The sequence below is a fragment of the Quercus robur genome, chromosome 5 (assembly GCF_932294415.1).
Source record: "Quercus robur chromosome 5, dhQueRobu3.1, whole genome shotgun sequence".
Taxonomy (NCBI): domain Eukaryota; kingdom Viridiplantae; phylum Streptophyta; class Magnoliopsida; order Fagales; family Fagaceae; genus Quercus; species Quercus robur.
Window position 1 is genome coordinate 69158300 of NC_065538.1, and position 72089 is coordinate 69230388.

At 34.3% G+C, this 72089-nt stretch overlaps 4 protein-coding genes across 10 annotated transcripts in view; 1 reads left to right on the forward strand and 3 right to left on the reverse strand.

Moving 5' to 3' along the window:
* Positions 1-669, reverse strand: part of LOC126726840 (glucan endo-1,3-beta-glucosidase 6) — a 3356-nt gene extending 2687 nt beyond the window's left edge. Inside the window, exons 1-2 of one of the 2 annotated variants that reach the window (XM_050432232.1) lie at positions 470-668; positions 46-319 (exon numbers count right to left, since the gene is read on the reverse strand). In XM_050432232.1, the coding sequence (XP_050288189.1) occupies positions 46-182 (137 nt within the window). In that variant the 5' untranslated portion in view covers positions 183-319; positions 470-668. Of the gene's footprint in view, positions 1-45 lie in introns of both variants that reach the window. The other variant, XM_050432231.1, reaches the window with a different exon arrangement.
* A 4322-nt stretch (positions 670-4991) lies between these two features.
* LOC126726842 (ATP-dependent 6-phosphofructokinase 2) lies at positions 4992-9748 on the reverse strand. The gene is made up of 2 exons (XM_050432233.1): positions 8977-9748; positions 4992-6272 (listed from the first exon to the last, which is right to left on the reverse strand). The coding sequence occupies exons 1-2, from the start codon at positions 9607-9609 to the stop codon at positions 5451-5453; spliced, it is 1455 nt and encodes a 484-aa protein (XP_050288190.1). The 5' UTR covers positions 9610-9748; the 3' UTR covers positions 4992-5450.
* A 9026-nt stretch (positions 9749-18774) lies between these two features.
* Positions 18775-36328, reverse strand: LOC126726843 (heavy metal-associated isoprenylated plant protein 47). 6 transcript variants are annotated; one of them, XM_050432234.1, is made up of 4 exons: positions 36092-36256; positions 35900-35978; positions 35547-35647; positions 25980-26224 (listed from the first exon to the last, which is right to left on the reverse strand). In XM_050432234.1, exons 1-4 carry the CDS (start codon positions 36095-36097, stop codon positions 26174-26176), a joined length of 237 nt encoding a protein of 78 aa, XP_050288191.1. In that variant the 5' UTR covers positions 36098-36256; the 3' UTR covers positions 25980-26173. The 6 variants fall into 6 exon arrangements, with proteins under 6 accessions (XP_050288195.1, XP_050288197.1, XP_050288193.1 ...); XM_050432238.1 differs by lacking the exons at positions 25980-26224; positions 35547-35647; positions 35900-35978 and adding exons at positions 18775-19108; positions 26630-26708 and having other exon boundaries at positions 36092-36244; XM_050432240.1 differs by lacking the exons at positions 25980-26224; positions 35547-35647; positions 35900-35978; positions 36092-36256 and adding exons at positions 18775-19108; positions 26630-26708; positions 26807-26888.
* Positions 36329-52991: 16663 nt separating this feature from the next.
* Positions 52992-54538, forward strand: LOC126726844 (uncharacterized). The gene has a single exon (XM_050432241.1). It carries the CDS (start codon positions 53317-53319, stop codon positions 54502-54504), a length of 1188 nt encoding a protein of 395 aa, XP_050288198.1. The 5' UTR covers positions 52992-53316; the 3' UTR covers positions 54505-54538.
* The last annotated feature ends 17551 nt before the right edge of the window (positions 54539-72089 follow it).

A 72089-nucleotide genomic window follows, 5' to 3' on the forward strand; every position in this document is an offset into this window, starting at 1 on the left:
AAAAAAAATGAAGAAGAAGAAGAAGCACTGGAAGGATATACAAACCTGATATCAACGCCACCTTTAACCATATATGTGGACACATTCTGGCGAACCCACAAATCTGAGGCCATAGTGGATGAGCTCAAAGTGGCCAGCATATCATTTGAGATTCCAACCATGACTTGAATCCCAGACCCCATGAGAGCCTTAAGGGCACCTGGGTCTGCATCAAAAAGCTTAACTTTTTGTACCTTGTTCTCTTTTAGGAGATCCACCACTGTGGTAGGTTTCAGCCTGTGGAATGACAAGGTCCCCCAGTTCACTCCTATGGCTGATTCTGCTTTCAGAGATGAGTTTATAAGTATGAGAGAAATTAAAGCAGCAACTCTGAATCTAGGCAATGACAACATCTTTGTCTGGAAAAGGAGTTTCCTGCTGGGTTCCAGAAAACAAAAAATAAAAACCATTCAGTCATTCATACACATACATTGGAGTTTTTGTCTGAAAGTGAGCTATTTCCGTTGCCCACAAACAAAGAAAAAAAAAAAACACCCTTTTGTTTGTGTTTGTGTTTGTGTTTGTTGTTAGTTGGTGAAATGAGAATGAGTTTATGAGAGGAAATGGGCGGAATTGCTTTTGAAAGAAACAGTGTTGAGTGTCTAACCGCTTATGGAAGAGTAAAGTTTAAGCTCTCTTAAGAGATCTTTATTATCATTACGAGGTTTACTTCAATTTGATAATGATGTTCAAGCCAATAGTAAGGAAATGACCAGAATAACCTTTTCTCCAGTGATAAGGGAGTTGCCACTGCCACTTGCTGCAATCACAGCATGCTAGCTTATTCTTTGGGGAAGGGACCCTTTTTAAAGATCTTTTTGGAAAATGCAATGCATGCACACCTAAAGAAGAAGAATGTGTTAAATGTATAAATGATGTGACATGGTAATTGCCACCTAGTGAAAAAATTGGTAAACTGATAATAACAGACATTAATCAAGTGATATAAATAATTGTTTATTCTTCAAATTTTACACGTGGTCGGTAGTTAAAATTTTTAGGTGCTATCCTATGAGAAATGGTGCATTTTTCACTTACATTCTTAATGAATTTAATAAATAAATTCAACCATAAATATGAGGTAAAAAAATATTATTTATTCGTACCATGTGAGTATTTAAGAATTATTCACTAGTTAGAGCACTAATATTGAATATAATAAATGCTAAATTTTAACATTTTAATTTATTAAATACTAAAAAAATATATTTCATTCAACTTGTTAAACTTTAAAAAAATTATTATATATGGAGCTACAGTACTTCTAGTAGAATCAAAGTAGCTCATGCTAATTTTTTTTTTTTCTATAAATAATTTCTCTTCCTTTTGCACTGTAGCTCAATGGGTCTTTCTTTTTTTAATTTCTTCTTTATTTTTAATTGAATTATGTGTTAATATAATATTATTTTAATGTATTGTATACTTGTATGTATTATTTTAGTATTTTGTACGAAAGAACAAAGATATTGTTATAATGTGTTATAAAGACTTTTTTTTTTTTTTTTTTTTTTTTTGAGAAACATGTTATAAAGACTTAAAATGGCATTTTCATTTTTGGTAACATCCGAAACTCATGTAATAAAATTATGAACCAAAGAAAGATCGTTCCCCCACAGTAATAATATAATAATTTATTAGGGGCTTTAATAATTTTGAAAAGAAACAATGGAAGCGGTATCAGCATCATGCCTTTGTCTTTAGTGAGGAATAATCTTATCTGGTAGTGACCGACATCCCAAGTGGAATTTGGAGATAGATAGACGCACAGCATTACATCAACGACGTGAGGGGCTTTGAAGTCCAAAACTCCGTCGCAGTGCCAATGGCGGTTTGATATTGTTTTTTTATTTTGTTGTTTTTATTTTATTTTATGTTTTTTTTGCTAAATGAAAAAAAAAAAGAGGGGTTCATCGACCTCAAGCCACGTAACGATAATGAGTAATACCATGTGTATCACACGGGTTTTATTGAGGCTATCACTCGAACCGCTCTTTTCTAAATTCTGGGACAAGAATTCCTACCATTAAGCCATATCTCATGTATTTTTTTTTTTTTTTTGGCCATGTCGGCTGTACAAAACAGGGCACTCTATCATTATCTAGAAAATGGTAGAAAGTTTGGTGTTTTTCAACATTGATTGTGCCATCTTACAGATAAGTATTTATGACTACGTTGTTATGGTAGGTCATGAATGTCACCTCTATTGAAATGGAAAGGTTACCTGACAGTTTAGGCTTATGATCACACAATTTTTCACTTTTATCTCTCCAAAAAAAAAAGAATGACACCCTTTGTTGTGATTAGTTTATAAATAAATAAAAATGACACCCTTTGTTGTGATTAGTTTATAGGTCCGGTTAGTGTACCAGTTTAGTAAAGTTTTATTACCATTTTTATTAAAAATATACAAAAAAAATGTCAAAAAAATCAGTATTTTTTTTCTTCATTAAAAGTTTTAAAAAATATTTCCTAAATTAATGCCCATAGGACATTCATCAAATTTTTCCTAGTTTATATTAAAGTGTTATTAATGGCAAGTGCATGTTTTAATGATATTATTTCAATCCTTATTTCTTATTCGATAATTACAACATTGAAAATGAAGATTTGAACCATAATTCTTCTAATAAAGAAACCATTCTTCTACTATCACAGCTTTTGCCCCATATTTTTTGTCCACAACTCTAATGTAATCAAATGTAAATGATAAATAATCACTTTGACATGGATGCACCATTTACAATTGACTACATCAAAGTTGTGGCAAGAATCATGACTCAAAAATTGTGTCTACAAACTTTCTCATAAAAAAGACCAAACTATATTATTAAGCTACAAGCCTCTTGAATTTATCACAATAATAAATTGTGAAAATAGAAGAAAAAAGTGTACATTAAACATATATTCAAATACATTAAAAAAAAAAAAAGTGCCATTAATTTTATTCATGAACGATTAGGTGTTTGAAGTTTGAACCAAAATATTTTGAAAATTTAAAACATAGAAAGACATATTAGCTAGTAGTTAAATTCTTCAATTAAATTCAAACTCATAGTTGCATTAATCAACATTCAATCAAGTATTATCTTTTTTAATAACAATTGAATTTAATTAGAGAACATTAATATATTGCACGTAGGTAATTATACCTTCATTCTCAAAAAAAAAAAAAAAAAAAAAAAAAAGGTAATTATACCTACGTTTTACCCAAAGAAAATAACCAAGTAATTAAAGCATTCCTTTCATGGTAAGCTTGGAACTAAACCTATAAACCTCGTACTACTCATCTCCTTTCTTTTTTTTCATTGCCAAAAAAAAAAAAAAAAAATGTAATTGATGACTTGCGTTGTTTGTACAACTCTTACAGGCCTTGCGTGCACAAAGTTCTTTTTTTTTTTTTTAATTAATTTTTTGCTGTATTTAATCTTTATTCTTCTTTATAAATAAAATAAAATAAAATAAAAATCATAGAAATGAGTTTTGTTCATGAGTTATGAGCACAAATCTTATGTGATAGTATTAAACTCAAATCGATGTCTTAACAGCACTTTTGGAGTAATATTTGTATGGTCTATCATTTATACATACACATGTATCAGTTGTAAAGAAGCATGAAAACAAGTTGAAAAGAAATATGCCTTAATCCAGCCATATTGCAAAACCACCTGAATTTACAGTCTTAAAATTGATTTTACCAGTAGCCGAATTCCGAAAATCCCCAAAGGAGATCACTCATAAACAATCTTTTGACAACGGTCGACTTTGGAACATGAATGCTAGCTATACCATCATGTCGAAACACATCTTTTGATGCCTCTCAGACCTACAATTTTACTGCCACTCTTATCAAACATAGTTGGGGCCAAGCCTGTCCTTGTTCCATCGTCCCCATATTCAAATACCATAGGTTGAAAGTTTTTGTTCCTATGTTTTCGTATGAATTTTTTGGGTAAAGCTAATTGTCCTTTATCATTATCATTGTCCATGCTTGTTGCCTATTTTTTTCTTGTTTAGCTCCTAAATAATTCTCATAAACAGGCAAAGGTAGTGATATGATAGCCACTTGTCTAAGGCTCAAATTCTAAGGCAAGCTCTTAAGAGCAAGATGTTACATCTTATTTGAACTGGAATGCACTAGATGCTACGTAAAAGGTGTGTGGTTTCTGTTTGGAGGTTCATAACTGCATTTGTAATTTATTCATACTTGCTTTTTGAACTTTTGAAGATTTGTAAAAGTTGAAGCATCATTTTTTGAGGCCATATAGCTAGTAAAGAAAATGTAATATTCCCTAGCATTCACAAAGCCACAAAGCATTTGGTTATCTTTTTTCTTCTTCATGAAAGTGAGTGACACAGTGGGAGATTATCGTCAATATGGGAGAGGAAAAGGAAGAAGAAGATAGAAAGAAACATTATTAACAATTTCTCAAATAGCAAAGACAATATGTGATTCCTCAATGAAAGAGACCTTGTCTTTTTCAACTTTATCTTACATGGAAAGGAAGACAATTGGACTATTCAAATGGAATTGGATACTAGTATTTGCATAATTAGATTTAATATTAGTGATTAAGATTAAAGTTTTTGCACAACTTTTGCGTATGACAAGTGCCAATACAAAGTATCATATCGAATTATGAAGCCTGAATAACCAATTAATGCGCAATTGCAAACGTTCATCACTACCGTTGCTCCTTTTGCACATTATTTGCGCCTTAGCCTACGACTATGTGGTTTCACAAAGTTTCGTAAAGTAAAGCTAAGTATGGCCCCAGAATCCAACCGTAAATGCCACCATTAAAAGAATAATATTCTCAGTTGTCTTTCTAAAAGAGAAACATATATAGCTGACCTTGCTTTAATGGTAATTGTTCAAGCGTTGTGCGGTAGAACAATGTTCATGTCCTTGATATCTTTTACTACGTGCACACTAAAGGAAAAAGAATATAACGAAGAAAGAAGACATCAACTGTGACAGCTTGACCAACACAGCTGTTTATATGATATGACAGTTCCAAACATTCACAAGTGATCCAACCATAATGTACGCTAGATGAGCATCATTAAATTAAAAAAAAAAAAAAAAAAAAGAGGAAGAAGGAATCCAACATTGAATTATCTCAATAAACAACAAGGTTTTGGGGACAACATTATTTGAAAAAGCGGACCAAATATAATCAGTCCAACCCTTAAAGTTTCTTCATCCCATGCAACACATTCCAACACTGCCACTTTTAATCTTACCCTTGAATCAACCCTTTGAAGCTACCAAGTAAATCTGTTACCTGGAATGATCTGCAAGTTGAATCCTGGTAAGGTTCAAAAAGCCAAGAAAGCCTCAATGTGAATCAGCTTAAGAGACCACAAAGATGAAACTTGTTGTCTATAAACTGTTGATTGGTCTTTTATGTTTAGACCTTCATAAAATCGGGTTGATTGGTAACAGATCTCACCCATGCCCATTTATGATCCTTTGTGTCAACTTCATTCTTAGATTGTGCCACCTCTTCCAATGGAATATATGCATAGATGCCATTAATAGGACCAGGGACAAATCCAGTGTACCCTGCCATAACCCCATGAATTGCAGAGTGTGCTAAAAGTGTACAATACAATCTATCTGTAGCATTTGCAGGAACGGCACGTATCATGTATGTTGGATCTATGTACTTCACTGTAAGCAACTCATTTTGGTGATTTCTTGCCCACCATTTCGTTAGCTCTGACTTCAACCACCTGCCAACATCTAAGAACACTGGGTTGCCAGATTCATCCCTCTCTTCTTTCTGTGCATCAGTCCTTGTTATCATATCCTGTCCTGCCCCCTCAGCAACTACTAGTACTGCATGACTATTCTCCTTCAGTCGCTGCTCAAGAAATTCAAATAGCCCTCCTTTTCCTTCCAAGTAAAATTCCATTTCAGGAATCAAGCAGCAGTCCACATCACGACTGCTCAATGTTGCATAAAGGGCAATGTGCCCTGTGCTTCGACCCATTAGCTTCACCAAGCCAATTCCATTAACTGCACTCTCAGCCTCCACATAAGCTGCACTAATTGCTTGCTGTGCCATTTCTACTGCTGTCTGGAAACCAAATGATCTGTCAATGATTCCCACATCATTGTCAACGGTTTTAGGGATGCAAGTAATTGAAACATTCAGTTTCCTGCGGCGAATTTCATCAAATATGTTCACAGCCCCACGCATTGTGCCATCTCCACCTATGATGTACACCTGTTTACATGTTGGGGGATGAGCAAATAAAGAAACCCAATAAGAACAAGTATACACTTAGAAATATAAATTTTACGCTGATTGCTAGTTAAGAATCTACCTCAATTACAAGAAGTTTTTTGGAAACATATAAATCAAGAAATTGAATTTCAATTATTTGTGGAAACATAGCAATTGGTAGAACCGGTGATAAAAGAAAGAGATACTGTATATGAATCGCTCACATATTCTTCTGAATTATATGTATCCATGGGATTAATTTGGAAAAACAGTAGAGGCATGCAAGTACAAACAATTTTTATTGGAAACATTCCTCTAATGAATTCCTTGGGAACTTCCATGGTAAATGGAATATACAGAATTGTGATCAATCAAACATTGCAAAGCCCCAGTATCTATTATCGGTTAGAATTGGACAATACCGTAATTTCGGTTTATACAGGCACCATAATATCAGATTGGGAGGGGGGGGGGGGGGGGGGATTAGAATTAGAGATTGATTGTAAGGCAAGGATATGGGCTTGTGTGAGTAGGAAATCTGTAAAAATTTGTTAAAGCTAATATGCTAATGTGTTGACTATACTATTTAACAAAGAAGATACGAAACAAGATGTACTTGAATGGCTGATATGATTTGTGTAGCAAGCCCCCGTACAACTTGTGTAGCATTCTGTTTGTAACCATTAACATCTAGAAAATGTCAGCATTTATTGATTTTGTGGGCTAGCAGTCATTTTTTAGTATCAAATAAAACTTAAATTAGTTGGAGTATATTTTATTCAACATTGGTTAAACATACCCAATAATATATAGCGATCACCACATGTTAATGTTCGGCACTTTTGGTGTACCGTATAATCAATAGTATGGATTTTATTAATGTGTATTTTTATTGGAAATAAGCAGGCCTCAATGGGACAGGCTTTTGTTTTGAGTTCTCACACAATGTAAAGGTCATGCCCACTATATAGCAGAATATTGGTTTGGCAATTAAAAACCAATACATTTTGACACTCAAATGTATAATATATTAAGTGTAGTGTGCAGACTAACCGAAGGTGAGAGGGCAACGGAAAAAGGTGTAACACACACACTCTCTCTCAAGTGTAATATATAAAAGTGATAACTGAATGTGAGAATGCAATAGTAAAAAGGTTTAACACACACACACTCCATTCTAAAAAACAAGCAACTTTCTTTTTTTCATGGAGGGCTCATCATCATTATCATGGGAGTCACATGTATGGAATCATTTGCCGGCTGTTCTTTCAATATATGTAGCGATTCTAGAGAGTGGTATTAATTCATTTTCTGGTTTTACATCAATAAGTAGGGAAACTTTAAAAACATGAATTAGTAAACATCAAAGGCAAGGGTGGCACCAAAATTTAAGTCAATTTAACAAAAAAAAAGGACAAGGAAGAACTTAAAATGAAGAGCTTATTATAATTGCAGAAACAGAGAAGAAACAAAGCAACCAATGAGAATAAAGGCATAAAGGGCTTGATACAACATAGATGAAAGAATTCAGTCTTCTATATAGCCAAAGAACTAAAATAATATTTCTTGCAAGGAAAGGGTATAAGATTTACTTGATTTACTCTCTCCGAGAACAGATTGAAAAGTTCTCTAGCCTCACCTTTACTAATGCAGATCTCTAGAGAGTATTACCAATTAATGCATCCAAGAGAGAATATTAACATAAAATTGGTATTTTCTAAAATAGACTCTGCAAACATGGAGTTCTGTCCCAGGAAAATTATTCCCTCAGAAATTAAGCTTTGATCTGGACTATCATGCCCATGAAAATAAGAATGGAACACATTGTTCAACTAGTGAAAAAGGTGAGTACCAATTAGAAATCTAGCACAGCCTCTGCATTCCAGATAGTTTCATCTTGTATATCTTTGTTTCTTTTGGTGTCTTGTCATTTTTGTAACTTTTTGGAATATGCTATGGCTAAAAAGACTATGCTTTGAATGTAAATGGACCTAGCTGAGAACTTGTTGTCTGATAAGTTTGGGTTAATAACACTATCAATCATGGAATTCATGCCTTTTACATAATTGTTAAAAAGGAGGGAGAAAGTGCCAAAGGATTTAACACTTCGGGTTCAAAAGGAAGGTAGAACTTAAGAAATTCATAATATTTCAAAAGATTACGAGGAATGCTGATCTCACAAGCCACAACCAATACTATCTTTTGTGCTTGATAAAGCAAACTGAAGATTGAAGATAACATAGTTTACATGCACATCCATATAAAGGGCATCGATCATTATGAATACACCCTTTAAAGTTGATTATCTAGCCAAAGATAATTGTTTAAATAAAAAATGGCAACACTGCTTTTAGCTTTTCATTTTTTTAGTTTAGCCTTTAGCCTTTAGCCTTTTAATTTCTTGTTCTAGTAGTTATCTTTCCAAACGTTAAAGACATATACACAGACTACATAAACCAAAGTCTTAAGGACTTCATAGAATCTTAGTTAATTTAAACAACAGTCTTGAACCCAGTTCAGGATCCAATCTAATCATCAGATTCAGATGAGTACAATGATCTTTTTTTTAAGAATTTTACCATCCACATAAAAATCAAACCATGCTTCCAAAATTGCAAAACATTCTTTGACTAGTCTTAAAAAAAAAAAAAAAAACTAAATTAGATTCCTCAATTCAATTCAGACAGAGATCAGAAAACAAAACCTGATTAAATTGACGATCCTGAATACCATCGACAATCTTGTGAAGATCAAAACCACCCCTAGAGGTCTCAAGCACAGTGCCACCCCTATTGTGCCAACTGTGCACTAGCTTAGGATTGAGCTCCACAGGTTCAGAGGAGTAAAACCCTCTGTAACCAGCTTTAACACCGAATATCTGACGCACACCATAGAGGTCCCAGAGAGCCACCACGAGCTCCCTGATGACAGTGTTGAGACCAGGACAGAGTCCACCACAGGTGACAATAGCAGCCCGAGTTTGAGACGGGTCGAAGAAGATACGATCACGTGGACCAGCACGGTGGTAAGCTATGGAGGAAGCAGAAGAAAGGAAGGACTCATAGAGGTCGAAGACTATGTGGCGGACAACGACATCGGAGTGGGAGATGTAGAAGCCTTGAGAAGGGTGGTAGAATGGGTTACGCTCTAATGGGTTGGGTTGGCTTTTGAGGTCTTCTTGTGGAATGTAGTCTTTGAGGTGTGGTAGTTTTTGTAGGGTTACTGGTGATATTGAAAAGGTGGTGGTGGTGGTGGTGTTGGTGTCATCGCCATCATTGTTGTTGTTTGATGATGGAGTAGTGAGGTTTGTGGCTTCAGTGTGTGAAACAGCAGCCATTTTTAAAGGATCTATATATTTTCTGCAGAGATATGAATGAAAGGATATGATGACAAATTAAACACAACACAAAGACAGAGAGAGTGGGGATTTTTTCTGAAGCTCAACTCTGATGAGTAAACTCTAAGCTTTGATTTTTTTGATTGTTCTTTAACAGCTTTTCTGGGTAGAATTAGACACGTGGTAGACTTTCTAAGCGACACGTTTGATTTATTTAACCTTTGGTTTGGTTTTTTAACAAGAGTTAAATTAATGGGAGTGCTGAGTCATCAATTTAATAAAATAGGCGGCAGCTCTCAATTTGCATGAGAGTCCTCCAGGAGGTTCTAATAATATCTCGTGCTGTTGTTAGATGTTTTGTTTCAGTACTGATAAGTTGCATGATGGAGAGTGGTCCTTCCTTTTTATTTTTTCAATGAATTGGGCCTACTAGTAAGTCATTGAGTGTGTTTTGAAAGCAGGCAGGTTTATGAGCTAGAAGCCCAATTATAAACCTATTTTATAATCCAATGGTTCAAAAAAAACCACGTTAATTGAGTGTGTCTTGAGTTCCACATCAAGCATATATTAACTTAATATGGGCTTTATAAATAAATACAATGAGTCTCAATTGTGATTAAACTAGTCTTTTTAAGATATTATACAGATCTGAGTAACACTTTTTTCTTAGGTCATTACAAATGGTTCAAGAGCCAACTGCCAACCTAGTAACCTCATGTAGTCTTAAAGACGCTACCCCACAATGTGAGCCCTGATGAAACGTCAACAATTTAAGAGAGGAAGATTTTGATATCACATATTGATTGGATATTGAATTGAATTTGTTAAGTGTGTTGTGTGAATGTGTGGGTTGAATTAGAATATAACTCTTATTTTTTTTCTTTTTTTAAGAATTAGGATATAACTTAAATATGGCTATCACTTTTTCTTAGGTCTTTACACAATTAATTTAATTGCCACAAAATACAAAGCTAAACATAATCTTTCAATAATAATGTATTATATTTGACTTTGTTCAATATTCTACTTAAATACATAAAACTTGTTCATGGACTTCGTCATTATCTTTGTTGGGAAATTTAGACCCCAGTTAATATAATTAACAAGTTTTAAACTCAAGTTGTTAATTAGATTTATTATGAATAAACCTTATTAAAACAAACAAACATCAATATCATGCACAACAGAAAAATAAATAAGACAAGATATGATGACTTAGGAAAACCAATAAAACAAACTAGTTTCACAGTAAAAAACCTAGGGGGGGAATCTTCTTGAAAAGCAATTCACTATAATAAAGAGAAGTTTCAGATCTAATACAAAACCTTTGTCCCTAGATTCTACAATCCTTGTAGATGAACTTATAGTAAAAACCTTCTACCGCTTCAAAACCTTTGAACTCTTCAATATATGAATGCCACTCTTTTACACGAATTCCAGTACGTGACTAACCAATAATGCACGGATTCCAGTACGTGACTAACTCCAGCAACTTGAAGAAAATGTTGTTGGCTGTAAAGTTTTTCACTTCATCAACAATGAAAATCAAGAAGTACTTGGTTACAAAACCCTAAGATGCAAAAGACGCAGTAACTTCTTTCAAAGAGAATAAGACATTAGGTCAATTTTTGCATGTGTTCTCTTTGCATTACGGCCTTTAAAATAAGCTTTATATATGTCTAAGGTTGTGAGAAAAGAAACCCTACACATGCATGTTAACATGAGCCGAAAATCAGATATGGAAATTCTGATTTCATAGATCTCTCGAGCTGCTGTCGTGAGTCAGCATTAAACCTCAATAGATATGAATCTGTCGAGCTATTTGTTGAGTTTAATGAATAATACTTCTTCACTTGTTTCTTGGACAGATTTGCATGATTTCAATACTAAGCCTAAACTCTTATTCCTTGGAGTACTAAACCCATCTTAGATCTACCTAATTACAAGTAAAGTGCGTTTTATCAAAAGATTAGCCAATACACAATAACATATGTCTCTAACAAGTCTCACATATGTCCTAACAATCTTAAACCAAAAGATTGCTAATGGAATCCTGAATGGTTAGGATGTAAAGTTTTAATAGCTTGTCGTTTTAAGGAGATGTTGATACTTGTGGTGTTGCAAAATATTCTTTCATTGGTTTGGTTTGAATAATTTCTGATATTCGTAAGCCTTTAATTGAAGCAACAATACTTTTTTTTTTTGGGTACTACATTTAAAGTAAATGTTCATAAGAAATTAATTTGGCCTAATAACTTTTGTAATTCCTTTTAATTAGTTGGAGTCTTATTTCATAAAATAGCTTTAGCTTTGTCTTTTCAAATATCAACTTCTATACCTCAATTATGGGGTAATAAGTCTAAGAAATTCCCTTCCCTTATTTTGAAGGCAAATTGCAAGAAATTCATTTTTAATGGTGTTTTCTCATTTGTAAATTTTTTTTCCCTTCTAATTCTTGATGATGGTAGTCGAAGTCCTGGGACTCAACTATGACACACACAAACATGTGTGCATTTTATAGTAACTTTTAATTCTTTTTCAATATTATATACGTGAGTACCTTTTTAATAAGTTTTAAGAAAAAAAAAACATAAAAGTTTTAATTTAATTTATGATTCTTATTAGTATGAAAGTTTACATCGCACATGTAAAACATACACATACATATAAACATAAACATAAATGTATTTTTACAAATTTGTATATAAGTATGTGCTCTATGAAATATATGCTTCAATAATAATTAAATATGATTTATGAAATATTTATTTATAAGTTGGTTTAAGATAGTTCAGAGTCTTATTGTAGTAAAATTAATAAGATAAATGTTGGTAATTGTATTCTCCTTGATTTAAATATTATTTATCCTTGTTTTTTTTTTCCTATAAAATTAGAAATAAATTGGCTTAGATAATATTTAAAACACAAGACTAAAACTATCAAAGTAGTTCCTTATCATAAAACCTCGAACCATAAATGTGGGAACTTATCAAGTCCAATTTGCCTTAGGTCCAAGGAATATTAAAAGCAATAGCAGAGGAAGCGGTATATACGAAAGCTCTCTTACGTCCGGTCTATTTGAGAGAGTTTCTTTGATATTTTCATGTATTACTAGAATGAGAATAGATGCAAACATACCAATTATATAGCATCAAAACATATTATTCACTTGTTAGACAACTTAATCATTAATTAATTTATATAATTACGATAATAACATTATTTGAGATAGCATACTAAGAATTTCATTAACATTTCCAAATAGCTAGGCATGCCTTCTAGGTGCAACTAATATTAAATTTGGACTTGGCAATAATTGGCTCAAGAAAGACCACTCTAGAATTCCACACATTGTTCATGAACAGTGATAATTTTTTTGCAAAAATATACAAAGATAAAACTATATGTGTATTGTTATATTTATGTTTATGTTCTCAGTTTACATTGTATGTGAAATTAACTCTCATTGAAATAGAAACTGAACTAAACTAAACTTTTTATTTTTACAAAATATGTTAAACAAAAAGTTGACGAAAGAAAATATATGTGGTCGACCTTGATTAGTTTGTTAATAATTCATACCCGACCCCAAAAAATATAACTAAGTCATGGTTGTTGTTGTATTTTTTTATTATAAAAAGTTCTCCAATATATATATATATATATATATATGTATGTATGTATTTTTCGTAATATACATTTTCAAAATTAATTTAACTTATTATAGATTAACAAATTTAACAACCCCTCTTAATTTGGATATATATATATATATATATATATATATATATATAAAATGACAAAACACAACACAAAGACAAGAGTGGGGATTTTCTCAAGCTCAACTCTGATGAATGAACTCTAAGTTTTGATTTTTTTTTTTTTTCTTCTTTCAAGGCGATATGTTTGATGTTGAGACTATGTTATTGCTAGTAGCTTGGTTTTAGTATAGATACATTACATGACGGAGATTGGAGAGTGTGGTCCTAGTAAGGCATGGAGTGTATTTTGAAAGCAAACAAATTTATGAGCTAGAAGACAAACTAAACCTATTTTGATATTGAAATTAGATACAATATGGGCTTAGTTCTAAAGGACCAAAGGGCTGTACATAAACTTTTCTTCATTTTTCCCCCTTTTCCATAGCTTATTATTTTGATTTTATTAAAACTTAATTCTTATGTTGGGGTTTATTATTTATGGTGTTAGTGAAAGTTGATCAAGTTTTGCGTGTGATATAGGAATTAATTGAGCCTTTCTAACCCAAATAATTAAAGAAATGATTAAATGTAAATTGTCTTTTCCACTATAAATGATAGGGTTGGCACGAAATTTGTCATGTGTTTCAAAAACATAAAAAAATATGCAATTATGAGGTAAAAAAATAGCTTTAGCTTTGTCTTTTCAAATATCAACTTCTATTCCTCAATTATGAGGTAATAAGCCTAGGGAATTCCCTTCCATTACTCTGAAGGAAAATTGCAAGGAATTCATTTTTAATGGTGCTCCAATATATAAATTGTTTTTTTTTTTTTTTTTCTAAGTCTTGAAGATGGTAATTGAAGTTCTAGGACTCAATTATGACACACACACAAATATGTGTGTATCTTATAGTAACTTTTAATTCCTTTTCAATATTCTACACGTGAGTGCCTCTTTAATAAGTTTTAGGAAGAGAAACTTAAAAGTTTTAATTTAATTTATGATTCTCATTAGTATGAAATTTTACATGTGATGCACCTGTAAAACATAAACATAGACATAAATTTATGTTTATAAATTTGTATATAAGTGTGTGCTCTATGAAATATATGCTTCAATAATAATTAAATATGATTTATGAAATATATATCTAATATCTAATAGTTGGTTCAAGATAGTTCAAATTCTTATTGTCATAAAATTAATGAGATAAATGTTGGTAATTGTATTCTCCTTGAATTAAATATTGTTTATTCTTAGTTTGTTCATTCTTTTCTATAAAATTAGAAATAAATTGGCTTAAATGTTATTTAAAACACAAGACTAAAATTATCAAATTAGTTCCTTATCATAAAACCTCGAACCATGAGTGTGGAAACTTATCAAGTCCGATTTGGCTTTCGGTCCAAGAATATCAAAGAAGAATTGTGTTTTGCATTGTTCTCTAAGACAGTAGAAAAAATGCAAAAGGTTTCAGGAAAATGTTCTTACTACATTATAGACCATTGATTTAATATTTCCACATATTTCTAGAATGAGAATGGTTGCACACAAACCATTTATATGATATCAAAACTTATTATTCACTTGTTAGACAACTTAATCATTAATTAATCTATATATATAATAATAGGTGAAACTGAGAAAAACTCAAATTAGAATTCCAAATTAGAGTTCCAATTTTACACCATGTGTCATAAATTATTTATTCTTAGAGAGTTTTATTTCTTAATTTTATAATCAAATGTGGGCCCATATCATAAATATTCATCTAAGTGAGTTATTAAGTACAAAAACTAAAGAGTCTAGAACAAATGAATCGAAAAAAAAAAAAAAAAAAAAAAATTGCTTCACAATAATTTTTTTAAAAAAATAAACAATTTATATTTTATACCTAATAATATCATTACAAAATTTTTTAAAGAGTTAAAAAAATATAAAAATGAATATAAATAGTATTTAAATTATATATATAGGAATTATATTATGCATCTTAGTGTATATATTTAAGTGTATTCATGCATGTGCATGAGGTTACAAGCTAGTTTATATAATTAAGATATTATCATTATTTGAGATAGCACACTAAGAATTTCATTAACATTTCCAAATAGTTAGGTATGTCTTCCAGGTGCAACTAATATTAAATGTAGACTTGGCAACAATTGGGTCGAGAAAGACCACTTTAGAATTCTACTCATTGTTCTTGAACAATGATAATTTATTTGCAAAAATATACAAAGATATAACCGTATATATATTGTTATATTTATGTTTATGTAATATACATTGTATGTGAAGTAAACTCTCATTTTAATAGAAAATGAACTAACTTAAAGATTTTATTTTTTAAAAATATGTTAAACAAAAGTTAACGAAAGAGAATACATGTGGTCAACCGTGATTAGTTTGTTGAGGATTCACACCCAAGCCCAAAAAATATAAAACAAAGTTATTAAGTTCTCAAATATATATATATATATATATATATATAGATATATATATACACGTATGTATATCAATGTGTGTGTGTGTGTTTTTTTTTTTGGCATAATATACATTTTCAAAACTAATTTAACATATTATATGGGCCAAAAATCCATAGGCCCAAAAAGTAATTGGGCTTGGATCAAGACTCACGACAATTAATTTATAGAGATGAGATTCTGGACCAATAGTTGAACTTCCAATTATAGCTCTTAGCTAAAAGTCTAAGTGCCACCCAATGATTGGAAAAAGAAATTGATAATATAGATAAATTTGTTTATGGGTGAGGCTTAGGTCTAGTGCACTACATGTACTAGACCTGTTACGATGGTGACATTAGTTCAAAAGTAGATACATGTTATAATCTCAATGGGTCCAGTGCAACTAAACACTGGACCCAAACCTCACCCTTTGTTTATTTCATCTCCCTCGAAATGACTGAGGAGCCTTTTAAACTTAGTAAAGAACAAAACACTATGCCTTTTCTTCTGTTTAGTCTTTTCTCTTTCCTTTTTTCAATATCCGCCCCTATTCATCGAGGATCTCTTTCCTTTTATAATGTCCCAGCTTCGATCTTGTCCTATCTTTCCTTTCCCCTTCTTTTGAGGCCATGTTAAGTAGGTAATAGGCTATGATGATATTGTTCAAGTATCATTCGGCCATTAATGTGGCAAGTTTAATTGGTGTAGTGCATTAATGCGAAGGTGATGGTATCTTTGTTAGGAAGTTTCCCTCGTCACTTGTCTTGGGTAGTTACTGTTACCTTCTTCGAGCTAAGGCATTTGAATTGACCTTAAACCTTTCGCCCTCCTCAGCTCGGTCATTTTTTCTAGGCTTCCTTGGACCTACTACTTCCTCGGGCAATCTTTCTCCTCAGCTAGGCCTATATGGTCTTCTGGAGCATTTAATTGGGCCTGTTCTACATTTTTGCCAAACCCAATTCCAGTACATTCCTTTTTGGTCCTCACACCTATTATGGATTAACAAATTAAATAGCTCTTCTTAATTTGGATATACATGATGACAAAACACAACATAGACAAGAGTGGGGATTTTCTCAAGCTCAACTCTGATGAATGAACTCTAAACTTTGATTTTTTGTCTTCTTTCTTTAACAACTTTTGGGTAGAATCAGATACGTGGTAGACTTTCTAGGCGACACGTTTGATGTGAGGATTGTGCTGTTGCTAGTATCTTTGTTTTAGTACTGATACGTTGCATGATGGAGAGTGGTCGTTTTTTATAATTTTGTTTTCAATGAATTGGACCTCTAGTAATGCATGGAGTGTGTTCTGAAAGCAGGCAGACTTATGAACTAGAAGCTCAACGAAACCTATTTTGATATTGAAATTACATACAAAATGGGCTTAGTTGTACAGGACCGAAGGGCTGTACATTTACCCTTTTTTTCCCCCACAGCTTATTACTTTGATTTCATTAAAACTTTACTCTTATGTTGGGGTTTATCATTTATGGTGTTAGTGGAAATTGATCAAGTTTTACATGTGAGATAAGAATTAATTGAGCCTTTCTAACCCAAATGAAGATATTCAGGATTTAAATTCCTCCACTCCTAACTTCGATTTACTAAAAAAAACAAGAGGCTAACATTGTCTGCGGGAGCTTAAAAACAATCCTTAGTTCCTGTGACGTTCAAGAAATGAAAACAACCATCCTCCATGTCTTTCATACACCAAGGCTCAGCATTTTTGTCGTTGACAATCTCAACTGATGAACGCATTTGCACTATACATAACTATTTTCCCCTCATTATAGCTTCTCAGGATTATTATACCCATTTTGTTGTAACACCAGTTTGAGTGAACATAAAAACTTCAATACGAGGAAATGGCTATCAAGAGTACATGACATGGAATTTTATTGCTATCAAATGACATGCAACCACTGCATTTGAATATTTGATTTGATTTGATTTGATTTTTTTTTTTTGGACCCAAATGTCTTATGTCAAAAAGTCTCATACACAATTCCTGTGGTCAGAAGATACGTGTTACCTTCTTATACAGTAATATAGGTCGGTATTAAGGTGGTTGAGTGCTTTTTTTTTTTTTAGGTACAATGCTTGAGGGAATTTAATTCAGCATGTGAGAAAATTAAAAATAAATAATAAAAAAAAAAAAAAAAAAAAGCTTGATTGAGCCTAGAAACAAACAGGAAGAACTTCAGTTTGGTGACCAATGCTCTTAATGTCACTATGAGGATCCCAAGGAAGGTCAGTTGTTGTACAATTTTACCTGAAATTTCATTTTCTAAATTTCTTTGTATCCACATCTAGAATATGTTAGCATTTTTTAACTTTGTGGGCAAGCACAACCAGTTTTTTAAGTATCTAATAAAGTTTGATTTGGTTGGGGTATAATTTTTTTAGCACGCAATAGTGGATAGCAATCACTTGTTAATATTGAAATAAGTAATACTAATGTAATGGATTATGTTAACGTGTGTTGTTTGTTAATAACCAGTCCTTAATAGGATAAGCTTGTATTTTGAGTTTTCACACAATCAATGTATTGGTTTGGCCCATTAAACTTTGAGGCTTATGAGCTAAAAGCCCACCGAAACCATAAATTTGTATTGAAATCAGATTCAAAATGGGTTTGGTTGTAAAGGGACCATAGGCTGTTCATTTACTTCTTTCTTCTTTCCTTTTTGCCTCAATCACACAGCTTATTACTTTGATTTCATTAAAACTGAACTCTTTTATGAAGTTTTTATCATTTATGGTGTTACTGGAACTTCATCAAGTTTTGCATGTGGGCTAGGAATTGAACTCTCAGTGCCCATTTTTCAAACACAATAATTGATGCTTGAAAATATTTCTTTTTAGGTGAGTTTTGGAACTCTCACTTATAAGTTATAATACCTTCCATTCATTTTTCTTTCTCAAAAAAAAAAAAAAAAAAAAAAAAAAAAGCTAAGAGAATGCTTATTATATTTTTTTTTCCTGTTGAAAAAAAGTAAGAAAGTTTATTACATTAACACCTTGCCAATATACATCTCTCTCTCCTGGTTGAAAAAATAAATAAAAGAAAAGGTTGTGTCCTTTAGAAGGAATTTTATTTGCCAAGAGTACATGTTCATGGCTTTCCAACTTAGTTTCCTTTTCTTTCTCAAAAAAAAAAAAAAAAAAAAAAAACTTAGTTTCCTTTCTTCACCTCTGCTACACTAATAATATCAGTGCGCCCAACCTTCTTCCTCATAGTAGTAGCCAACGTTGCAGCATCAACTCCATCACCAATCACCACCACTTTATCTTTATCTGCTCCTTCTAATCCCACAAAGTTCACACCTGCAAAGGAAAAATATATAATTTAAGTCTAGACTTTAACATATTTTATTTATTAGTTTTTACTATGTGATCTGACACATTTGAGAATATACTGCCAAGATGTTTCCACTTCTAAGAAAACTTGGTTAACAAAGAATGTTGAACATCAACAAAATATGGTGATGAAAGATGGCAAAACTTTGTAAAAATTGCAAATCAAAGTCACATAGGTATAGTAAAAAGTGCATAAGTATGTGTCAATTATCATATTTTTGAAACACATGATAAAACTTTATGATCCATAACACTAACCGTTTGCTCCAGCACCAACAGTGAGTGCCTTAGTCTGACATTTTTGGCAATTCATTTGAACCTTCATCACAATCTTTTGCTGAAAATCAAACCATGAAAGAGGTCATGAGATTTTTTTTTTTTTTGTAAATATAAAACAAAGAAGAAGAAGAAAAGAAGCAATATATGAATTATGATTGCAAATAATACCGTCATATTGACAATTTGATGTTGTTGTCACCAAAAGCTAAGAAAGTAGTGAAAATTTCTTCTAATGTGAGAAAAAAAACAAGACGAAGTCTATACTTATATAGAGGCCCCAAATATCTCCTATAAGGAAACAACGTTGTTATCTTCTTCATGACTTGTGGTCTTCGGCATGCATTGTTCACCCAAATTCTAAATTACCTGATTTTTCATTCATGTGAATGTGTTTATTTCTCAACTAGAGCATGGAGAACGCTTTTTTGGACTTTAATAGTGAATTCAATGAAGTTGACTAATAGTACAAATGCAAACTTGCATAGAAAGCGCACCAGCACAAACAAACAAAACTCTTTTCTAGAAACAAGTTAAAAGACAAACTTCAAACCATAAGGTAAATATGTGTTATTTAACTACCAAAGAAAATGAGGACAAAAAAAAAAAATCCTCAACGAAAGAAATATTTAAATGTAAATTGTCTTTTCCACTATAAATGACAGGGTTACGTTTAGACTAGAGACTCAATTCTGTTAAATTTCTCCAATTTTCATCCAATTAATCTTAGAATACAATTAGTCAAATACCAATCTACTGTTTTGTGATTGCGTGCTTCTATTTCTTCCTCTCGTTTTTTTCCCCATTTTCACATGATAATTATATGGAAAACAAAGGTAAAGTATGATGTAAAACTAAGAAAATTATAGCAATAGAAGGACATAGTGCGGCTCCACGTTGAATGTAGGGTGGTCACAGGACCACCCTAAATTGTAAAAAAGTAATTATGGCATAGAAATTTTATGAATTTTTTACCCTTAAAAAAATTTGCAACCATACTAAATTTTTTTTTTTTTTTTTGGCCCAATGTAATTAAACTTTGAACAAAATTTAGTAATAAACTTTAGTTGTAGACTAAGTTTACAACTCCACTTAATATTTTTTTTTTTATTGGATGTGAATTTTGAAAAATTCACTTTTAGATTACATTTTCTTCTTATATCTTCCATACTTGCAAAATTTCAATAAGATCAAAGATCAATAGCTATGTCATCAATCAAATGTTTAAATTTTGACTTTTTATTGTCTAAATAATAATAATAATAATAATCATAAGAGTATGGATCAAATAGTGAACAACATATGGTTGGCACGAAATTTGTTATGTGTTCTAAAAACATAAAAAAAAATTAAAAAAAAAAAAAAAAGCAATTAAGAGGTAATAAAATAGCTTTAGCTTTGTCTTTTCAAATATCAACTTCTATACCTCAATTATGAGGTAATAAGCCTAAGGAATTCCCTTCCATTAATCTAAAGGAAAATTGCAAGGAATTCATTTTTAATGGTGTTTCAATATATAAATTGTTCTTTTTTTCTAAATCTTGAAGATGATGATTGAAGTTCTGGGACTCAATTATGACACGCACAAATATGTGTATCTTATAATTCTTTTTCAATATTCTACACGTGAGTACCTTTTTAATAAGTTTTAGGGAAAGAAAGCTAAAAGTTTTAATTTAATTTTTTATTCTTATTAGTATGAAAGTTTACAGGTGATGCACTTGTAAACATAAACATAGACATAAATTTATGTTTATAAATTTGTATATAAGTGTGTGCTCTATTAAATAAATGCTTCAATAATTATTAAATATGATGTATGAAATATATATATCTAATAGTGCGTTCAAGATAGTTCAAATTCTTATTGTTGTAAAATTTATGAGATAAATGTTGGTAATTGTAATCTCCTTGAATTAAATATTGTTTATTCTTAGTTTTTTCATTCTTTTCTATAAAATTAGAAATAAATTGGCTTAAATTTTATTTAAAACACAAGATTAAAATTATCAAGTTATTTCCTTATCATAAAACCTTGAACCATGAATGTGGAAACTTATCAAGTCCAATTTGGCTTTCGGTCCAAGAATATTGAAGAAGAATTATGCTTTGCACAATTATCTAAAGTAGTAGAGAAAAAACATATCATTTCTGAAGAAGCTTCTTACGTCCAATTGAGAGAGCTTTTTTTAATATTTCCACATATTAATAGAATAAGAATGGTTGCAAACAAACCCTTTATATAGCATCAAAACATATTATTCACTTGTTAGACAACTTAATCATTAATTGATTTATATAATTACAATACTATCATTATTTGAGATAGCACACTAAGAATTTCATTAACATTTCCAAATAGCTAGGTATGTCTTTTAGGTGCAACTAATACTAAATGTAGATTTGCTAACAATTGGCTCAAGAAAGGCCACTCTAGAATTCTACTCATTGTTCATGAACAATGATAATTTTTTTGCAAAAATATACAAAGATATAACCATAGATGTATTGTTATATTTATGTTTATGTTCACAATATACATTGTATATGAAGTAAACTCTCATTGTAATAGAAAATGAACTAGCTTAAAGATTTTATTTTTATAAAATATGTTAAACAAAAGTTAACGAAAGAGAATATATGTGGTCGACCTTGATTAGTTTGTTGAGGATTCACATCCGACACCAAAAAATATAAAACTAAGTCATTATTGTTATTATATTTAATTTTTTTTTTTAAGTTCTCGTGTATATATATATATATATATATATATATGTGTGTGTGTGTGTGTACGTATGTATATCATTGTGTGTGTGTGTGTGTTTTTTTTGGTTTGCATAATATACATTTTCAAAATTAATTTAACATATTGTATGGGCCAAAATTCCATAGGCCCAAAAAGTGATTGGGCTTGGATCAAAATCCCTGACAATTAATTTATAGAGATGGGATTTTGGACCAACAGTTGAACTTCCAATTATAGCTCTTAGCTAAAAGTCTAAGTGCCACCCAATGATTGGAAAAAGAAACCGATAATATAGATAAATTTGTTTATTTCATCTCCCTCGAAATGATCGAGGAGCCTTTTACACTTAGCAAAGAACAATACACTATGCCTTTTCTTCTGTTTAGTCTTTTCTCTCTCCTTTTTTAATATCCGCCCCCTGTTCATCGGGAATCCCTTTCATTTTATAATGTCCCAACTTCGATCTTGTCCCATCTTCCCTTTCCCCTTCTTTTGAGGCCATGCTGAGTAGGTAAAAGGATGTGATAACATTGTTCAGGTGTCGGTCAACCATTAATGCGGCAAGTTTAGTTGATGTAGTGCATTTAATGCAAAGGTGATGATACCTTTGTTAGGAAGTTTCCCTCACCACCTGTCTTGGGTAGTTATTGTTACCTTCTTTGGGCTGAGGCATTCGATTTGACCTTAAACCTTTGAGAAATGATATGTCCACAACATTTTCACAACATTTTTACAATAAATCTTAAATGGCAGGTTGTTACTGATTGTTATTGTTGGGGCAAAAAAGTAATTTTAGTATTATGTTCAAATTTGAAACAACAACAATTAACCACTTATGATTTGTTATAAAAATATTATAAAATGTTATAAATGTAGCACCTCTCTAAACCTTTCGCCCTCCACAGCTCGGTCATTTTTTCTAGGTTTCCTTGGACCTACTACTTCCTTGGGCAGTCTTCCTCCTCAGCTAGGCCTATACGATCTTTTGGAGCATTTAATTGGGCCTGTTCTACATTCTAGCCAAAGCCCAATTCGGGTACATCCCTTTTTGGTTCTCACACCTATTTTGGATTAACAAATTTAATAGCCCTTTTTAATTTGGATATATATCACAAAACACAACACAAAGACGAGTGGGGATTTTCTCACGCTCAACTCTGATGAATGAACACTAAGCTTTGATTTTTTGTCTTCTTGCTTTAACAGCTTTTGGGTAGAATTAGATACGTGGTAGACTTTCTAGGCGATACGTTTGATGTGAAGACTGTTGTTGCTAGTATCTTTGTTTTAGTACTGATAAGTTGCATGATGAAGAGTGGTCGTTTTTGATTAATTTTGTTTTCAATGAATTGGGCCTCCTAGTAATGCATGGACCCAGTGGCGGATGACCCAGTGGCCCCCCGCCCCTCAAAAAAAAATATTTTGAAAAATATCATTTTTAATATATGATGTAATTATATTTACAAGTAGCTAATTGGAAAAATACAACTTCGCCCCCCTTTATTTATTATTAAATTTATAAATACCTTTTAGTGTAAGCATAGTCAACAAATAATTAAGTAATAATCTTCTCATAATATATGTCAAGAGTGATGATATATATATATATATATATATGTGTGTGTGTGTGTGTGTGTGTGTGTATTAGGTTGTGAATAGCATTAGTGTTTTTTTTTTTTTGGCGTAAAGTGTAATAATATCTTTCCAAATGTAATTTTTTTTTATTCCATGTAATTTTCAATTGTTTTAACTACATATCTATAATTTATAATTGATTTAATTACAATACTTGGCTGCCAGCAAATTGTTAAAAGAAACTGTGTTTTATTTAATATTCAGATAACTTATAAATTATAGGGTAAACAAAATACAATGACATAGTATTCTTTTACATCTAAATAAATAAATAAATAGAAACATAAAATATAAAATGAATTCTTCAAAGCATTTTAAATATAATGATAATGATACGAATTTTTTTCTTCTTCTTGAGTTTTTTGTTGTTTAGATATATGGTTTATGTTAATTGTGGCCCTCCAAATAAAACTTCTTGGCTCCGCCATTGCATGGACCAAAGGGCTGTACATTTACTTCTTCTTCTTTTCTTTTTTTTTTTCTTTTTTTTTTTTTCACTGCTTATTACTTTGATTTCATTAAAACTTAACTCTTATGTTGGGGTTTATCATTTATGGTGTTAGTGGAAATTGATCAAGTTTTACGTGTAAGATAAGAATTTTTTTTCTTTTATATTTTTTGGAGAAAGAAGACATCAGACTTTATTGAACCAGAGGGGCCAAATCAGCTTAAACAAGATGATAGATGGTAGGAGGAACTTCTTCCATCCAAATTACACACTCTGCTAAATTTATAGCTAATTTAGACAAACTATGTGCCACTTTGTTGCCCTCTCTCTTTATGTGAGAGTAGGACACTTTTGAGAAATTTCCTGCGAATGAAAAAACATCCCTGATCAGCAAACCATAAGCAACCAGCCCCACAACTTTTGTTTTCAGAGCTTGCGTCACTAACTGTGAGTCACCTTCCACTACAACATTATCAAGCCCAATGTCAGCATCAAACTCAAATGAAGATAAGAATTGATTGAGCCTTTCTAACTCAAATGAAGATATTCAGAGTTTAAATTTTTCCACTCCAAACTTCGATTTACTCAAAAAAATCAAGAAGCTATATTCATACACCAAGGCTCAGCATTTTTGTCGTTGACAATCTCAACTGATGAACGCATTTGCACTATACATAACTATTTTCCCCTCATTATAGCTTCTCAGCATTATTATACCCATTTTGTTGTAACACCAGTTTGAGTGAACATAAAAACTTCAATACGAGGAAATGGTTATCAAGAGTTCATGACATGGAATTTTATTGATATCAAATGACATGCAACCACTGCATTTGAAGATTTGATTTGATTTTTTTTTTTTTGACCCAAATGTCTTATGTCAAAAGTCTCATACACAATCCTGTGGTCAGAAGATACGTGTTACCTTCTTATACAGTAATACAGGTCAGTATTAAGGTGGTTGAGTGCTTTTTTTTTTTTTGGTACAATGCTTGAGGGAATTTAATTCGGCATGTGAGAAAATTAAAAATAAATAAGAAAAAAAAAGCTTGATTGAGCCTAGAAACAAACAGGAAGAACTTCAGTATGGTGAACAATGCCTAAATGCTCTTAATGTCACTACGAGGATCCCAAGGAAGGTCACTTGTTATACAATTTTACCTGAAATTTCATTTTCTAAATTTGTTTGTATCCACATCTAGAAATGTTAGCATTTTTTAACTTTGTGGGCAAGCACAACCAGTTTTTTAAGTATCTAATAAAGCTTGATTTGGTTGGGGTATAATTTTTTTAGCACGCAATAGTGGATAGCAATCACTTGTTAATGTTGAAATAAGTAATACTAATGTAATGGATTATGTTAATGTGTGTTTGTTTGTTAATAATAAGGGGGGTTTAATTTTTAAAGGGACCATAGGCTGTTCATTTACTTCTTTCTTCTTTCCTTTTTGCCTCAATCACACAGCTTATTACTTTGATTTCATTAAAACTGAACTCTTTTATGAAGTTTTTATCATTTATGGTGTTACTGGAACTTCATCAAGTTTTGCATGTGGGCTAGGAATTGAACTCTCAGTGCCCATTTTTCAAACACAATAATTGACGCTTGAAAATATTTCTTTTTTGGTTAGTTTTGGAACTCTCACTTATAAGTTATAATACCTTCCATTCATTTTTCCTTCTCAATTAATTAATTAGCAAATAAAATTTCTATTTAAAATTATCACAAAAAAAAAAAAAAAAAAGATAAGAGAATGTTTATTATATTTTTTTTCCTGTTGAGAAAAAAGTAAGTAAGAATGTTTATTACATTAACACCTTGCCAATATACATCTCTCTCTCCTGGTTGAAAAACAAATAAAAGAAAAGGTTGTGTCCTTTAGAAGGAATTTTATTTGCCAAGAGTATATGTATATGGCTTTCCAACTTAGTTTCCTTTCTTCACCTCTGCTACACTAATAATATCAGTGTGCCCAACCTTCTTCCTCATAATAGTAGCCAACCTTGCAGCATCAACTCCATCACCAATCACCACCACTTTATCTTTATCTGCTCCTTCTAATCCCACAAAGTTCACACCTGCAAAGGAAAAATATATAATTTAAGTCTACTCTTTTAACATATTTTATTTATAATTTTTTACTATGTGATCTGACACATTTGAGAATATACTCCCAAGATGTTTCCACTTCTAAGAAAATTTGGTTAACAAAGAATGTTGAACATCAACAAAATATGGTGATGAAAGATGGAAAAACTTTGTACAAATTGCAAGTCAAAGTCACATAGGTATAAGAATATAGTAAAAAGTGCATAAGAATGTGTCAATTATCATATTTTTGAAACACATGATAAAGCTTTATGAATTATCCACAGAACTAACCGTTTGCTTCAGCAGCAACAGTGAGTGCCTTAGTCTGGCATTTTTGGCAATTCATTTGAACCTTCATCACAATCTTTTGCTGCAAATCAAAGAGGTCATAAGAGATTTCTTTTGTAAATATAAAACAAAGAAGAAAAAGAAAAGAAGCAATATATGAATTATGATGGCAAATAATACCGTCATATTGATAATTTGATGTTGTTGTCACCAAAAGCTAAGACAGTATACTACCTAAAATTTCGTCTAATGTGAGAAAAAAACAAGACGAAGTCTACACTTATATAGAGGCCCAAACTTCTCCTTAAAGGTAACAACATTGTTATCTTTTTCATGACTTGTGGTCTGCGGCATGTATTGTTCACCCAAATTCTAAATTACCAGATTTTTTTTATTCATGTGAATGTGTTTATTTCTCAACTAGAGCATGGAGAACGCGTTTTGGACTTTACTGAATTCAATGAAATTGACTAATAGTACAAATGCAAACTTGCATAGCAAGCGCACTTAAAACAAACAGACAAAACTCTTTTCTAGAAACAAGTTGAAAGACAAACTTCAAACCATAAGGTAAATATTTGTTATTTAACTACCAAAGAAAATGAGGACAAAAAAAATCCTTGACAAAAGAAGTATTTAAATGTAAATTGTCTTTTCCACTATAAATTATAGGGTTACTGTTAGACTAGAGACTCAATTATGTTATATGTCTCCAATTTTCATCAAATTAATCTTAAAATACAATTAGTCAAATACCACTCTTACTGTTTTGTGATTGCGTGCTTCTATTTCTTCCTCACATTTTTTCTCCATGTTCACATGATAATTATATGGAAAACAAAAGTAAAGTAAGATGTAAAATTAAGAAAATTATAGCAATAGAAAGACATAACGTTAAATGCAGGGTGGTCACAGGACCACGCTAAATATTTGAGTGTGTGTGTGCAGGTGGTTTTTTTTTTTTTTGGTCAATATGTGAAGTTCTCTTTTTATTCAATTTTGTAAAATTTTAGTTTCATAATAACCTCATATATATAATATATATATATATATATATATAGAGGGAAATCTAATCACATAATTTAAGAGGTTGACTTTTTAAATTTGGAATTTAGGAAGAAAGTGCAAGTAACCCTTAATTTTATTAGAGTGGTACAGTGCAATTCAGTCCACGTCTTAATATTTTATCAATGTTGTGGGTGTCATCCAAGTATATCCGGTAAAGCACCAAAAAAAAAAAAAAAAAAAAAAAAAAAAAAGAGTTTAACAAAATACCAAATATGGAGGTAGAGGGGAGTAGAGGGAAAGAAATGGAGACAGTTTAATGAAATTAGTTTGGAATTTTTCTTTAAGGGAATAGGAGAATTTGGAGCAAGGGAGTCAATTTTGTACCTAAGACCGTTTCTGTTTGGTCTAAATAACAAAATATTTCGATACTTGTAAATAACGGTGTACCATTTTGGAATTACCACATTATATATAAATATTATATATTTAAATTAATATATTTAATAAAAGGGTAAAATCTTAAAAAAAAAAAAAAGGGAAGCCAAATCCCTTATTTGTTAATCCATACTGTATATTACGTAAAAAAGAAAAATCCATACTATATATATATATCTTGTTTTTTATTAGCCGACAGTGGAAAACTGGAAATAACTCAAATGAATTTCAAATGCTTACGCCATTTAAAAAAAAAACTACAATTTGAGTTTGACCACCTATTGAAAGTTAAAATATGGAACTCTGTTTGTTTTTTTTTTTTTTTTTTTTTTTTTTTTTTTTTTTTTTTTTTTTTTTTTTTTTTGAGAACCAAACTCTGTTTAGTAGAAGAAAACGCATGTGAGAGCAACAAATGGAGAGAGAAAGGCTGAAGCGCTCGGATGAGGAAGAAGATACCCTTGCTCGCAGTACCAAGAAATTTAAAGATAGTCATCGTGCCTTTGAAGCAAATGAGGCTGGAAGAGGTAGTAAAGTGGAGAGCTATAAGGATAAATTGGTGGGGGCTATTCCTGGTGCCTTTGCAGAAGCATTTGGTTTTGACTGTTCAATGCATGAGGACTTGGAATCTGATAATGAAGAAGAATTTGAGCAGGATGGCAACATTAGAATAGGCTTCTCCAAGGAAGAAAAAGCACTTATGAGAGCTCCATGGCAAAAAGCTCTTATCATCAAAACCTTTGGGAGGAGAATGGCTTTTTCCTTCCTTGTTGAGAGGGTGCGAAAAATGTGGAACCCAACTGGTGGCATGGATTGCATAGATTTGGGTTATGATTATTATCTTGTAAAGTTTGAATTAGTGGAGGATGTGGATTCTATTCTCACAGGCGGACCTTGGTTCATTGGCCATCAATTTCTTGCCATAAGACAATGGGAACCAGGGTTCAAAGCTTCCACAGCAACTCTCTCTTCTGTTGCTGTTTGGATAAGATTACCAGAGTTACCCATGGAATTTTATGAGCCCAATGCTCTTAAGAAAATTGGGAGAGCCATTGGTCCTGTCCTCAGGATTGATTATCATACTGCTAATAAGGAAAGGGGAAGGTTTGCTAGGCTATGTATCCAAGTTAACTTGGACAAACCATTGGTTAGGAAAATATATCTTGGTAAGATTGAACAATGTGTGATGTATGAGGGTATAAATGCCCTTTGTTTTTCATGTGGCAGGATCGGGCATAAGGTTGAAGCTTGCCCGTTTATAGTTAGAGAGCAACATAGAGAACAGAGCTCGGACCAGAATAAGGAGCAAACGGAGGTGCAACGAACTCAAAGGGAAGATGGGATGAAGGAAAAGGAGAATTCTCAGGAAGATTATGGGGAATGGATGGTTGTTAGCAGGAAGAAACCTCACAGTAAAACAAAGCTTGTACAGAGCCATCCGGGGAAGAAGCAAACGTTAGAGGAACCTTTGACACAGACGTCTCTAGCTTCCACAGCTAAGCCTATTGTGGCTGCGCAGAACAGTAAGAGTGGTAAAAGGAAAGTCCTGCACACGCAAAGTGTGGTGTCACAGAAGGAGACCAATGTGATGGCTACGTCAAGCAGCAGTAAACCAAAAATGGGGAAGAGTGCGAAGGACAAAGGCGTGCGCGCCAGTCTGAACCAGAAGAGAACTAGTTTGGTTGGAATGCAATCTTATGAGGCGGGCCCGAGTCTTAAGGATGGGCTTTTTGTTTTTGGGGCTGAAACACAACAAGGCCCATACGGCCTTTCAAGCTCTCTTAGCCCAAAAGCACAACCAACGGAGTCATATTCCTCTAAGGAAAAAGCTAGCTCTGCTACTGAGCATTCAAGAAGCAACGATGGAAGGCAGAGAAAAGTGGGCGATCTGTTACAAGGGAAAAATCATTCCAGTGAGCGAGGAAACTATTCGCTGGATAAAGCAAGATCCAACGGAGGTGTGGGGCTGGTTCGAGACCGATCTGATGGTGGCGTGGAAAAATCTGTTTCCGTTGACGGAGAGAAGCAAGGTGCTGGGATTTTTGCCGATGAAAGACGAAGCTTGGATCCTGACACCGAACCCGTGGTGGAGGTTCTTGACAGATCGACCACCGGTTCCAATACCTCTGGAGACAAGCTCAAGACCATCAGTCACAGAATCCGTAATGCGGAACTCGGAAAAATTCTTATCAGAGGCGGAAGCGAAGTTGACGGAACCAAGGATCACAGTTACGAAGATTCTCCAATCCAAGCCAGTGGAATGCTCGTTGATGGGCAACCTGCACGGAGTGAAGAGGATTCAGTTTGCCGAGCCAGAGATGAATGGCACGATCCTAATCAAGGCATCTCAGGTAGAGCTGGGGATAATCAAACACTCGGTGACTCTTTTCCGGGGGAAATGGGAGTTGAGGAAGGAGCTGTTGGAGGCATGGAGGTTGAGGGACAATGAAGATTCTTCTTCTCTGTCTGGGTTCGACACTCTCTCTACCCCGTATAAAATTATGAATATTTTGATTTGGAACTGCAGGGGTGCTATGAAACCCCAATTCAGAAAGACGGTTATGGATTTGGTTGATTGGCATTCTCCGATTCTTATGGTGATAACGGAGACTAGGTTGAGTGGTGCAAGAGCTGATGAGATTATAGAAGCTCTACCGTTTGATGGGTATGCTGTGGCGGATACTATTGGGTTTGCTGGAGGAATCTGGATGCTCTGGAGATCAGATTTAGTGCATGTTGATGTCCTGGCAGCTACGGAACAGGAGATACATGCGACGATTCGGGTAAGATCTCAGTCTTTTACCTGGTTAATTAGTGCCATTTATGCAAGTCCTAGATTTGAGGAACGTTGCATGCTGTGGAATAACCTTAGGATGCTAGCCAATATGCATGATTTGCCTTGGGCCCTCATGGGCAATTTTAATGAAGTCCTTTCTGCTGATGAAAAATATGGGGGTAATCCTATTTGTCAAAGAAGGGTTAGAGCTATTAGAGAATGCATGAATGATTGTAGTATGATGGATCTTGGGTTTACTGGTCCTAAATATACTTGGACCAATAAGAGAGAGCTGGGAAATTTAATCCAATGTAGACTTGATAGGTGCTGGATTAATCCGGGGTGGAAAGAATTGTACCCGGAAGCCAATGTAACCCATTTAGCTAGAATCAATTCTGACCATTGCCCCCTGTTATTGAACTTGTGTCCTTGCTTGGGGTCTAATGCTGATAGGCCTTTTAGGTTTCAGACTATTTGGCTGAGTCATAGTGATTTCCCGGTTGTGGTGAGAGATGCTTGGGCTGGTAGGGAGGGCAATTTAGCTGAGGCTATTTCCAACTTCAAGACCAAGGCCCAAAGATGGAATAGAGAAGTCTTTGGAAATGTTTTCCTAAGAAAGAAGAAGATTTTGGCTAGGATGTTGGGTGCTGATAAAGCGTTAGCTGTTTGCCCAAATAGTTTTTTGATCAATCTCCAAAAGCAGTTGGCTGAGAAGTATAATTTAGTTCTCCAACTTGAAGAAGAGCTGTGGGCTATGAAGTCCAGAACTAATTGGGTTATTGCAGGGGAGAGAAATACGTCGTTCTTTCATGTCTCTGCCCTCAAAAGGAGAAGCCATAATAGAATTACTTGTGTTCAAAACAATGAGGGTGAATGGTGTCACAATGTTGAGGAAGTGAAGGAGATTTTTAATTCAAGCTTCAAGAAGTTATATAAGACTGAGCAGATTTTCTGCCCTAATATCCCTCAATGGAGTTCGGATTGGTGTGCTAAGATTAGTCCTGAAGAAGCTGTTAGCATGACCAATATTCCATCTGATGGGGAAATTTGGAATGCACTCAAGTCTATGAAGCCCTACAAAGCTCCTGGTGTTGATGGGCTACATGCTGGCTTTTTTCAAAGATTTTGGCTTGTGGTGGGTGACTCGGTTAAGAGGGAGATTAAGGAGGTGTTTATTAGACAAAAGGTTCCGGAGTACCTTAATCAAACCCTAATTGCCCTAATCCCTAAACAACCCGGCCCTGAAACTGTCAGCCATTATAGGCCCATAAGTTTATGTAACACGATTTATAAGATTATCTCAAAAATTATTGTTTTGAGGCTTCGACACTTGCTGCCTTCTCTTATTTCCCCTATGCAGACAGCTTTCCTTGAAGGGAGAAGGGGCACGGATAATGTTATTATCGCCCAGGAGCTGATTTACTCCCTTAAGAAGAGGAAGGGGAGAACAGGGGTTATGGTTATTAAAGTTGATCTTCAGAAGGCTTACGACCGCTTAGAGTGGTCTTTTATCAAAATGGTGCTTGAGCACTTTGGGTTTCCGGAGAGTATGATTAAGTTGATCATGAGCTGCGTGGCGACCACTAACACAGCCCTTTTGTTCAATGGAAGCAAGCTGGATTCTTTCCAACCCTCTAGAGGAATAAGACAAGGAGATCCTATTTCTCCCTATTTATTTCTGCTGTGCATGGAATTCCTTGGAGCCCATATCACTAGTATGTGTGAAGATAGGAGATGGGACAAGGTTAGGGCTTCTAGAAGTGGGCCTAGCTTCTCTCATGTGTTTTTTGCGGACGACTTGATGCTCTTTGCTAAGGCAGATAGGAAGAATTGCGAAGCCATTATCGATGTTTTGGACAATTTCTGCAACCTTGCTGGGCAGAAAATTAATCTTGAGAAGTCAAAAATTCTGTTCTCTCCTAATGTTACTGGTGGAAGGAGAAGAGGCATTTGTAGAAGATTGGGGATTACCGAAACTTGTAACTTAGGTAAGTACCTTGGGTTTCCCATCATTTACCAAGATAGAATGGGGAATGCTTATAACTTTGTGATTAATAGAATTCAAAGTAAGCTGGATGGTTGGAGGTCTAAACTTTTGTCGAAGGCTGGTAGATTGGTGCTTGTTAAAGCTGCTGCAACCCCTGTGGCAGAATACTATATGCAGTGTCAATCTCTTCCTGCTAAGGTTTGTGACCAAGTGGATAAATTAATAAGGGATTTTCTATGGGGTTCAACGGAAGAAAAAAGGAGGCTGCATTTAGTTGGATGGGATAAGGTGACACTTCCCAAAGAACTTGGAGGATTGGGGCTGCATAAGATGAAGGATAGAAACAATGCGTTGTTAGCTAAGTTGTGTTGGAGACTAGCGTGTGAAAAAGAAGCTCCTTGGGCAAGAATGATCACTGCCAAGTACCTTTCCCCTAGGAGAATGACTGAAGTTGGGAAGAAACTCCCCTGTTCTAGCTGTTGGGCAGCGTTTAAGAAGGGAGGGCCGGTTTATGTTAAAGGTCTTAAGTGGTCTGTTAGGAATGGAGAGTCAGTGAAGCTTTGGGATGATTTTTGGCTTCCAATGGGTGTGTTGAGATCTGTTATTGAGGGTCCTTTGAACCGAAATGAAGACTTGGTTACGATTAAGCAATGTTTTGATCATAACTTCGAATGGCAAGGCCATAGCCTATCCTTTGTTCTGCCTGACCATGTTCTCAATGCCATTAAAGCTGTTCCGATGTCTTGCAACCAAGAGGCAGAGGATACGCTTCAATGGGCCTTCTCCAAGAACGGATTTTTCTCGTTGAAATCTGCCTACCTTTTGGCAAGGGGTTTAAACCCTTTGAACCTTGAATCGGTTTCGATAGCATGGGTGTGGAAGGTACAAACGCTGCCTAAGGTTCAATTTTTCCTTTGGCTGTGTCTGCATAACAGTGTTCCTACCGGGGATGTTTTGGGTTCAAGGGGTTTAAATCTCGATCCCATTTGTTGTTTATGTAATAAAAATTTTGAAACAATTGATCATCTTCTAAGGGGCTGTGAGTATGCTCAGTTTTTTTGGCAGCAACTTCACTTCCCGCTTAGCCTGAGGGATACTTTTAATTTGCCGGTTTGTGAGTGGCTTGAAGCTAGCTGCAAAGCTGATATCAAGTCCAGATGGATGGGCATCCCGTGGAAGATTTTGTTCCCCATGGGAGTGTGGAACTTATGGCTTCATAGGAACAATGTTATCTTTAGGACTGGTAGGGTGGATCGGTCTTGCTTCAGGAAAAGCATCAAAGATGGTGCTGAATTTTTTTCTGTTGGGCTGAATGCTAAGATGCCTAGAGCTAAAACTCTCATTTCAGTTGGGTGGGAGAAACCTCCTTTGGGATGGGCTAAACTTAACTCAGATGGGGCTGCCTTTGGCTCCTCTGGACGTGCGGGTGGTGGAGGCATTATTAGGGACCATGATGGGAATTGGTTGAAAGGTTATGCTAGGCCGCTTGGGTGTGCCAACAGCTGCATGGCTGAGTTGTGGGCCTTAAGGGATGGTCTTCTATTAGCTAAGGAGATGGGATTAAGTAATCTCATCATTGAGTTAGACGCCTTAAGTATTGTTTTACTCATGAATAACAATACCGATAATTTGTTAATGGAGCCGTTGCTTACTGATTGCAGGAACCTGGTGAAAGAGTTTCCCAACATGCAGATAATCCACAGCTATAGGGAAGCTAACCAATGCGCTGATGCGTTGGCTAAATTTGGAGCTAATAGCCTAGACTCTTTTGTAATCTTTTTGTACCCGCCGCCTGTGGTGGATATTTTGCTAGCAGCTGATAAAGCTTGCGTTCGTTGTAACAGAATTATAAACTCCTAAGTTTAATGTTATTTCTTTGTTGACCAAAAAAAAAAAAAAAAAAAGAAGAAAACGCATGTGGCACTCTCTCCCTCACTCTTTATGCTGACCCTCATTTCATTTTCAACTACCCCCACCAACCTCTACTCTCTTTTCCCCTACATTCGGTCTTCTCCTCTCATTGTCTTCTCTTTCCCTTTCATAGATCACATCTAAACAAATGCTTTCCATCTCTCTTCTTTGCTGCGTGAAGATTGAAGAATATACGACACTGAAAACGAATCAAATACATATTTATCTCTCTCTCTCTCTCTCTCTCTCTCTCTCTCTCTCTAATGTTGTGCAGAGAATTTATACATTTATGTAATAATCAAATGCCTAAAATTTTGATAATAGGAATTTAGAAAATTTTGGGTCTTTTTAGTGTAAAATCATTTTGAAAGTTTTGAGGCGTAACCGGTTGGGACTAGTTAATTTACAATTGGAAGTACTTAAGGCCTAAGTTAAATTATTAAAATGTCCTATGTTATTATAATAAAAAAAAAAAAAATTCCCTATTTTGCCAAAGGCATTAAATTCTCTAAATGCTTAAAATGTTGATAAGGATTAAGGGATGCCAAAATAACCACACAAAAAAAAAGGCTAAGAGAACGTTTATTACATTTTTTTTTTTTCTGCTGAGAAAAAAAGTGAGAATGTTTATTACATTAACACCTTGCCAATATACATCTCTCACCTGGTTAACAAAAAAAAGAAAAGAAAAGAAAAAGTTGTGTCCTTCAAAAGGAATTCTAGTAGCTAAGAGTATATTTATATGGCTTTCCAACTTAGTTTCCTTTCTTCACCTCTGCTACACTAATAATATTAGTGTACCCAACCTTCTTCCTCATAGTTGTAGCCAACATTGCAGCATCAACTCCATCACCCATCACCACCACTTTATCTTTCTCTGCTCCTTCTAATCCCACAAAGTTCACACCTGCAAAGGAAAAATATATAATTTAAGTCCAGACTTCAACATATTATATATATAATTATTTACTATGTGATCTGACACAATTGAGAATATATTCCAAGATGTTTCCACATCTTAGAAAACTTGATTAACAAAGAAGTTTCAACATCAACAAAATATGGTGACGGAAAATGGCAAAACTTTGTACAAATTGCAAATCAAAGTCACATAGTTTTTGAAACACATGATGGGCTTTACGATTCATATAACACTAACCGCTTGCTTCAGCTGCAACAGTGAGTGCCTTAGTCTGGCATTTTTGGCAATTCATTTGAACCTTCATCACAATCTTTTGCTGCAAATCAAACCATGAAAGAGGTCATGAGATTTTTTTTTTTTTTTTTTTTTTGTAAATATAAAACCCAAAAAGGAAAAAGAGAATATATGAATTATGATTGCAAATAATACCGTCATGTTGAAAATTTGATGTAGTTGTAACCAAAAGCTAAGAAAGTATACGATCGAAAATTTTGTCTAATGTGAGGAAAAAACACAAGACGAAGTCTACACTTATATAGAGACCCAAACTTTTCCTATAAGGAAACAACGGTGTCATCTTCTTCATGACTTGAATGGTCTTCGGCATGTATTGTTTTTCATTCATGTGAATGTGTGAATTTCTCAACTAGAACATGGAGAACGCGTTTTGGACTTTGGAAACTTCTATTAATTGACTAATAGTACGGATGCGAACTTGCATTGCAACTTTGCAAGCCAAACTTCAAACAAACAACACTCTTTTCCAACAATAAATTAAAGACAAACTTCAATAAATATTTATTTTTAACTACTAAAGAAACTGAGGACAAAAAAAAAATTCTCAACCAAAGAAATATTTAAATGTAAATTGTCTTTTCCACTATAAATTATAGGGTTACTTTTAGACTAGAGACTCAATTACGTTGAATTTCTCCAATTTTCATCAAATTAATCTTAAAATACAAATAGTCAAATACAAATCTTACTGTTATGTGATTGCATGCTTCTAATTCTTCCTCTCGTGTTCACATGATAATTATATGGAAATGGAGCTAAAGTATGGTGTAAAATTAAGAAAATTATAGCAATAGAAGGACATCATAACTAATCACATAGTTTTTTTTTTAGGGAAAACTAATCACATAATATAAGAGGTTGACATTTTTTAATTTGAAATTTAGGAAGAAAGTGCAAGTAACTCTTTATGGAGGAGGGGGGGGGGGGGAGTAGAGGGAAAGGGATAGAGAGAGTTTAACGAAACTTGTTTGGAATTTATTTATTTTTTTATTATTATTATTATTATTATTATTATTTAAGGGAAAAGGGTTTGAGGGGATTTGGAAAGGTAGGTGTCTTAATCTTCTCCAAACCCCTTATTTTTAATTCCCTAAATTGAGGGAATTTGGAGGGACATGAGAGAGGAGTTCCACTTATATTAAATTGTCAATTTTACCTTAAAAGTTATCATAAAATTTGTTGAGTTTGTAGTTGCTTTTATGTTAAAAATTTATTCTCTCTCACTCATGTGAGTTTGTTTCTCATTTAAAATTAAAACATTAAAACAAGATAAAAATGTTGTCATTCCTCTCCCCTTCCCTCTCCTCTGCTTTTCTTTTGTAGTCTATACCTTTATGTAATAATCAAATGCCTAAAATTTTGATAATAGGAATTTAGAAAATTTTGGGTCTTCTTAATATAAAATCATTTTGAAAGTTCTGACTTCTGAGGTGTAACCGGTTGGGACTTGCTAATCTACAATTAGAAGTACTTAAGGCCTAAGTTAAATTATTAAAATGTCCTATGTTATTTCAAATTAGTCAAACTTTTTTTTTTTTTTTTGATTCAAAATTAGTCAAACTTTCGAATATGGTTTTCTTTAATTAAAAAAATATTACAATAAAAACTAGAAGTACCTAAGGCCTAAGTTAAATTATTTAAACGTCCTGATTATTTCAAATTAGGCAAACTTTTAAATATAGTTTTTTTTTAAAAAAAAAAAAAAAAAAAAACTTGTTTAGGTAATGTAAAAGAGCGTCTTGATAGGATTGTTGCAATTGTAGGTTGGAGGACCTTTCCTTAAACCAATAGTGAGACATTTCCATGCTACTGCCTCTAACCGTGCCCCAATTATTTCCAAATTGGTCTCGAACGAATTGAATGCAAATCTTTGTCAAATACCTTCGGCAAATCAATCCATTAATCGGTGTCAAATACCGTCAGCAAATCAATCAATCAATATCATATTCCTACCTCATTTTCAAAGACAAAAATTCAATTATTATGTAAGTTTATCTACTTTTTTTTTTTTTTTTTTTTAATATTTAGCAATTTGGATTGTTCATAACTTACTTGAGCTTTAATTATGCAGATTCACTTTATATTTTTTTAGGCATTTCCTTTTATATTTGTCGCATAATTATCTACTATATTCTATTCAATTAATTTTGGACTTATATATGATTTTATTTATTTATAAAAGCTTTTTTTAGGTGAATTTATTTATAAAAACTTAATCTTACATAATATGCATTCATTATATAACTTAAAGTAAATTGTAACTTTGTTTAAAAAAAAAAGATAAAAAATTACTTTATTTTTATTATCAATTTTATTTTATTTAAAATAAAATTTTTTATTTTCATCAATTTACACATGATTCTTAATTAAGTTGTGCATCGCACGGACATAATACTAGTATATATAAAAACAGAGACCTCATGCATAAGAGCATGAGGTTCTGTCATGTGGCACTATAATTTTGCATTTAGCCTTGACCATTAACTTTCTTCTACTCTTCCTACTATACTTCAAAACATGGGCTGGCGTTTTAAACTTCATTAAAGGCAAGAAGCCCATTAAGATGACAAATTAAAGCCAATTATAGCCCAAGTGTAACTCTATTGATTGTCCCCATGTTTAGCTCATTTCAAAACTAGGATTTGTAGTGTCAATGTAGTGATCGGCTTACCGTAGCAAGCCTCATTCCGCTAATTTCAAATCATTTAGCTTTGTGAAAAATATTGCAATCTCTGGGTCATTTTTCCTTTGCATTACTTGATCAGCCACATCCACAAATGAAAGATTTGTGCAATGAGACATGATCTCCCTCAAGCATGTGGACTTCCAAACCTTGTCAGCATTTGTACAGCTTAGCAGGATATGGTCTGTTGAAAGTATTGGGGCTAAAGTGAATATAAAGGAACCTTCTTCTCATTTGTGTTATGAGTGAATGGGGATTGCTATTTGCATTGAATTTTCTTCTCTTCTCAAATTTTCACTATCATGTTTGTTGATAGCAAATGGAAAAGTAATGTCTACTATAATAGACAAGGTTGGCGAAATTGTTGGTTTATCAAATCATATTTGGCTATGTTAATTGCTTCCTTAATATCACGAGGAGGAGGACATAAAATTACTGAACAAATGTGAAGCAAATGAATTGAGTCAGATTGGCATTAAAATTGAAACCCATGGTTCAAATGTGGAGGTGAAGAAATGTGGGTTCCGAATGGTATACAAGAAAGACATAGAAGAATTCAACCAAACTATGGCTCAGAGTAGCAACACTAGCATCATTCCTTATGAGGACTTGGATGTTCTCCATCATAATTTCAACAATTCGGCAATGGTAGCGGAAGGTAAAAAAGCAAAGCAAAGCAAATTTGTGACGATTACGATGGTGATGTGGCACACCCAAACAGGATTGAAAGGCTCACAAAATTTATGTCCCATGGTGACTCTGATTGTGAAGAGTACATTGAATGCGGCGAGGAGATCAGTGATTAGCTAGAATCTAGATGGAATTGGAAAATGGGTTCAAATACTCTATAAGTCAGTGAATCCAAATTAATTCACATTTTTTCTCTTGATTACCTGTTTGTCATTTTTTAGTCTTAGTTTTGCTAATTGCTGCTTTATCTTTTGGCATATATTGCTAGCTATAGCTTAGCTTCATTATTGGCACTTATTCCAACAAGGGCATCATTGACCAAATAATTTAAAAGAGTTCTTGATATATCCAAATATGATCTACATTCTTCATAATTGATTCATGGGTCAACTGAAAAGGATCAATATTGGCATTAGTAGTGGTTTGGGTAATTTGCTTAAGCTATCATAATTAGGAAGCTAAGTTTGTAACTATATGTAAATAGATGTGTGATAAACAACTAAATAAAAAGCTCTTACCGGAGACAATCTTTTTTGCTAAAAACGTTTGATTTTGATTTATTTGTCACCACATGTTTTGAATGACAATATATTGCTCGATTGCTAGACATTCCATGGCGAATTAGTGATTTACCATAATAGAATATTGAATAGTAAGTAGGACTAAATAGCCTTCGCTATGTGTAGATTTTGTTATGCAATACAAGGAAATCATCATCCACATCATTGTCCTATCACCTATGTAATACTTGTGTAAAGCATTGATGAGACCTTGATTGAGTTTAAAAGAACATGGATACCATGACATGAATTATGTAAAGGTAGCCTGCCCAGATTGGTAAGCACTCCTGTTTTACTTGCTATCATTGTTGTATTACATCTAGAATTAAAGTTTTCTCATATTCTTTTTGTTGGAAAAACTGTTTTGCATCTCATACAAAAAATGCAGCGGAAGTAACACAAGGATCTACTTCATTCATAGGAGATAACATATAACCTTGAATTCTAGAACAAAGAACAGAAAGCGTACCTTGATGTAGTGAAATTCAAAAACAAGACTTAAGAATACCTTCAATCTTCATTCCAATTCCACATGGTGTCCAAGTTTAGTGGTCTCTCAACTAGTTCTTACGTATGTTGGTTTTCCTTTGAAAAAGTGAATTCCAAAGATTCTACGGAGAAAAATTGTTTTCTCTTTTTTTTTTTAATCATATGTACGTTTTAACTACCTTGACAGTTACTTTATTTAATAACTCTTATTAAATAAATAACTGATTATCTAATAGGGTTAGCCTTTTGAGCTAGCCCAATTGGGCTTAAGTGTGTGGCTTAGGATGGGACCAAAGAGATTAATAAGGCTTTAGCTCCAATAGGCTTCAGAATTATCTATCAACTCTTGACAAGCCCAAAGTTGTCATTAATTATATAACAAGTATCACTATAGAAATATAATTACACTCTAGGCCTTATTAATAAATTATATTCCAAGACTCTAATATAGTATCATTTGACCCCTCTATGAAATATCCATAGTGAGCAAAGTTATAATTAAACTGTCACTTTGTAAACAACTATTTTATTGCTTAAGTCCCCGGTTTAATCTTTTAGTTATTCATATTTATGAAATCTAATTTCATTAAATATAAACTTTAGTAACTCTTCACTAAAGTGGCCAATCCGGAATAACCAATTCCCATTAAACTTATCTCAATGGGATATTTCGTGTCTCTATAGAAAGAGATTATGGATTATATCTTGAGAATATGTGTTCCCTCAACATTAAGTGTAGTTACCCAATATACTGAGGTTTTGACCATTAAATTAGATTTCACTACTGATATATCAAAGTAACTGACATTGCATGATCGAGTTTACTATTCTCTTAGGATTAAGAGTCTATGAAATTAGAAGTCATAAGTGTAAGGTTGAATTTAATCAACCATGTGTTGGATTTATTCCATGACAAATTTGCTTGTAATATAGTACTTAGAAACCTTGTATTTAGGTGGGAATCATGTAAGGGTAGTGTGTGAGAGAGTGTGAAGAAATGCTCAAGACAGTGCAGTGAAGCAGAGACTCGCGGCTAGGACTCGCGGGTGGCTCGCGGCTTGCAAGCCGCCAAAAGTTGCTCACGTGCAGAGCATGCAGGGGAGCTGAATAGTCACGCCACCTGGAGCACTACACGACAAAAATCTAGACTAGCCATTAAGTTAGCTCGCGACTTGAACTCGCGACTCAGTCAAGTCGCGAGATCAAGTCGCCAGCCAGCTCTGTTTTTGGAAAAACTGACTCTTCGTATTCCATTCTCACACCAATATAAATACCCCTCATTCCCACAAGATATGGGTGGTTATTCAGAAAGAAAAACCCTAAGAAAGGTTTCTTCAAAACACCCACCCAATTAGAGAGAGCTACTCATTCTTAGAGAGAAACCTTTGTAGTCTCTTCTCATTCCCTCTCTCATTGTCATACCTATTGAGAGGAGATTTCTATCCAAACACTACCCACACCAATTTAGAGTGTTGAGTGTTTTTGAAGCTTTGGGAAGCATTGGAGGATGCCAAGGATGGCGGATGCTACGGTCTAGTAGCAGAATCCGGTAAGCTAGAAAAGAAAAAGGTTCGGCGCAACCTCGTTGGAGCAAGAAGCTTGGAGGGCTTAGGTGCACTGGGTAGATTAGGCTTGGAGGGTCTATTGTTGTCCTTATATCCCAACTGTATTTTCTAGTGGATTGTTTACCGCTTGGAGGGCGGCGGAGAGGTTTTACGCTGAGGGCTTCGGTTTCCTCTTTGATAACACATCGCGTGTTGTCTTTGTGTTTGCATCTTCCTTCCTCTCTATCTTTGCCTTTTTATTATCTGCTGTGGATTTTATTTTGTTATGGCTTAGATAGTTTTTAACCAATTTCATATTATAGCATATGTTAAGTTTCCGCACACTAGTTGTTTGACATATTGCTTGAATTGGTTAAGTTGTAATTTGAGGGTCTAAACGTTCAAAGGTGTTTTGTACACGTTTTTGAACTTTCAATAAGATTTATTATTTAGGTGACAGTTGTTAATTGAATAATTAATCTCACAGTGGTCCAGTTCAATATGTCTTATACACTTAAGACACATCAACACATCAACTAAAAGTCTCTACTTCCATGATCAAGACAAGCCATCTTAGTTGATGTGTTATAGTCTTTGTAGATGAAACAGCCAATTTCACCACCGACTACAAACTACATTTTGAGTTTACAAAGAACTTGTGATTTATATCTTCCGTAACTAAATAACATAAATCACATATAATGCATCTCAAGGACTATGATAATGTCCAATTAGTTCATATACAAATAGTCTCATATAATTAAACAATTTAATCATTTATAACATGCCAATAAATTGGATTTATATCTTGGGATACCCTTAGAAAAGTCAAAACAATATGTATCTGTAAATAGTTATTTAAATTTATCTTGACACCTTGACTTGGAAACAACACCAAGTTAGGGTGAGGAGCTACTGATAAGCTGATATGGCCTTATGATGTAAGGTCAAAATAAGCTACCATTGAAAGTTGGAGGAACTCAGTAATGGATTCTCATCAAAGGGTCATAGCTTTTAGATGGAGACATTTGTAGGGATTGAAGCTTTCACTGAAGTTAATAATTTTTGTGTGGAATGCATGAGGACTTACTCACCAAATCAAAATAGTGAAATGAAACATAGTAAGGGATAGTAATTGTGTCTTATGCAATGAGATAAGAGGAAAACTTGGATCTTTTATCCCTGAAGTGCTCAGGCTATTTTGTTTGGATTACATTTAAGCGTTGGAACCAAGTTAATTTCTCCTTGCTCTTTGAAGCAGTGGTTGGCTCAATGGATAGAGGATCCAAAATTTTATAGATCGATGTTTAAGGGTGCAAAAGAAAGTGCTTAAGAAGTAATTATTCTTTCTTTTGCAGGTATGGACAAGTTTCTATTGCATAATAGGCAAATCAGAGTAACTATAGGAGAGTACAAAGGCAAGTGTTTCCAGTTGTGGATGTTGCTAACAATTGAGGGACACTAGTTGAGATGGTGTGGATGGGGTGGTTTTGGATATGAAGCCAAATCATGCGATGACAAGCTGTTGCAGTTCTTCCATATGCAACCAAATGGCATGTAGCTAGATGCCTGGTTGTGCAAAAACCATTAACTGAGGCTACACAACTTGATTTTTGCAGACTTATTTCAACAAGATATAGAGAGGAGGAACTCTTTTTTAGAAAGAAAGTACCTTGGCAAATTGTTGTGCTGATTGAAGACCACATGTGCATGGAAGTTGGAGAATGCTTGTGGTTATCTATGAAGCATGGGTGTGTTTTCGGATGCGGGTGTGGGTGCGGGTACAGGACTTGGCAATTTTTGAAAAAGTAAGATGTGGGTGCGGCGATTAAAAAATTATTAAAAATATTTTTATATAGTGCATTTAATATTTTTTTATATTAAAAATTCAAATAAAGGGTAGAGTTTATTATTAAGAAACAATTATTTATGATTTGTTTTTAATAAAATCAATATTTTTGGTAATTGTAAACAAAAAACCACATTTCAAGAAGGTTCCTTTACTCATTTTCCAATTCCCAAGCCCACCCACATGAAATAATTGACTTTCCCATCTACTTAATTTATATTCTTTTGTTATATACCTTTATTCTTCTTCCAACCATTTTTTTTTTGTATCTTCTCATCTTCTTCTTCCTTCTCTCTTTTTTTTTTTCCTCTCACAAGGCCACATGAAGCAGAAGAATGGCGGCCGGCTGCCCATTTCAACTTGTTTCTGCCAGAATCGGCCATATCAACTTGTTTCGGCGGCTGTTTCAGCTGAAATTGGCCATATTGGGTCCCGTTTCTGCCGGAATTAGGCCGAATCGGCCTATTTTGGCCTAAATTGGCACAAATCGATGCGAATTAAAAAAAAAAAAAAAAAAGGGCGAATCAGCGCGTCGAACGCTGGACGCCGCATTGGGATGAATCCAATGAGGGTGCGGCAACCCTAGAGTCGCACCCATGCTTTCCTAGTTGTTATGTATGTTGTGCATAAGAGGGTCACTGCAGATCTTGGGACCCTAGCTACTCTTGCTTTCAAGTCTTATAGACATTTTTGAAATCTATAAATAGTTAAGCATTCTGACATTATTGTATCCAAAAACAGAACCAGGAAAAAAATTGTTAATCTTTATACCTTTTTCAGACTAATTGATGCCTTGGGCAAATGTCTGCGTGCAATCGTTTAACATTTCAGGACATTACATAAGAGATTTGTTTCTTTGCGTGATTCCTTTTCATTTCTCCTATTAAAGCAAAAAAGAGTAATTGACTTAACCATCTAATGGCTCTAGCAGTAACTCCCATATACATTTTTTTTTTTGTGCGTAGACAAGATGTGTCTTTTGAGTCACATTATATAAATTTCCAATAGAAAGACTTTGCTTAAATGGGTTAGAAGGGTAATGATAAGAAGAGAAATGAAGTTTAGAATAACTTCTCTTGTTTGTTAATGTAATGATGAAAATTACATAATGAGTTCTAATTTAATAAAGATCTAAGGAAAAACCATCTAGCGTTTTCAAGCATGCAGTAGTGAATTTTTGCTATGTTGCATAACATGAGCTTTTGGTTTCAGCTGAGGAACGTAAACGACAGTGGAGAATTCATAACACTAGATAATGTATTGAGAAATATGATTAGTGCTTAGAGGGGGGAAGAGTAATTAGTGAACTTAGTGAAGTTATTGAAACCGTTATATAGCTCATGACACAAATCCATTTGTAAAGTCAAGAATTTTGAGTTCTATATTACATTTCAATCTTCAGTTATTATTATTCATATTTTAAAAACGGTTACATCTCATTTTTTACAAATGGTTACCCCTAAAATCAGTAATAATGTCTTCAACTGCCTTTTGTTCATCCAAAAAAAAAAAAAAAAGTCTTCAACAGAAAAGTAAGAAGTCTTCAACAAAATTTAAGAAAAGTTTCAATCAATTGCAGCACAAATGAACCATCCAATTTCATGTTAGGTTATGGTGCTTTCCACATTAAGCACTTAATTTATGTATTTAATTATTTGTCAGTCCTCGCGAAACAAAAATAGCTAAAATAAGATTCTAAGTGATTGTTTGGATCCGGATGAAAAAGTCAGCGTGTTTGCATCTGGTGTTTTCCTTTTTTTTTTCTTTTTTTTTTTTTGGATGCACGCATTTCAATGGGTAGGAGACAAAGTGTACTATTCACACACTATTCATGCACTATTCACGGGATCCACAACCACCTTATTCAGAAAAAAATATTATTAAAAATAGGTCCCACGGCACTATTCACACATTTAAAAATTATTTTGCTATAGTGTTTTTAGTTTTTAGTTTTTAGCAAAATAAACTGTATCCAAATGAACCCTAAGATTCACATTTCTATATTATAAATATTCCTTCATATTTTTAGCTACAAAACTTATGCTAAAGGATTTTCAATACAAGTTTTCTACTTGGAGGTCAACCAATTTTTAAGACCAATGAGCATGAATTTTAAATAAACTAAAATACTTATAAATATGAGCAACCCCATTGCAATCCAAATGAAAATTCACAATAGTGATTAGTGAGCCTATTCTAATCATTTAGCTAACCAATATATAAACTTATTCTCCTTTTCATTTAACATACATACAAAGCCAAACAACTCAAACTAAGATTCAATTCAATTCTTTGACTTTCCTTCTATTTTCCTCAACTTTCTCAACAACCAAACCGATAATAATGAAGCCAATAAGATTATATTCACATTTCTATCCTTTTCATTCTACGTACATCACAAAACCAAACAAGTCAAATAGTAAGGTTCTTTCCTCAATTCAATTCTTTTACTTTCCTTCTCTTTCCTCAGTTTTCTCGGCTGCCAAACAGAGAGTAAGGAAACCAATAAAATCTAAACAACGAAACGAATATCCATATCATTGAAAATAAGATCAAGAATTGAACCAAATCACAAAAACAAAAGCCAAGCACCATTGAAATCAAAAAACCAAATTGGCAAACAGAGAAAACAATCAAATTCCTCAAATCAATTCATTTTCTTTATATTATTCACTTTTCATTGCTTTTCTCATCTACCAAACACACCCTAATGCAACTCCAATTTGCATGTACAAACACACTACTTTCAAGATCTACACAACAAATTCAACTAAAACGCACCGTTTAATCGCCAATACAACATCATTAACACGATCATCATTAACTCTTGGTTTCTCATTCTTTCAAAAAAACACCGAAAAAATAAACTAAAGGCACAAGATTTAAAATCAAACACTTTATTTTTTCTTTTTCAATTATTTAATTTTCCTTGTTTTTCTATGTAACCAAATGTAACGTTAAAAAATAAATAAATAAATAAATTCTACCAAAATTTTTATTTAAAAAATATACAAAAATGAAAAGATTGAATAAAATAATTAATACCTGTAATTTCTGTATGAGTGTACGATTGAAAATTAAAGGATCAAGCTAATCTCTTTGAGCTCTAGAAATAGCAGAAAATGAAAGAGTGAAAATAAAGCTACTCCGTACTATTTTTTTCTTTTTTTGGGTGGTAATTTTAGACTAACAAAATGGTATACATGTCATTTTGAATATTTGATGGTCGATTTGGTGGTTTATGTGACAATTAATAGTAGATTAGTGGTGTTTTTTTTTTGGGGAGGAGGGGGGGGGGGGAGAAGAAAGTAGATTAGGGGTGGTTTTTTTTTTTTTTTTTTTTTTTTTTTTTTTTTTTTTAATTTATAGAAGAAGTAGATTTGTGGTGTTTTTATAAGTGTCCACTTGAGTAAACATTGTTTTTGTTTTTAAATATATATAATTTCAATAGTTATAATGAGGGAAGAAAGATTTGAAGGTTTCCGTTGAAAATACTGGCTCTTAGCAGTTGAGTTCAGTAAACTATTTTAAAACACTACCAGTAGTATATCCTCAAATTAATTGAAAATTTTAATAATTAGTTAATGAGCCACTTAATGAAATGTAGAGGATTCTATTCATGAGGTGGTTTCCGAATATGAACCTAAAACCCTTATGAAGAAAGTCAAAAGATTAGATGAAAAAAAGAAAAAGAAAAAAGAGTAAACCATAGTTTTAACTTAGTGGATTCTGAACTAATTTTTTATTCATGTTTTTCTAGAGGAAAAAATTTATTTAAGTCCATTGAATTCTAATGCGTCTCATAATAGAATCCTCTTCATTTTATCAATTTTATGGTTAAGATTTCTATTTATTAAAGTCCACTTAGCGCAACAAATTACACAACTTTCAGCATAACTCGCCACGCAACAAAAAGTTGTGGTTCTAGTATTTTATTTCTTATGGAATACCTATGGATTAGGATAATTATATTGTAATGATATGTGGTGAGGTGTAGCAAAACTAGTGTAATTTGTTATGGTTTTAGCAATTTTTTCCTATGAAATACCTATGGATTTAGGATAATTATATTGTAATTATATGGTTTAGTGGTTAAACAAAGTTCTTATTTCTGTTTTCTACCATGTAGTTAAGGGTTGAAGAGGAGGTGGTATTAGACCATGTATCGGGTGCATGTATCATCCCACCCCAATGTGAAAGGACAATACATGCATAAGATGCATGACATATTTTCTTGTTAGAGTGATGTATATTATCGTCCCATGGGCTTAACTTTAATTAAATGTTAGAAGGGCCTAACATGTCCTTTTTCTATTTAAAATGTTCACTTACAAGGCCATTGGGGCAAACTTCTTATACAATTGGGTCTCAACTGTGTTTGGGATAGTCACATTTGGGCCTAGACAAGTCGAGCGAGTAAGGCAATTTATGGGTCTGATGAATGATTTTGTGGATGATTAGGAACTACAGTAACAGCATATTTTCTCAAAGATCCCATGGAAATGCCAAGCCTATAACATGCCGAACCTAAAAGGAAAAATGTGGCTATCAAGTAAATAAAATAAATTTGGCTACTAAAGGCATTTCCAAGTGCCACCAGCATTTTAAAAGCATAGTTGAACGGTAAAAATAAGACGTACGGAAGTCAAGAAAAGTGAGCTTAATAATGGTGGATGACTCACATGGTGTCCTATTTCATCATTACACTGGGCAAAGTACTCTCTTTTTTTCCTCCTCTTTTCGTTTGCTCTGTAGACTATTGAACATAATGGAGAGGAATCTTCCAACTAAAAGAAAAAGCCAATAAACTAAAATCAAACAAAGATGAATTATTCGGTCCCACGAGTAAAAGCAATTCCAATGACGAAACTTCATAGGAATTTTTTTTTCAAATAACATTAAATATCAAAAAATTTAGCTAGTTGTTACGTTGCAAAACAATATTAGAAACTAACATTTCGAGTGTCTAAAACTCAAGTTTTAAGATAAAAATCAAATTTTTAAGTCTTGATTTGTAAGGGGTGGTGGCTGATGTGGATAAAAATCCACGTGGAACTCGAGTTTTAAAGACTCAAGTTTCACCATTTTCAGACCCAGCTTTCTTCATCTCTGTTCTTCATCATCGGATCGTTCTTCATTTTGGGTTTCTTCATCTTCTTGGGTTTCTTCATCTTCGTCAAATTGTTTTTCCTTCTTCTTCTTCGTTCTTCGACGGCAAATATGAAGACCAGATTGTGCCTCTTCAAATCGTCTCTTCGTTCTTCCTCTTCAGATCAGATTATGCCTCTTCAAATTGTCTCTTTGTTCTTTAGATCAGATCATGCCTCTTCAGCCTCTTCAAATTGTTCTTCCTCTATTCTTCTTCAGATGTGATGTTTTTCAAGTACAAAATCGAGTCTTTAAGACTCGAGATCTATGTGGCATCATACTGCCAACTCACCAAGTGGGAATCGAGTCTTTAACTCTCGAGTTTTAGATTGAAATCTGAAAGCTCGAAAATGTGTTAAAAAACATAAGAGTTGTTTAGACCCCTAAATTAAAGTTACAGCTCGATAGATTTTACACTAACTTAATTCTAAGTGCGGAATAGTGTAAATGCGAGTGGATAAACAAACAAGCTACTCTAACACATATTCATATAATCACAACAGTAAAATGAAATGTAAAAGAGTAGGGAAGAAGAATGCAAACACAGATAACACGCCGATGTGTTATCGAAGAGAAAACAGAAGAACTCGGCGAAAAACCTCTCCACCGCCCTCCAAGCAGTAATCGATCCACTAGACAATCAATTAAGATACATGGGTTAGCAAGAGACCCTCCAAGCTTAATCTACCCGCTGTACCTAAGCCCTCCAAGCTCCTATTCCAACAAGGCTTCTCAGAACCGTGTCTTGTCTAGCTCTCCAGATCCCGCAACAAGCTCCATGTTGCATTTGTCATCCTTGGCTTCTTCCAATACTTCCCAGCAGCACCAAACTATCACTTGACAATCTGAAAGGGTGTGGAAAGTGTTTGGGCTATCAACCTCTCAATGATATGAAATGGAGAGGTAGGAGTTGAGGAAATCCACAAGCATATGTGTAGAGATATATGGGTATGATAATCTCTAACTCTCAAGGTTTGAGGCTAGGGTTTTCTCTCAGAAGCACTCCTTTACATTTGTAGGTAATATGGGTATATATAGTGTGGGTATAGAAAATGTGTATCAGATAACACAGTCTGGCAAAACAGAATGTCTTGTGGGTGTCTCGCGAGAAGGCCTTACCCGCGAGATACTCACAAGACTGACTCTTCACATTCCAGTCATGTGCAGGGCACATGCATTACTTCGCGGGATGCTAAGTCATGAGATACCCACGAAAACCTCTTCAGTCTTCAATAGCTTGAGTCTTCACTCTCTCTCTCTCTCTCTATCACACAACCCTTACAATCAAATCTCACAATAATATAGGGTACAAAAGATTGATTAAAATTACAATCAAATTTGGCACGAAACTAAAGCCAACAAAACACATAGTTGTAAATCACAACTTTACAAAATCGAGTTTATGAAACTCGAGATACTAGTTTGCAACTTTCTTTCAAACACATCTTAACTTACGATATATTTCCTCCTCACTGTGCTAGTCTACACATTCCCTCAACTTCATAGTTCATCCACCTTTCCTTAACTCTCCAACTTTAACTATAATAGCGTTTCTCTTCAATTATTGTCTCTCTATATTTTTTTTTCTCTCTCAAACTGAGCGCGCACACAGTTTTTTCTAGCACCAAATCGTTCAAGCCTACTCGCATCCTTAAGGTCCTATCTCTTCTCTTATGCAATGTTTTGTGTGAATTCTCTGTTTTATTTCTTTCTTTCATTCTTTTTATATTTATTTATATGTTTCAATTTCTCTTTGGATGATGAGAAAGCAGAGGGAAAGGGGAGGAACATACATTTTTTTTTCCCGGGTTTTGATTTTTTTGTTTTATAGTATCTGAATTTCTCCTCTTATACCAACAGTGATTGTGAAATTACAAACACAGAGGAAGCTTTTGTAATGATTTAACGTTAGTTAAATAAATTTCTGCATAAATAATAATCATAATAACGTGAGTTATCTACTTTGTATAAAAAATAAACGAACAAAAAATGTTGACTTCACTGAAAACAGAGGATGTGAATGCCCAGTAAGGCTAGGATCGATCGCTGCCACTAGCTTTTTTTTTTTTTTTTTTCGTCTTATTATTATTTTAAAAAAATTATATGGTGTGAGGTAATTAGCAAATTGGGTGCAGTTGAAAGATTGTTGTGACCTTAGTTTTATTAATGCCTTTCGTCTCTCTTTCACATACTCACAAACAAAAGAAATAATAATGTTCATTCCTTTATTAAAAAAGAAATTATATAATAGGAATTGAATCATGTGTTGTATCTAAGATATTTTTGAGCTTTACAATAACTACTGCAAATTCATTTCTCAAATCCGTAAGTTTTCATTTTTCATACACGTCCTTCTCTTTTATTCAGTCCTTTCACTCTCTCCTCAAAATAAAAGATCCATATCAAATCATTCCTTTTTTTTCTCTAATTTTTTTTCTTTTAATTTTTCTTTCAATTTTAATTGAAAACTACCCTTTTTTTAAAAATCTTTATTGTAGTTCCATACTTGCCGCCAACATATTTCCAATGTCTTCCATTAGCTCTCAAAAGGCCTCCTCTTCATCATCATTTTCATCTTCAACATCCCGGTGGAAATATGATGTCTTTCTTAGTTTTAGAGGTGAAGACACCTGCACTAGTTTTACAGACCATCCATATGTTGCTTTAAAACAAAGTGGCATAGTTACCTTTAGAGACAAGGAAAATCTTGAGATAGGAAAATCTATTTCATCGAAGCTCTTGAAAGCAATAAAAGAATCAAGATTTGTGATGGAGATCAAGGCACCGCTTCGAAGGATCTCGTTCAAGTACCAATTGGGCCGGTTACAAGAGTACGAGCAAAGAAGTTCAAGGATGTACTCAACGGACTCATCCAAGAGTTATGGGCTCAAGCAAACTCGTGGAGGCCCATTGAGCATGATCCACGTGGGCAACAAAAACTCATCACCTTGATTCAAGTTCTAGAAGGATCCGGTCAAGGCTAAGAATTGGCATGAAATATTTTGGGTCTATGTAAAAAACATTATTCTAGGTTTAGGTGATTTATTTCCTTGTTTTTAGGTGCATTTAATACTTTTTAGGTCAAACTTTATTCCTAATATGGTTAGGTATCAATTAAGAGTTATTTTAGAATATATTTTCTTGTCTGTCAAGTTTTAAGGAGCCCTTAACTAGTCATCTAAGTCTGTAAACGTTTTTTCAGATTTTTATTTATAAAACTTGTGAGGTTTATTCTCTTTGGTTCTTTGAAGAACTACTCAAACTTATCGGGAATTCTCGTGGCATTCATCTCGACTTATCAAATGGAGTTTCCACTACCGTTTGTGGCGTCTTCCTTATACCGAGGTTCTTGTTTGTCATAAACAACAGGTCGAGGTCTCCCATTTGAATCTGTCCATAGAACGATCTTGGATTCCCTTTCGTTGTTGGGTCTTGTTATTCTTGACGAGGTTCACATCATTTGGTATCAGAGCAAGGTTTCTAGTTCAGGTTTGCCTATCCTTTAACATATTTATCTCTTCTTAGCCGAATTTCCTTTACCCTATCTATTCAATCTTTGTTTGTCTTATTGATGTCTAAACTATTGGTCTGGTCTCACATCTCTTAGTTATTTCAAAATCTTATTTCATTATTCTCAAAATCTAGTTGCTGATCATAAAAAAAAAAAATAAATAATTAATTAATTAATTAAAAAAAAATTCACTATTCTGTGCTTCCAAAATTCCAAAACTGCCATATTCCTTCTAATTCTAATCTGAAAATTTCCATATTCCTTACGTTCAAATTTGAGATTCCTTGATTAGTTCTTGGTGAATTGTTGCTGGAAATTTTGAGTTGTTTGTTTAGTTTCAAAAGAATAGAAAGAGAATTATCGAGTGGAAAAGGGCAATAGTGGTGAGAACATTAGAGGGTAAAAGCCATATTATTTTGAGTGAAACACGAGTGGAGAGTGATCCACATTCTTGAGTGTAAACACGTAAGAGAGTGATTTGTGAGGTTTCTTTTTTTTTTTCTTTTTTTCTTCTAACCTTTGTTTTGTAGGAATCATGTCTCACGATTGTGGTAAGAGCATTGCCGAAGATGATACAAAATTGGCTGATCCGAAAGCGTTTTTGGAGGCCATGATGAGTGAGATGAAGCGTGTGATGAAGATGGAGATGACGCAGGTTCACGAACGGATAGATCAAATGGAGAATAGACGTAAGTAGCAACCACAAAACGGTCGTAATTTGCATAGAAAGGAAAGAGTTCCACCGAAGGAGGAGGATGAAGAGCGTTATGGGTCTGGTTTTGATGAAGAAGAAGATCGGGATTCCATTGTTAGCAATAGGAGACCTGGAGGAAGATTTGGAGAAGCTAAGAATTGTGAAGATAACAACTTGGGTGGTATTAAGATGAAGATTCCATCCTTTCAAGGTAGGTCTGATCCTGAGGCATATTTTGAGTGGGAGAAGAAGATGGAGTTCGTGTTTGATTGCCACAATTACTCCGAGACAAAGAAGGTAAAATTAGCCGTGATTGAATTTTCTGAATATGCTATTACTTGGTGGGATCAGCTTGTGATAAACAGGAGGCGGAATAGAGAACACCCAATAGACACATGGGAGGAGATGAAAGTAGTGATGAGAAAGCGATTCGTTCCAAGTTACTACTACCGAGAGTTGTACAAAAAGCTACAAGGTCTTAGACAAGGGAGTCGAAGCGTAGAGGATTATTATAAGGAGATGGAGATTGCTATGATCCGCGCTAATGTAGAGGAGGATCGGGAGGCTACAATGGCTAGATTTTTGCTTGGCTTAAACTGGGAGATCCATGATAAGGTAGAGATGCAGCATTATGTGGAATTGGAAGATATGGTGCATATGGCTATCAAAGTGGAACAACAACTCAAGAGAGGGAATGGGACACGTGCAGGCCAAAACTCTAGTTCTACCTCTTGGAAATCAAGTCATGCTAAGCCGCTAGACAAGTCACAAACGCCCAAACTCGAGCCCAAGTCCACAACCACCAGCCACGTTCCTCAAGGTAAAACCGAAGCCTCTACCTCTAGGAATCGTGATATTAAATGTTTTAGATGTCAAGGCAAGGGCCACATAGCAAGTCAATGTCCAAACAAGCAAGTTATGGTGTTGCAAGCCAATGGTAAAATTGTGACCGATGATGAAGATTCCGACACCGACGACATGCTGCCATTAGAGGATGTTTCCGAGGAGGAGTATTTAGCCCCTAGCGCATTGACATTGGTGGCGAGGAGAGCATTGACCTTGCAAGCAAAAGGAATTGATGAAATACAACGGGAGAACATCTTTCACACTAGGTGCTACGTTAAAGACAAGGTATGTAGTGTGATTATTGATGGTGGTAGTTGTACTAATGTTGCAAGCACAATTATGGTGGAGAAATTGGGATTGCCCATGGTAAAGCACCCTAGGCCGTACAAGTTGCAATGGCTAAATGATAGTGGTGAGATCAGGGTGAACAAGCAAGTGTTAGTTGCATTTCGAATCAGTAAATACGAAGATGAAGTGTTGTGTGATGTAGTACTGATGCAAGCGGGACACTTATTGCTAGGGCGTCCATAGCAGTTTGATAGGCAAGTGAAGCATGATAGCTTTACGAACAAGTACTCTTTTGTACTTAATCAACGATCAATCACTCTTGTACCATTGACACCGCAACAAGTATATAAGGATCAAGTAAGATTACAAAAGGAGAGTGATCAAAAGAAAGAGAGTGAGCAAAAGAAAAAAAGTGAAAATCAGAGAGAGGCCGAGAAAAATGAGGGAGAAAAAGAAAATCAAAGTTCGGCCCTTGAGAGAAAATCAAAGAGAAAAAAAAAAGAATTTCTATGCAAAAGTGAGCGAGATCAAGCGAGCAATGTTTTCAAATAAGCCGATGATTGTACTTTTGTACAAAGAGGCACTTTTAAACACTAACGAACTTGACCTTGCTTTACCTAGTTCTATTGTTTCTCTTTTGCAAGAGTACGAGGATGTCTTCCCTGAGGAAACACCACATGGGTTACCTCCAAGCCGAGGGATTGAACATCAAATTGATTTTGTTCCCAGTGCAACCATTCCAAACCGACCAGCTTATAGGAGCAATCCCAAGGAGACAAAGGAGCTTCAACGGCAGGTAAGTGAATTGTTGGAGAAAGGGCACGTGAGGGAGAGCATGAGCCCATGTGTAGTTCCGGTCTTACTTGTACCTAAGAAGGATGGGACATGGAGAATGTGCGTTGATTGTCAAGCCATCAACAACATAACGGTAAAGTATCGTCATCCTATCCCACCCTTAGATGATATTGTTAGGTTCTAAATGTTTAGAACAATTGGCAAATCGTGAACACGAACTTGTCTAGATATAGATCTTAGAGTCTATAGGTATTATTAGACAATGCTCAAGATGATTCAAGTCAAGATTCAAGAACATACAAGCTGCAAGAAGAAGATTTCATAATCTGTCTGGTTCGATCGATCGAAAGACAGGCTCGACCAATCGAAAGTTGTATCTGCAGAATTTTAATTAAGCCCAAACAGCAGTTTAAGCCCATTTAGGATTAGGGTTTCTAATCTACTTCTCCCAGTATATAAAGGAAACCCTAAGCACGTTTTTATGTGGCTTTTCAGAGAGAAAAGAGTGTGCCTCTTTTGTATTTAGGGTTTTGTTCCTAAAAAGCTCTCTTATGTCTTTTACCGGTACTATTTCTTAAAGAATCTCAAGATCCGGTATTGTAGAAGTTGTTGCCTTCTCTTGTCATCAAAGGTGTTGATGATCTAAACCTTCAAGGGTGGTCTTGGAGTCACAAACATGAGAGTTTGTGTTGCTAAACCTTTGAGTGGGATCTCAAAGTCACAAACGGGGGTGTTTGTGTTTTGCAAAGGCCAAAGAAAGGAGGAATCCGTGGATTCGGAGTTTGCACGTGGTCGTGTTAGTAAGTTCTACTGGTTGATAGCAATAAGAAGTCGAGCGTGGGGGCTTGTAAGTCTTATTGTATGAACTTCGATTCTTTCTAGTGGATTTGCTTTTTAACTTGAGGATAGTTAGGTTAAATCCTCCCCAGGGCTTTTACCGGTTTGGTTTTCCTAGGTGATCATATCATTGTCTTATTTATTTTCCGCTGCTATGAATGATATGATTGTTTGATTGTGATAACTTAGACTTGGAATTTGGACTAAGTAACAACTTGGCTAATTAACTAGGTTAATCCAATTGTGTTTTAAGGAGTCTAAAAACTAACAGATATGTTAGATGAGCTGCATGGTTCTTGCATATTTTCTAAGATTGATTTAAAAAATGGTTATCATCAAATTAGGATAAAAGAAGGAGATGAATGGAAAACCGCCTTTAAAACAAAATATGGTTTGTATGAATGGTTAGTTATGCCTTTTGGTTTGAATAATGCTCCGAGCACCTTTATGAGACTTATGAACCATGTTTTGCATGCATTTATAGGCAGATTTGTTGTTGTCTATTTTGATGATATACTCATTTATAGCAAAAACATAGACGATCATGTAGTACATTTGAAATCCGTTTTAGATGTGCTAAGGAAAGAAAGGTTGTTTGCTAATTTAAAGAAGTGCACTTTTTTCACCGATAAGCTTGTATTTTTGGGATTTGTTGTTAGTGCACAAGGTATATAGGTTGATGAAGAGAAGGTACGTGCAATCCAAGATTGGCCGAGCCCCACAAGTGTAGGTAATGTTCGTAGTTTTCATGGACTTGCTAGTTTCTACCGGCGGTTCATGAAGGACTTCAGTAGCTTAGCCGCACCGCTTACCAAAGTGATCAAGAAGAACATTGGATTTCGGTGGGGAGAAGAACAAGAGAAGGCATTTCAATTAATCAAAGAGAAGCTGACTAACGCACATTTGTTGTCTTTGCCCAACTTTTCTAAAACGTTTGAAATTGAATGTGATGCTTCAGCTATTGGAATAGGAGCCGTTCTTATGCAAGAAGGACGACCAATTGCTTACTTCAGCGAGAAACTCAGCGGGGCAGCCTTAAACTACCCAACTTATGACAAGGAGTTATATGCATTGGTTCGGGCTTTAGAGACGTGGTAGCACTACCTATGGCCTAAGGAGTTCGTGATTCACACCGATCATGAGTCCTTGAAACACTTGAAGGGCCAACACAAGATAAACAAAAGGCATGCGCGATGGGTGGAGTTCATAGAGACGTTTCCATACGTCATTCGGTACAAGCAAGGTAAGGAGAATATAGTCACCGATGCACTTTCTCGCAGGTATGCCTTACTCTCCACACTTGATGCAAAATTGATTGGTTTTGAATACATTAAAGAATTATATGCTGAAGACCACGAATTTTGTGAGGAATATCGAGCTTGTGAGAAAATCGCCTCTGGTAAGTTCTTTAAGCTTGATGGATTCCTATTTCGAGAAAATAAGCTATGCGTGCCTAATTGTTCTATGAAGGAGTTATTAGTGCAGGAACTTACATGGTGGGGGATTAATGGGACATTTTGGAGTTGCAAAGACTTTAGCTATTTTGTAGGAACACTTCTATTGGTCTCACATGAAACGAGATGTCGAACGGATTTGTGGTAGATGTGTCACATGTAGGCAAGCTAAATCCAAAGTGCAGCCCAACGGTTTGTATACTCCTTTACCAATTCCTAGTGAGCCTTGGATTGATATTTCAATGGATTTTATGTTAGGATTGCCTAGGACTAAACGTGGAAGAGATTCAATTTTTGTGGTCGTGGATAGATTTTCTAAAATGGCACATTTTATTCCATGTCACAAAACGGATGACGTTTCACATGTTGCTGATTTGTTCTTTAGAGAGATTGTGAGATTACATGGCATGCCTAGGACAATTGTTTCGGATAGAGATGCTAAGTTCTTGAGCTATTTTTGGAAGACTTTGTGGTGTAAGCTAGGTACTAAGCTATTGTTTTCCACTACTTGTCATCCACAAAACTGATGGTCAAACTGAAATAGTAAATAGGACTTTGTCTACTCTATTGAGGGCAATCATTAGAAAGAACATCAAAACATGGGAAGAATGTTTACCACATGTTGAGTTTGCATATAATAGAGCTGTTCATTCTGCTACCAAATTTTCGCCATTTGAAATTGTGTATGGGTTTAATCCTTTAACTCCATTGGATTTATCTCCTTTACCTTTGACGGAGCACGTTAATTTAGATGGCAAAAAGAAAGCTGACTTTGTGAAGCAGATTCATGAGAAAGCAAGACTCAACATTGAGCGAAGAACGGAGCAATATGCCACACAAGCCAACAAGGGACATCGCAAACTGGTTTTTGAACCCGGAGATTGGGTTTGGCTGCATATGAGAAAAGAAAGATTCTCAGCGAAAAGATGTTCCAAATTGCTCCCAAGAGGAGATGGTCCCTTCCAAGTCCTCAAGCGTTTCAATGACAACGCTTACAAGCTAGATTTACCTGGTGAGTACGATGTAAGTGCCACTTTTAATGTTACTGATTTGAGTCCTTTTGATGTAGGTGATGATTTGAGGGCAAATCCTTTTCAAGAGGAGGGGAATGATGGAGATCAAGGCACCGCTTCGAAGGATCTCGTTCAAGTAACAATTGGGCCGGTTACAAGAGCACGAGCAAAGAAATTCAAGGATGTACTTAACGGACTCATCCAAGAGTTATGGGCTCAAGCAAACTCGTGGAGGCCCATTGAGCATAATCCACGTGTGCAACAAAAGCTCGTCACCTTGATTCAAGTTCTAGAAGGATCCGGTCAAGACTAAGAATTGGCATGAAATATTTTGGGTCTATGTAAAAAACGTTATTCTAGGTTTAGGTGATTTATTTCCTTGTTTTTAGGTGCATTTAATGCTCTTTAGGTCAAACTTTATTCCTAATATGGTTAGGTATCAATTAGGAGTTATTTTAGAATATATTTTCTTGTCTGTCAAGTTTTAAGGAGCCTTTAAATAGTCATCTAAGTCTGTAAACGTTTTTCAGTTTTTTATTGATAAAACTTGTGAGGTTTATTCTCTTTGGTTCTTTGAAGAACTACTCGAACTTATCAGGAATTCACGTGGCGTTCATCTCGACTTATCAAACAAAGTTTCCACCACCGTTTGTGGCGTCTTCCTTATACCGAGGTTCTTGTTTGTCATAAACAACGGGTCGAGGTCTCCCATTTGAATCTGTCCATAGAACGATCTTGGGTTCCCTTTCGTTGTTGGGTCTCGTTATTCTTGACGGGGTTCACATCAATTTGCAATTGTCATTCTCTCAAGAAACTTTGCATCATCAACATGGTGCTTGGATGAACTTACAAAGATAATTGGATGCCTGAAAGAGAACCACAACTATTTTTTCCAATATTTTATGATGTGGACCCATCTGATGTACGAAAACAAACAGGCGCTTTTGCCCAGCCTTTTCTAAACATGAAGAACATTTTATGGACAATATAGAGAAAGTGCAAACATGGAGAACTGCTTTAGAAGAAGTGGCAAATCTCAAAGGGTGGCACCTATTGGATAGGTAATCCAATTTGACATATTACTTGCTTTTAAATGTTCAAACTTCAAATAAATACTCTTCTTATCTTAAGCCTTGTTTTGAACTCTAAGTAAAGCAACGTAGATGTTCACACTTCATTTTTATTTTGACTTGATCTATTTAATTTACAATTTTTTATTTCTGTCAATTTTTTCTTGCACTAAGTTATTTGCATTTTCTTGGTTTAGCCAACATAATAGAACATTGGATTTCTACTTTCTATTTTGGTCCTATTTATGGGTGGTACTCACTAGATTTCATACTCTCTCCATTGCAGGTCTGAGGCACAACTTATCCAAAATATTGTGGGAGAGTTATGGCATAAATTGAGTTATGTATTCTTTGTAGATATTGAAGACCTTGTAGGAATAGAATCTCGAGTGAAGAAATTGGAGTCATGTTTGGCTATAGGGTCTAATGATGTTCACATTATAGGGGTTTGGGGGATGGGAGGAATAGGTAAAACAACTCTTGTTAGAGTTGTTTTTCATATGATTTTGAACAAGTTTGAAGGTTGTTGCTTTCTCCCAAATGTCAAGGAGGTTTGTGAAAAAGATGGTTTAATCCCATTGCAACAAAAACTTATTAAAAAAATTTTAGATGAAAGTATGAATATACAAGTTGTTGACAAAGGAGTTTTTGTGATCAAGAATAGATTACGCCATAAAATAATTCTTCTCGTTCTTGATGATGTAAATCAATTAAACCAGTTGAAAAAGTTAGTTGGAAAGCATAATTGGTTTGGTTCTGGTAGTAGGGTTATCATAACAACAAGGGATAAGCATTTACTACGTATACTTGAAGTAGATGAAGTATGCGAAGCGGAAGGATTGAGTCATGATGAGGCTCTTAATCTTTTGAGTTTGAAAGCTTTTAATAAAGATCATCCTCCCAAAGATTATCTAGAGCTATCCAAAGATGTCGTACAATATACTAATGGCCTTCCCTTAGCTATTGAGATTTTGGGTTCCTTTTTGTTCAGTAGAAGCATCAATCAATGGAAAAGTACATTAATTAGGATAAAATAATTTCCTGAAAGTTCAATTCTCCAAGCACTCAAAATAAGTTATGATGGACTACACAAAACGGAGAAAAAAATATTCCTATATATTGCATTTTTCTTTAATTATGAGGGAAAAAATAGTTTAGCAAAGAAACTAAATTATTTTGGCCTTTACCCTAATGTTGGATTAGAGGTTCTAGTTGATAAATCTCTCATAAAAATAGAAGACTCTAAAGTGTGGATGCATGATTTTTTTTTTTTTTTTTTTTTTTTTGATGGGAAATTTGGAAGAGATTTCATTCCATTAAGAAAGCTGTACAATAGAGGCAGGAAGCCTGCTATTACAATAGATCATCACTAAGAATATCCTGAATACAAGGGGGAGGGATTCCTTTCCATATTTTTTTTTGACCTGAGCTTTTAGCTTCTAGTGCTAAGGAGTGGGCAGCTCTGTTACCTTCGCGCTTCAAGTGATGGAAGGAACAAAAACTGAAAGAGCTATATGCTACCCGAATGTCCTCAAGGATGTGCCCAAAGTCGCTGCCAGAAACCTCAGAGATTAAGTCATGGATAATAGATAGTGCGTCGGACTCAAAAAGAGCTTGGTGGACTTGCATTTCAGAGGCAAAGAGGACACCATGAAGCAGAGCATATGCTTCTGTGATTTCAGCAGGGAAGCAAGAAGGAAGAACCAGGCTGAGAGCACCAATGGGGAAGCCTGAGGAATCCCGAATGACAGCTCCAATGCAAGAGTTACCACTCCCAACATCAGTAGCTCCGTCCACGTTAATCTTGAAGAAGCCGGCAGGGGGAGCAGTCCAATGGGTACGGGCAGGAGATGGAGTAGGGGGGAAGGAGAGCCTAGCGTCAACAAAATCCAAGTGGGCTCTTTTTGCGGTGTCCCAAACCATGGCTGGCGGAAGTGCAGAGTCCCCAAAAATGGCTTGATTTCTATTCCCCTATATTGACAAAAGGACAAAGAAAAAAAGAGCCAAATTCGCAAACAGGCCTGAATCAATGAACTTAGAAACAGAGTCCATAAAAGATGCATTTGGGGATGAAAAGCTTGCAAGGCAATCTGGCCAATTAGCCCAAGTAAGTTTGGCATGAGAGCAAAGAAACAAAGCATGTTGGATAGACTCCATTTCCTTATCACAGATTGGGTAGAAGCCTGAGACATTTAGACCCCGACAGCGCAAATTTAGCATGGTTGGAAGGCTGTTTCTGCAAACTTTCCAAGCAAAAATCTGGATCTTTGGGGGGATATTTAGATGCCAGATTGCTTTCCAGAAGGAGGTTTGACTGTGCACAGCAGAGCACTCACCAAGATCTTGATCATCTATCATGCGCACAGCAATGTAGTACGCGCTTTTCACGGTGAATGAACCTCTTTTGTTACCTATCCAAACAAGCTGATCGTCAGGAAGTCTAAAGCTGATAGGAATCTTGAGGATAGAAGCAGCCTCGTGGGGCAGAAAGATAGATCTTACCAAATCCATTCTCCACCATTTTGTATCCTCATCAATGAGAGAAGAGACCATTGGAAAGATGCCAAAATCTGATTGAGGCGAGGTCACTCTATAGTTGGTTGGAGTTGGGAGCCACCTATCTTCCCAAATGTGAATCCGCTTACCATTACCCACCCTCCAACGAGTGCCCTCCTTTAGGACCCGAAGACTATTATAAATGCTTCTCCAAGCGTAGCTTGGGTTGCTTCCAATCCTTGAGTGAAGGACATCCTCAAAAGGGAAGGACTTAGCTTTATAGACCCTTGCAACCAAAGAAGAGGGATTAGTGATGATCCGCCACCCTTGCTTTGCGAGTAAGGCAAGGTTAAAGGCTTGGAGGTTCCGGAAGCCCATGCCACCATACAATTTGGACTTACACATCTTTTTCCAACTAACCCATGCAAGTTTTGACTCATGGTTCCTTTGGCCCCACCAAAAGTTTCTCATCATGCTTTCCAAGTCATCACACAAGGTTTTTGAAAGTTGAAAACAACTCATTGTGTACGTGGGCACCGCTTGTGCCACGGCTTTGATAAGAATTTCCCGACCTTCAATGGAGAGAATTTTTCCTTTCCATCCCGCTAATTTCTTGCCCACTCTCTCCTTAATTTCAGTAAAATCTTGAGATTTTGATTTCCCAATCAAGGAAGGGAGGCCGAGAATTTGAAGAAAACATGCAATGTGTATTAAAGCTTTATTTGGGTGGAACTGCTATTACTAAATTGCCCACATCAATTGGGCATTTGACAAGCATTGTTTTATTAAATGTAAGAGATTGCAAAAGTCTTACTTGTCTGCCAAGCTGCATTTTTAATTTGAAGTTGCTTAAAGACGTGAATATTTCAGGATGCTCAAAACTTGAGAGACTGCCTAAGAATGTGGGGAACGCTAAAAGTGTAGAAGAGCCGGATGTGAGTGGAACTGCAATAAGAGAAGTGCCTTCTTCCATTGGTCTCTTAAAAAATCTTAAAGTGCTATCTTTCAATGGGTGTAAGGGGTTATCATCATTTAACTCTACATCTTGGCATGATCTCCTCCCTTTTTCTTCAAGGCCAAAAATTGCAGATCCCATGAGTTTTTCCTCTCTATCGGGTTTGTGTTCTTTGACTGAATTGAAACCAAAAGACTGCAATCTCAAGGAAATCCCTAATGATATTGGTTGCTTATTCTCTTTAGAAGGAATAGATCTAAGTGAGAATAGTTTTGTTTGCCTTCTTGATAGCATCAATCAACTAAGTAAGTTGGAAAGGATGTATTTCAAGAATTGCATGAGTCTTCGATCATTGTCAAAGCTTCCCGTAAATATCGTAGAAATTTGGGGAAGTGGTTGTACCTCATTGGAAATAGTACCAAATCTCCAAAAACCTAATTCTTTTTGTAAGGGAGAGCTTTATCTTTCAAATTGCAATAAACTGGCTGACAATCAAGATTTCATTGACAATTTTTTGGTAGTGATAAGAAAGCACCATCAGCTCTCTCTCTCTCTCTCTCTCTCTCTCTCTCTCTCTCTCTCTCTCTCTCTCTCTCTCTCTCTCTCTCTCTCTATGCTATAAACAACCTGCTTTGTTTATTTGAGGGACTCTCTCATCACAGTAGATATGATGATCAAGGGTACAATTGCAGATATGACATGATTATTCCTGGAAGTGTAATTTCGAAGTGGTTTATTCATCAAAGTATTGGGGCTGAAGTGAATATAAAAGAACCTTCTTCTCATTTGTGTGATGAGTGGATGGGGACTGCTGTTTGCTTTGTATTTTCTTCTCGTCTCAATTTTTCAACATCTCATCGGTTGATAGCAAATGGAAAAGTAATGTCTACTTTAATAGGCGGTCATTATGAAATTGTTGGTTTATCAGATAAGATTTGGCTATCTTATTTTCTTCCTCAAAACTACTATGTGAAGGAGGACATAAAATTATTGAATGAATGTGAAGCAAATGAATTGAGTCAGATTGGCATTAAAATTGATATCCATGATTCAGACATGCAGGTGAAGAAATGCGGGTTTCGTATGGTATACAAGAAAGACATAGAAGAACTCAATCGTACTATGGCTCAGAGTAGCAACACTAGCATCATTCCTTATGAGGGCTTGGGTGTTCTCCATCATAATTTCAAGAATTCGGTAGTGGTTGTGAAAGATAACAAAGCAAAGCACATTTGTGACAATTTTGATGGGGCTGGACATAAGGGAGAAGGAAGCTATAATGATGTGGCACACCCAAACAAGATTGAAAGGCTCTATGGTTACTCTGAATGTGAGGAGTACTTTGAATGTGGTGAGGAGATCACTAATTAGCAAGAATCTAGATGGAATTGGAAATTGGGTTCAAATACTTTGTAAGTCAATGAATCCAAATTAATTCCTATTTGTTTTATCATTTGGTATATATTTGTACTTTTGTTTGATTTGATTTTAAATTCTAAATAGTATATTGTTTAGCTTCGTTATTCGCACTTATTCCAAAAAGGGACACCATTGAAGATTGTTGAACTCCTTGTCTTTAATCTAAATCAACTTTTTTCTCTTGATTGCCCGTAAGTCATGTATAGATCACAATCACAATGATTAGTCTAGCTAGAAAATGCGGTTGTTTACTAACTATCAACCAAAGAAAATGCTCTTTTTCTGTTTAAAAGAGTTCAACCGATTTATATATATATTCTGCTTTGCTCTGAAATTTTTATTTTTTTAAAGTAGGATATTAATGTGATTCATGGTTCTACTCAGTTTGTTAGGTTCTAAGACTTTAGGAACTAAATGTATTAGAACTACATTTGTAATGTATTGGCAAACTATAATCAAAACTGAAAACTCAAAAATGTTTGAAAAACACAAGAGTTGTTTAGACCCCAAATAAAAAATTACAGCTAGATTGCTTTTACTCTAACTTATCTAAGTGCGAAACAAGAGTAAATGAAGCGCAATCAACCAATACTACTCTAGTGCATAAACATGAACAACAAACACTTACAGCAGTAGTAGTAATTAATACAAGATCTCAGAACAGGTTGACAATTACAAATTTTGAACTAGTCCTAGTTACAAGGTTTGTAGGGAACAAGGTAGTAGTAGTAGGAACAAGGGGGGAAGGACACCAAGATGGAGCGGAAGCACAGTAATAATATATGTTGAATGTAATGTAAATAAATAAGTTAGAACAATAATAAGGTGGTAGAACCAGCCAAGCAGAATATATCAAAATAATTCAAAGTAAATGAAAGCAATTTAGAACCGTCCGAGATGGCGGTAATCCGTCCAAGGTGGCGGTAATCCGTCCAAGGTGGCGGTAGCAACAAGTAGTATAATGAACAGAAAACTAAAAATACTTGTTATTGAAAATAGTACAAAACACTTACAGCAGTAGTAGTAGTAGTTAATACAAGATCTCAGAACAGGTTAACAATTACAAAGCTTGAACTAGTCCTAGTTACAAGGTTTGTAGGGAACAATGTAGTAGTAGTAGGAACAAGGAATTCTCTCAAAGAAGGCTTCTTGGGAAAGAAAACTCTCTCTAGAGAAAATTCTGAAGTAAAAAGCTTATCTCCAAACTTGTTTTAAACTTAAGGGACAACCCCTCTTAAATAGGCAAAGTTCTGAGTGAACAGTGTCATGAACAATAAAAGGTGAACAGTAACGGATGAACAGTGTCGGGTGAATAGTGACAGATGAATAGTAAAAGTGAATATTTCTTCTTTTGTCTTCAATCTTTGGGGAATCCTATGAAGGATGTGTAGATATAATTGGCCTTCTTTTGACTTCAACCTTTGGGGAATCCTATAGAGGATATGTAGAGATAATTGTTGTCCTTTTGTGCCAATAATACCAAATGAGCACCATTATTTGAGAATCTTCAGAAGCACCATATTGGTGGAAAACAGGCTTCGAGCAGTGGTAAATATTGAAGTGTTTTGGCCGTTGTGCAGGCCAGACAAATAGGAAAATCAATACCAATCTTCCGCCAAATCCAGGATATCTTCAAACAATTCCGGATTGTAGGGGATTTCAACAACATATTCTTCAAAAATATTGTAGCATTTTGGCCTTTATGGAAGCCAAATAAATAGGGGAATCAATAGTAACAATAGTATTGAAGTGTTTTGACCGTTGTGCAGGCCAGACAAATAGGAGAATCAATACCAATCTTCCGCCAAATCTGGGATATCTTCAAACAATTCCGGATTGTAGGTGATTTCAGCAACATATTCTTCAAAAATACTATAGCATTTTGGCCTTTATGGAAGCCAAATAAATAAGGGAATCAATAGTAACAATAGTAGTAGCCTAGGGAAGCTACTCATCAATCAGTGGAAGGAGCATCAGAAGGATAACCATCATAAGGATCCCATGGAGCATTATCATCACATGCAAGCTCATGTTAGGTAGCATATTTATTACATAATCTGCAATATAAAAGTGGCTTAAACCTAGGAGTTTTTCCTGGGATGAGAAGACTTCTCGGATTAGGATGATCTACTATCTGTAAGTGAACAAAGGCATTAGCATAGGGTTTGGGACCAAAAACAGAGATTCTATCTGTGCTTCCTATGAAATGATAATTTTTCCATAGATTCTGAGCAACTTCAAGAATTTGATTATTAAAATAATTTTTCCAACATTTTGCAAGAGTAAAAGGATCATCAAACGACAAGTGGGAATTTCCTTCAAGCCATTGTCCTTGGTGGGTGTGACCGTTAATGAGAATGAGATGCTTTGAGGGTTGGACATTCATCCAGTTATCTCTTTCCCATTCTGGCAAAGTGCTCCAGCATCTGATGGAAACAAAAGGTCTAGTGGAAGAGTTTTCAAAACCTTTAATAGCAGTTTGAATAATCTGTGGAAGCTGACTGGCTTGTTTATGGCTTGTTAATTTTATGAACCTAATGAAGCCATATTCAAACATTTGGGAAAGCCAGCTAGGATTCCTATCATCATCATCATCTGAATCTTCATCAGTAAAATATGAACCATCATCATAATCAATCAGGAGACCAGGAAATGGATGTTTCTTTTCATACACTCTGAGACTACTCCTAAAGTGTTCTTCCCATTCAAGCTGAAGAAAGACATTATCACCTTCGTCTAATTCATTAGGATTAGGAATAGTGGCAGTAACAAGTTTCTTGAAATACTTTAACCATAGGTCAAAAGACCTAAACATAGCCTCGCATTCCAAAATACGGAATCGTATATATGAAGGCAAGTTGGCACTTCTTAACATAGATTGGGTCTTAAGACTCAATCTAGCATAATCAGTGCCCATTATAGTCTCTTTATCCATTGAATGGATTTCCTCTTTGCCAAAGAGTTGACTAATGTAGGCTTTAAGACGGCTTTTAAGAGCCTCTTTTTCTGAAACAGAGGTATTTTCTGAAGTAAGGTTATCTTCTGAAACAATGTTATTTTCTGAAACAAAGTTGTTTTCTGAAGCAAGATTATTTTCTGGAACAAGGTTATCATAGTGGCTCATATAAGCCTCATTTTGAGCAGTAAGGTTAACAAGGTGGATTTCAAGGGCTCTGAGGGTATTTTGGAAAATATTATGGTGGTTTCTAGTAAAAGAAAATTGAAGATTATCAAGAATGAATTTAATAAAATCTGGTAATTCTGAATAGGTTCCATTGTGGAATTGTAAATTTCTTGACAAAACTTCCTGTAAAACAATAAATATATCACCATTGGAATATGTCACCTCTGCCGGGACAAATTCCTGAAAGGATGCTAATCTACTAGATTTTACTCTAGAAGATGCGTCTTCATGCATTACAAAAGGTTGTCCCGCTGGGAGCCTTTTGTCTTAAGAATAGCCCTGTGCTGGTGCTTTTCCCTTGTTCTTCCTCTCTGTCGAGGAAGTCATGATAATCCACTTGTGGTATAAGTATTAGTATTATTCCACTTATTAGTGGTATTTATCCACAAAGCATTCTCCGGTTCCTGCGAAGAAACATTGATAATATTAGAACAGTTGATAGTACTTAACATTTTGGTATTATGAATATTACCTTTAAAATCATCTGTGAAATATTGGCAAGAACTCATCATTAGTTCTTGAATAAGCGTATTCATGGGGGAGTCTTTTTCATAAGACAGATTATCAATATCGATTTCAAACTTTGAATCAAATTTGAATTTTACTTTCTGTCCAAATGGATTAGTAGTAATTTCATCATGTTCAACAAGAAAATGATACAAAGCATTTATAAATGGCAGACCAAGAATCACTTTATCAGTCATGTTTTTAACAAGAACAGAAGGGATCTTGAAACAAACATTATCATGACAAACATGAGCATTATTCAATTCATATCTAATCTTCATTTGGGAACCATTAGCAGAAACCAATCTTTCAGTGGATTTTTCAAAATATTTTGAAGGAATTAATCCTTGTTGGATACAATTCATATCCGCACCAGAATCAATCATAGCAACAACAGTAAAATGATAATCATGAGAAACAATAATTTTAACTTTTGTAAACCATTTTGGAGGAAGCAATTTATTAACAAGACTAAGTTGAGAATTATCAACAATACCTTTATCAGAAAGAAGAGCCTGTTGACTGGATTCACTTCCATCTTTGTGCTCATCTTGTTCGTTATCAGATTTATTAAGATTTTTATCAATTTTTAACATTATCAATTCTTGTTTGAGATTATTGTTATCATTTTTAATGCTTTTAAATTCATGTTTTAATTCATTTATCCCTTGTTTAACAACATTAATTTCATGTTCAAGATCATTAATAGTCAATTCTTTGGATTTCTTTTTATTAAATCTTTCCAAAGTTTCTTCAAAACTTATAATTGATTTTAGTTTTTTACCAGTTTCATCTTTTATCAATTTTTTCTTAAACTTATCCAAATATTCTTTTTGCAATTCAAGATTTGAATTTGATTTATCAGTTGAATTATTAATTTTTCATCTTCTTCACTCTTAGTGAAAGCATTAACAGAATTAATAACATTGTAGCAGGAATCTGTACAACCAATTTTAATATTAGGAGAATCAGAAGAATCATCAGCAGATTGATAACAAAAATCAGATGAAGAAGAAAAATCATCTTCCAAAGAATTAGACAAGTTGTTTGATTCAAGGATTCTGAATAATTCTTCTTGCTCTTTATCATCAATATTTAACATGTTAAACTTGTTTTTCAACTTACTAGGTTTTTGCTTACAATCTTTACTAAAGTGTCCAGGTTTACCACAGTTAAAGCATTTACCTTTACCTGATTTCTGTTTATCATATTTTTTAGAAACATTTTTCTTCTTAGCATAGAAATCATTAGGTTTAATAAAGTTGTTTCTGTATTTTTTATATTTTTTATGGCTTTTATCATACTTTTTTTTCCTGGAAGGAGCAATAGGAGCAAACCATATTGTTCATAGAAATTACCCATTTCATATTTAGCTTTTCTATTATTCTTTAATTGGTGTTTTAACAATTTTTCATCATTACACATATTGATACCAAGTTTTTTAATAGTACTGAAAATATCACCATAGGTTAAATTATCATAATCAATAGAATCATTTTTACCCATTAACTCTTGTTTTACCTTATGAGCAAAGATAGGAGGTAGACCGTCAATAAACTTTTCTTTCCAATAAGGCTTGTGGCAATCTTTCCGAAGCTTCACTCTGAAAGTAAAAACATCTTGATACCATCTGTAATCAGACATAGTAGGACAACTCAAATTATTTAAATAGTCAGAAACACGAGATGAAATATTGGATGGAGTACCAACAAAATGTTTGAGAATAGTATAGATTATGGTATTAACACTGTCAGGAATACCGCGACCAATACTTTCATCAAAAATAGGGAAACCTTCATCATTCTTTTTAACAGTATGTTTAATAGACTCTCTGGATTCTTCAGTGATGTATGAATCCCACCATCCACGAAGAGTACCAGAAAAACCAATAACAAGTAAATTAACAATTTCAGGTTGATCAAGATCATGGTTATTTTGATAAGCAATGCCAACCATAGACATATGACTCATTCTATTAATGATTTTTTGCTCAAACAAACCATCAATGTTCCATTCGTAAAGCTTATCAGCAGAAACAAAAAACTGTGTTTGAAAGGATCTTTCTTCAAATTGCATATCAGAAGGAGTGGGTTTTGAATACCAGTTCTTTGTAAAAGACATGGGTATGGAATTTCCAACAAATCTTTTAACTTATGGTAAATCATCATCAAAAATCCTTTTTGCAAAAACAGAAGAAATAATATCAAAATCTGTATTTTCTTCAGAAACAATTTTATTTTTAGAAATAGTTCGAGCAGCTGGAGTACTCGTAGTGGTTTGAGTAGCCGAAGTACTTGTAGAAGTACCCTCAGTTTTAACTTTTAAATCAGAAAGCATTTTTTCAACAATTTCAAAAGTCTTGGACTGAGAAGTTTTAAACATAACTTTTTCTCTTTAACTGGGTAAATCAATCAAAGGTTTCTCAGTTTTAACAGATTTTTCAAAAACAGGTTTTTCTACAGAAATAGTTTTTTCAACAATTTTTTCTTCAATATGATCAAGCTGTTGACCAATAATATGCAAAGATTCATTAGTAAAATTGTTTTGTTCAATAAGACTAAAAATGGGAGTTTGATCATTAGCAATTTTGAAAGGAGAAGCCTTGACTTCATCCTTCTTAGTAGTTATCAAAATTGTTTCAAGAGGAGGTTGAGTAGACTTAACAATGGTTTTATTTTCTTTAACAAAATTTGATTTTTTTTATCACATTTAAATGTTGTATTGAAACTTCATCTTTTGAAACATAATGGTTTTCAAGAAAATCAAAAAACAAAATATGTTTTTTCAATTGATTCATCTTTTCTAACCATTTTCTCTTAACACAGTCTTTTTCAGACTGAGCAAAATTATTTTGGAAATATTCTCTTTTGTTTCTGTTTTTAGCAAGCATAAATTCATCATACAAAGAAACCATATCAACTTCAAAGCTTTCAACCAAAACAGTCAAAACTCTTAATTGATTTTGGTAAACACGATTTTCAATAGGAGGAAAATCAGAATCAGATGGACAAACAGATTTAGTGTCATCTTCTTCTTCATTAGCTGTTTTGCCATATGGAGAGGAAGATTCTGCTTTGGTGGAGTAAAAAGGAGTGCTAATTTGGGATTTATCACTTGAAACACCTTTCATCTTTAAATCAGTGAGTTTTTCAAGACTCTTTTGCAAAAATTCATTGAGATCTTGGTCTCTTTTTGAAATACTTTCAGATCTAGCAAAGGAATGTCTTCCTTCGTTGATCCTCAAAGGTAGATTGTTTTGAAAAATTATTTTAACAGTACCATCAAGATATTGTTGAATATGAGTGAGATCTAGCTTATCAAAAACAGGTTTAGCAAGAGGGGATTCTTGTTCCAACAACCAATCATTAGGAAGCTTAACATCTTGCCATTGAATCATTTTTGGAACTTGAATTTTAGCATCAGGGGTTGAACATTGAATTAACATGGTTTTACCAGAAGGTTCTTTTGGAATCCTAGCACCAGGGTTTATTTAAGTACCCAACAGTCTATAATAAATGCGATAAATCAAAGCAAAAGGCTTACTATCTTCTTCCATGTGATAACCATATGAAGCAATGTTCAAAGTTAAAGCTTTAACAATATTAGGATCATCCAAAGCAAGAGTGAGATCAGGGTAACAGTTAAAATAAACAGGACCATCATACATAGAAGCAGTAATCATACCAAGAATGCTATCTTTAAAGATCTTAAATCTAGCATCTCTTAAACACATAAGAACAGAAGCATTAATACCCTTTCGGGTGAGTGGTTTAATAGCAACTTGAACCATACCAATATGCAAATAACTGAATTTTTTAGCTGCAAGGAATTCATTAATATTTCTTTTAGAAAACAAGCAACATTTTTCATGAACTTTTGAAATAGAGAATATTTGTTCAACAATTCTAGCTTTATAAGCAGAATGAAAAGCACTTTCAACAAAACTAGTTTTATAAACAGTTATAGTATCAACTTTAGAAATATTCCATTTACGAAGATTAGGGATCAACTCATTATCATCAATAGTGTGATCTTCTTCATTTACAATATCAGAATGACAACTAGTCCTGGAGCTGACAGAGGAGTTGGATCTCCACA

What these genes read in the sequence shown, in the direction of transcription:
- LOC126726843 (XM_050432238.1), bottom strand. An exon ending in TGTTGCTGCTGAAGCAAACG is followed by an intron (nt 19,109 to 26,629) that starts GTTAGTTCTGTG and finishes TTTCCTTTGCAG; the next exon opens with GTGTGAACTTTGTGGGATTA.
- LOC126726842 (XM_050432233.1), bottom strand. Translation starts at nt 9,609, where the DNA reads ATGGCTGCTGTTTCACACACTGAAGCCACAAACCTCACTACTCCATCA. An exon ending in AGGATCGTCAATTTAATCAG is followed by an intron (nt 6,273 to 8,976) that starts GTTTTGTTTTCT and finishes ACATGTAAACAG; the next exon opens with GTGTACATCATAGGTGGAGA.
- LOC126726844 (XM_050432241.1), top strand. Translation starts at nt 53,317, where the DNA reads ATGAAGATTCCATCCTTTCAAGGTAGGTCTGATCCTGAGGCATATTTT.